This window comes from Nannobrachium achirus (assembly GCF_963921795.1).
Source record: "Nannobrachium achirus genome assembly, chromosome: 24".
In the NCBI taxonomy this organism is placed as follows: domain Eukaryota; kingdom Metazoa; phylum Chordata; class Actinopteri; order Myctophiformes; family Myctophidae; genus Nannobrachium; species Nannobrachium achirus.
The window spans coordinates 10,259,844-10,331,932 of record NC_137831.1 but is presented as its reverse complement, the minus strand read 5'-3'; the positions used below and the strand labels follow the sequence as shown (position 1 = coordinate 10,331,932).

At 44.3% G+C, this 72,089-nt stretch overlaps 2 protein-coding genes across 2 annotated transcripts in view; one reads left to right on the top strand and one right to left on the bottom strand.

The window, feature by feature from the left end:
- The window catches only part of LOC308280516 (L-threonine 3-dehydrogenase, mitochondrial-like), a gene marked incomplete at its 3' end in the record, with an annotated part of 20,535 nt that extends 1,460 nt beyond the window's left edge, over positions 1-19,075 (bottom strand). Inside the window, exons 1-9 of the mRNA XM_080720821.1 lie at positions 18,976-19,075; positions 15,879-16,077; positions 12,127-12,169; positions 11,846-11,916; positions 9,558-9,707; positions 8,730-8,902; positions 3,098-3,188; positions 2,163-2,255; positions 836-1,012 (exon numbers count right to left, since the gene is read on the bottom strand). Of these exons, the coding sequence (XP_080576947.1) occupies positions 836-1,012; positions 2,163-2,255; positions 3,098-3,188; positions 8,730-8,902; positions 9,558-9,707; positions 11,846-11,916; positions 12,127-12,169; positions 15,879-16,065 (985 nt within the window). The 5' untranslated portion in view covers positions 16,066-16,077; positions 18,976-19,075. The remainder of the gene's footprint in view (positions 1-835; positions 1,013-2,162; positions 2,256-3,097; positions 3,189-8,729; positions 8,903-9,557; positions 9,708-11,845; positions 11,917-12,126; positions 12,170-15,878; positions 16,078-18,975) is intronic.
- Positions 19,076-35,337: 16,262 nt separating this feature from the next.
- On the top strand, positions 35,338-58,377 carry LOC308280512 (XK-related protein 6-like; the record flags this gene model as incomplete). Its single annotated transcript, XM_080720810.1, has 6 exons — positions 35,338-35,551; positions 37,023-37,419; positions 51,793-51,989; positions 54,697-55,114; positions 57,355-57,655; positions 58,159-58,377. 6 exons carry the CDS (start codon positions 35,338-35,340, stop codon positions 58,375-58,377), a joined length of 1,746 nt encoding a protein of 581 aa, XP_080576936.1.
- Positions 58,378-72,089: the final 13,712 nt, after the last annotated feature.

Below are 72,089 nucleotides of genomic sequence, written 5' to 3'. Positions count from 1 at the left end.
CCAATCAATCCATCCATCCATCCAACATACATCCTTATCCATCCACCCTCCTATCCATCCAACATTCACCTTCCTATGTAGCCTCTAATATCCATTCTCTCAGTGGCGTCAGTTCAGCAAAAGCTAGGGTATGGCAAAGATGGGAGTACTCATGCGCACGCCCCAAATCGGGTTTTGTCCATTTTTCCCACGCGTTTCTATGGTTTCTTGGGCGGGATATGGCAGCCTGGAAAGGTTGTTGAAGTGCAGCTAAACTTGGCATGTTAGTAAACGCGCCACAATTAACAATAATGCATTGCATCTGTGCAGCTGACCTGCGGAACCTGGGAATATACCATTTTGTCAAGATGGGGAGAATACAAGTGTGGAGAATATTATATTACCTTGTTAAAGTGACAACTTTGTTAAATTTTGCATTTGTAGTTATTTTACTGTAATTTAACAACATAATAACCAGCTCAAATAGACAAAGAGACATTCATGGATTTATATTTAAAAGTAACTTTTATTTTTCCCCCCTGGACCCAGGGTATGGCAGCTGCATACCCCTGCGTTATCTAAGTGACGCCCCTGCATTCTCTCTTCCATTTCTCCAACATACACATACATCCATGCGGGAGGCTCTCTCCATTCCGACATGTCGCCACTCCGAAATTGACTTCTTATTGTCGGAGTGGCGACACTCCCATGGGCCTAAGGTTTAGGGTTAGGGTTAGAGATCGGGTTAGTGTCGGAATGGAGACATGTCGGAAAGGAGACATGTCGGAGTGGAGAGATGCACTCCATCCATGCAACCAATATCCACAACACATCCATCCATCCATAATGCACCCACCTATGGCCTGTCGCATGGGATCAATGTTGTAGGTGACCCTGAAGTCAGGCAGCACTTTCTGCATCTCCTGGGTGAGCTGGTGTGGCGTGAAGCTCATGGCGTGGATGTTGTAGGTGCGGCTTCTCAGCGTGTCTGCCGGAGCCTCCAGCACCTCCAGGGTGGCTCTCAGACAGTCATCTGGAGGGGGACGAGGGAGAAGGGATTATTGTGACAAAAAAATCGAAATCACGATAATCAAAAGATTATCCTGGGTGGAACATTTGCCAAAAAAATAGCCGAACGCGATGCATTGTGAGCTTGTAGATCGTACATTTTTTGGCAAAGACATTTGATAGAGTGTTAAAAAAAGACTATCAAGTACGTATATTATTATTAAGTACCTTTTACCAATTGGAGGGTTTAAGTGGTAATGGATAAGCAGCTCGGCAAATAAAAGGTGAATTGATCCTAGTGCATGACGGAGGATGATATCACAATAAATAAAATCTCCACGATATGATTATCTTGAGTGTTTTTTATCACGATAAACGATAATATCGCTTATCGTCCCATCCCTAAGGGGGATGAGGGAGAGGGCAGGAGGTGCAGAGAGGAAGGGGACGAGAGGAGCAAAAAGGACAAAAGAGGAACGGAAAGGAGAGAAGTTGTACAAGGTTGGTGGCGAGGATGAAGAAAAGTGGAGACATCATGGGGACATTATATTTAATTTAAGGGACAAAGCGAACTTGTGAAATCGGGCCGAGTGCCAAGAATGCAGTTTGGGACAAAGCAAAGGTGTGAATTCGGCCGAGTGCTAAGAATGTTGAGAATGTTGAGAATGTTGAGAAATCAGTGGTTTCATAGCTGGGTGCTTTAGCTCCCAGGCACCCCCTATGTTTACGCCCATGTTTAATTTTATTTAAAAAGAAATATATATACTGTATATATATTCTTTCTTTTGCTCTCCCTACTCTCCTTACTTCCTACTTACGGTTTCGGCATGATCGCGATCGCAAAATGCATGTTTGACTCCCAGAACAGCTTTGTCTATACATTTGAAGAAAACACTATAGCCTATATCTTTTGAATGCCTGAACGGATTTCCAAGTGGTGTTTTTTGTTTGAAATGAATGGCGTGCACACGTGTGGTGCATCATCCGTGCATTATCCGTGCACATTAAAAGGTAAGATTCTAAAGATTCTGGCAATGGAAGACATTGAAGATTTTAATGCTTGGCAACAAAAAGATTAACAGAGCTTACAGAGAGGAAAGGACAACCATATTGGGGAGCGTGTGTGTGTGTGTGTGTGTGTGTGTGTGTGTGTGTGTGTGCGCGCGCGTGTTTACCTATGTACATCATTGGGAGGCGCGTGTCACTGCGCAGGTTACATTCAAACTGACCCGTCTTCACGGCTGCATGGAAGATCTGGACTGCATAGTCTGGCAATGAGGCAAAGCAAGAGGTGAATCAAGCAAATCTAAGGCAAAACACTAAAACTAGAGAAAGAAAATTGAGTACAGATGAAAATTGAGTACAGATGACAAATTAAAAGCAAACAGCCAAAATAAAACAGAGCTGAAATAAAATACTACTGGGCACATTGAAAACAACTGAAAGAAATCTACAAGCTCATAAGGTATCAAGAGTTTGCAGATTTTCAGTAGTTCAAACTCACCCTAACCTCGCCTACCAGTCTTTCTCGGGAGAGAGCCTGGTGTTCGTTCACAACAGACCGTTTGGTTTCCGCCTAAAGCGCGGAAACCACTAGAAGAAGCGGCGTCGCTTTGATTTAGTTCCCCTCGTTTGTTTCCCCAATCACTATTAAAATGCTCGAGAAGCCTAGTGTAGTCTTGCCAGTCGCTATGAGTTGGACTAAAAGATCACATACCAAACGAATTTTTCGAAAGCAAAACTACGCAGCATCAAGGTGTTTATTAGGTAGGCCCTAAACTATGTCCTTGGGTGCAGGGGAATATTTTGGGTTAAAACTGAATCCGGTTGATAGTTCCGGCCAAAGTGTAGTCCGTCTAGGACTACCGCTCCCGACCGGATCAAACCTTGTAAAGTGAAGTGATCCCAGACTACCCTAACCCTAAACCAAAAAATTTGGGAAACAGTGAAATAGGTAAACCCGGAGGTGCCGCTCCAGGATATTTGTGAGCCAAGCAAGCAGACATATTTTCATCTCTCCTGAAGAGTTTCTGAAACACAGCACACAGCGACTGCGTACACTGCCACCACAAGCGGTCAGGAAAGGAAAGGAACCGTGGTAAGTGCTTACCAGTGGTGCCTCCACCAGGCTGGGAGTCTGCGGAGATGATGCCTGGGTACCTGAGACAGCGGAAGTCCAGCCCATACCTGTGGTGGTAGTACTGGGAGAGAGAAACAGGACTTAAACACACAAGAGCTGGGAAGACTTAGAACATGATTTAGTAGGGAAAAGCCAACAGTTAAAAAGCGTTTAAGCCAGGGGTCTTCCAACGTTTTCTGGCCAAGGACCCATTAGTTGAGAGAGAGATGAACCATATCATAGATTCCATATAGTTTCATTGTTTGACAGCACAATCATCAGTGTATTTTGGATTCATGTCAATTTGTGTTTTCAGATATTTAACCAACTGAACCGTCAATACTTAATACGTTTGACCTTTCACTCTCTACTTAGTCTGCTCTTTTCCCCCGAATACACCAGACCTCTTTGCCGAAAATAGCCGATCTACAGTACAAGCTCACAACGCTGTGAGCTTGTAGATCTGCTATTTTTGGCTAAAGTTCTCAGAATATGGACGCTAGGGTTCAAGTGGTTAATATAAAAAGGGAGAAAAAAGGTTTCTATCACAAAAAGATTTGGAGGACCCCCTGTAGTAACTCTGAGGACGCCCTAGGGGTCCTGGACCCACTGTTGAAGACCCCTGACTTAGAACATGATGTAGTAGGGAAAAGCAAACAGTTAAACAACATTTAAGTATTAACAGCACAATAAATGTAGGGCCAGTGTGTGTTACGTGAGAATAATGAAAACACCCTCCTTGAATCTCATGTTTATTTTTTAGGAACATACCATTTGAAACCATGAATAGTGAAACAATATCTAGGTTTTTGGGTTATTCTACTGTAGACTGATGATGATAGGTTCTTGGATTACAGACTTTACATCACACTACAGAAACAGTAGAAACTCCTACCCTATGGTCCGCATGGCTCGGCATGGCTTACTTACTACTTACTTTTAGTGGTGCTTTTTTAGCCACAGCACCACTAAATAGTGAGGGTAGAACCACCCTAGTTGGTCCAGAGCTGCAGGATGATATTAAAATGAACTTTAACCTGTCGGATGCATCCAATGTATTGTATCAAGTACAATGTTTCTGGCCAAATTATTATTAGCAAATTAACATATTTTATTATTATACATTATAAAAATCATCACTGCTCATCACTAAGGGACCGTACCTGAACAGAATGCCCACATGTTCTTAGTGCCCAGATGTCCCACCATTTCCTGCATTTCAGTTGGGAACAACCTTTTTTGGGGTGGGGAACATAGATTCGTTTTTGGTTGAGCGGGGAACATAGAACCTTTTTTGGTGGAGCGTGGGTGGGGATTCTGGGGAACATAGAACCTGGGGAACATAGAACCTTTTTTGGGGGGAAGTATGGAACATAGAACCTGGGGAACATAGAACCTTTTTTGGGGGGGGAAGTGGGGAACATAGAACCTGGGGAACATAGAACCTTTTTTGGGGGGAAGTGGGGAACATAGAACCTGGGGAACATAGAACCTTTTTGGGGGGGGGGAAGTGGGGAACATAGAACCTGGGGAACATAGAACCTTTTTGGGGGGGGAAGTGGGGAACATAGAACCTGGGGAACATAGAACCTTTTTGGGGGGGGGGAAGTGGAGAACATAGAACCTGGGGAACATAGAACCTTTTTGGGGGGGGAAGTGGGGAACATAGAACCTTTTTTGGTGGAGCGTGGGTGGGGATTCTGGGGAACATAGAACCTTTTTTGGGGGGAAGTGGGGAACATAGAACCTGGGGAACATAGAACCTTTTTGGGGGGGGGAAGTGGGGAACATAGAACCTGGGGAACATAGAACCTTTTTGGGGGGGGAAGTGGGGAACATAGAACCTGGGGAACATAGAACCTTTTTGGGGGGGGAAGTGGGGAACATAGAACCTGGGGAACATAGAACCTTTTTTGGGGGGGGGGAGTGGGGAACATAGAACCTTTTTTGGTGGAGCGTGGGTGGGGATTCTGGGGAACATAGAACCTTTTTTGGGGGGAAGTGGGGAACATAGAACCTGGGGAACATAGAACCTTTTTGGGGGGGGAAGTGGGGAACATAGAACCTGGGGAACATAGAACCTTTTTTGGGGGGAAGTGGAGAACATAGAACCTGGGGAACATAGAACCTTTTTGGGGGGGGGAAGTGGGGAACATAGAACCTGGGGAACATAGAACCTTTTTGGGGGGGAAGTGGGGAACATAGAACCTGGAGAACATAGGGAGGACCCCATCACTAATATGAGTGAGCAGCCCGTTGTTTATTTTTTTGCATCCCACGGAAAATGCTACCCATTAGTAGAAGGATACATGTTGGCATTACACTAATGCCAATAAGCATCTCTGTGTTTTTGTGTCTAAGGAGTTTTCTTCCTAATTGCACCAATACCATATTCTGCCCATTACAGACCTAGAGTGTGTCTCTTGTGTGTCATAAATAATCATGGCATCTCTATGGGCGGCTTTTGGAAAATGTCCAGCATTCAATATGCTTCGGATCGGAGCAAGCTTTACAGTTCAATGGCACCCGCACAAACTGTGCTCATTTTGGGATGGAAAAAAAAAACACACCATGCAAAGATATGGTACGATGCACGCTAGCTTTGCAATATGCATGATTGTTCAGTCGTTATATTGGCATTCAGATCTCAATTCCAAGGTTCATACATTCGTATTTGGTTTGTTTCTTGTTTTTTACTGTTATTGCGAAATAGGTAATATGGTCAGAATATCACAGTAGCCTACTTAGGGCTGTCACAATTATTACATAATCGTCTAATCGCCATTATTTGACATAATCGCAATTATTTGACATAATCGCAAAATTATTTTGTCATAATCGTCAAAATCTTTTACATAATCTTGTTAAAAAATGTTCATATTTTCAAAAATAGTGGAAATAGCCGATCTACAAGCTCACAACGTGTCGCATCGCCTATTAGATCGACTATTTCCACTATCGAGGTTCTTTTTCAAGTATAAAGTTGTCAAATGTCAGTAATTTCTTTGTATATTTAGGTTATGTGTCATATCTGCCATGTGCAACTTCAAAGCCTACACGCCAAGCAGAAATGTAATTGTCAATGACAGAAACGCAATGAAATCGTTAAATCGCAATTATTTGAGTGATAATTAATCATCATGTACAATGTCATAATCGTGTGACAGCCCTAAGCATACTATAAATATATATCATGTTTGTTTGTGATTTATAACAAACTAAAGCAAGAGACAGACTACTACTAGCCACTGCTCTTCGCTAGATAGGGAAACGGCAGACAGACTACTATAGCCACTGCTCTTCGCTAGATAGGGAAACGGCAGACAGACTACTACTAGCCACTGCTCTTCGCTAGATAGGGAAACGGCAGACAGACTACTACTAGCCACTGCTCTTCGCTAGATAGGGAAACGGCAGACAGACTACTACTAGCCACTGCTCTTCGCTAGATAGGGAAACGGCCTCAGTGCCTGCATGATCTGATCCCTGAGCAGTAAATAGAAACGTGAGGTTAAGTGTAATGTTCAGGATATACGAGTGGTTGGCAGATTCTGGCAAAGGAGTTCAGAGGTGGAATAACACACTATCGGTGGGGATTTAAAGGGATATTTCACTTTTAAACATGTATGGAGTCATTTTATGGTCTACTCAGGCTTTAATGAGCACCAGAGGCCCAGACAGTTTTCAAGTTGCTTGCTTCAGTGTATAGACATTTGATATTCATTTTATCACCCATCGTTAACCTCAAACTCCATTTTAACCATGATGATTTATCGAAAAACACCCGTCCTTGATTCTGGTGACTCACACATAATTTATTTCACCAGTAAGACTCCCTAATCTGGAGAGAAGCGACCGTCAGGTCGCAGCGTGATTTTAGGGCAAAATCTGTAGGAGCAGTGTCCAAAAATGTGTTTTAAAAAATCGGCCTAAAGGTGGCGTTAAATGGGACAGATCCATGTTGATGAGATGAGTGTAGACATACTGTGTGCCGATTTGCGTGATTTTAGGGCAAAATCTGTAGGAGCAGTGTCCAAAAATGTGTTTGAAAAAATCGGCCTGATGGTGGCGCTATATGAGACAGATCCATGTTGATGACATGAGTGTAGACATACTGTGTTCATTAATACCAACAAATGTTTCAAGTAAACAAAATGCCTTTCAGGCCAGCATTAGTATCAACGTGATTCATCTTCTTGTTCGTATACAATAGGGTTGCCAACTCCCAGAGACTCAAATAAGGGACACCTTCTGGCCGCCCGCCGAAGGTGGGTGGCCGAAAAAATATATATATTTTGAGGGGGGTCAACAGACTCAACACGCCTGAAATGCATAGAAAACTGCATTTTGGCACAGTCACAGACACTCAGAGAGTTATACCTACGGTACAGTCACAGACACTCAGACAGTTATACCTACAGTATAACACACAATACATTACAAACACAACAGGTCTTACATCTGCATCAGGCTACATCTGCATCAGGTTACACTTACTGTAACATTGCATACATATCATAATCATAAGGAAATTAAATGCTTCAACCATACACCAGATATAGCCTATAATAAACCCATGGCTTGCCATGTAGACCTACATTTTACTAAGATACACTTCAACTGAGGCATATGGCCTACTGTACATAGTCTAACACTGGTCCCCAAACACTGGGTCCCATTTGTGAGTCACAGAATTATTTTTATGGGTCCTTTAATTTTTTGTTTCCTACATTTTGTTTTCATGATTTAGTAATTTTATGAATAACTCAAATGAAAATCTAAGACATTCCATAAATTGGAAAACACATATATAAGAAGTAGTGAAAATAGCCGATCTACAAGCTCACAACAGCTGTGCATAGTGATGTGTTGTGAGCTTGTAGATCTGCTATTTTCACTAGTTTGGGTAAATGTTTCATTTCTCTTTTGGTCTTGGGCTAAAATCATTTTATGTTTTGGAACCACTGGTCAACAATATACTGCTACAGAGAAAGGGGGAACAAGTAATCTGCTTGGAGCTCTTCAACATCCAGATTCTCAAGAACCCATAGTATTATAGCATTTTGCCACATACAGAGTACAGAGTACAGAGTATGGTACAGACACACAGACACACACAGCTCACCTGCTGCAGATGAGACTCATTCTTCTCAGTCCCACAGTTTTGGGGCAAAACGAGCTTTGTCTAACAAACCTCATCTCACATGCAGGTACTAATTTTCGGTAGAGAAATGTTAGTTGCAACTTTAGTTTTGTGTCGCCCGCGCTGGCTCGCATTCAACAACGCACAGCAGCAGAGTTCATGTTACACAAGGACTGGCGCAGCACGCACGTACGTGACGAGGCACCCCCAGGGTCCTAGAGCCCTTCACATACAGCACACACATACAAAGGCAGGCAGACGATGCCTGGCGCACGCACAGAAAAATATATATTTTATGTGCATAGTCCCTTTACCGGGACAAGCGACGTCCCTTACGGGACGCGCCTCTTTCAGTCAGAATACGGGGCGTCCCGGCCAATACGGGACGGTTGGCAACCCTAGTATACAAACATATATACAGTATATATCTATAGTGTGTGTGTGACACCGTGTGTGCGTGTGTGCATGCGTGCATCTCACCTCACCCATCAGCTCGGCGTGGACTTTGGAGACGCCGTAGATGGTGCGAGGCCTCTGCACGCACAGCTCTGGAGCGGGGTCCTTGGGCGACGAGGGCCCGAAGGCACCGATGGTGCTGGGCACAAACACGCGCAGACCATGCTCCGTGGATATGTCCAATATGTTATGGAGGCCTGCAGAGAGAAGGAGGTCATAACTGAGGGAATCTATGTGTGTGTGTGTGTGTGTGTGTGTGTGTGTGTGTGTGTGTGTGTGTGTGTGTGTGTGTGTGTGTGTGTGTGTGTGTGAAATAAGAACATTCTTGTAGGCTATGTCCTAGAGAGGCTGAACTAGTGACTTTTAAATACAAATCAAAACATTACAGTAGAGCATTGTGGGGTAGACAAAGACAGTGAGAGAGAGAGTCCATTCAAATTATGGGTGGAGATATTTGTATGAACGTGTGTGTGCAGTAGTGCTTTCGAGGCCGGACGTGACAGGCCAATATATTTCCCACATGCACGCACAGGAACGGCACAGAATCTAATCAAATGGCTATTTGCATAACACGTTTACCAGGTTTACCCCCTGATTCACCCCCCAGATTCACAAGCCCAAGTAGGCTACCCTCCCTATTCATATGGATAGGCTACTTTAAACACCTACTGTAGGTTTCCAGCGGTGACTGTATGTGCATTGTGCGTGTGGCGTGTCCTCATAGACTACAGTACATGGCTCCATTACTGTGGTAGGTTCCATAGGCTCCATGCGCACATGTAGGCGCACGCACACATCTAAAGGCGCGCGTGCCTGAAAAGAAAACACCAAAGCACCACTGCATGCGTGTACCTGTGATGTTGACCTCTTTGGCCAGTGAGACGTTGCTCTCTCCCACAGCAGACAGGATGGCCGAGTAGTGGACCAGCCAGCTGATGTTGTTGTTCACCACAATCTCCCTCAGGTTCTTATAGTCCAGGATGTCAGAGTAGATGAATGGACCTGCAGGGGAGACACATGTGCAAACATACATTTGCATAGAGAAGTAAAAAATAACACAATACCTACGCAGAGATGCCAAAGCAAACATACATCCGCCGATCCCCAACCCCCGGGTGCCTAACATGCAGACAAGTAAACGCACGCTAATGCACTTGAAGTGTAAGAATAAACACCCCGACCCTGCCAACCCACAGACGTACAGACGTGCACGCACACGCGCGCACACACACACACACACACACACACACACACACACACACACACACACACACACACACACACACACACACACACACACACACACACACACACACACACACACACACACACACACACACACACACACACACACACAAAATGTGAATATTGTGTTAAAGTCCATTTTCTTCTGTAATATAATTATTGTTTTTAAACTTTCATATATTTTAGGTTCATTGTGCATGCATGCAGTGACATATTCAAAAGCCTTTTTTGTTAAAATTTTGATTTTTAGGACATACGGCTCATGAAAATCAAAAATCCTAATATAAATCAAAATATTAGAATATTCCACACAAACACTCAAAAGAAGGATTTATAATACAGAAATGTCAAACTCCTGAAATGTTATGTTAATGTATATGCACTCAGTACTTTTAGACAAATGTCTTCATTGATGGGGTGTGGCATGAAGGTGATCAGCCTGTGGTATTGCTGAGGTGTTATGAACCCCAGGTTTGCTTTGATCGAGGCCCTAAGCTCATCTGTGTGGTCGAGTCTGGTTGTCTCTCATCTTCCGCTTAACAACACAACACAGATTCTCTGTGGGGTTCAGGTCAGGCCAGTTTGCTGGTCAGTTAAGCCTAGTAATACCATGGCCAGTACAGCAGTTACTAATAGTTTTGGCTCTGTGGGCAGGTGCCAAGTGCATCTGGCTAAGGGAAATCATCATCTCCACAAAGCATGTCAACCAACCTATGGAAGCACAAAGTGCTCCAAAACTTTCAGATAGATGGCTATGTTGACTCTGAACTTGATAAAACACAGTGTGGGCAAAACCAGCATTGCATTGTATTGGCTGAATGAACCACACTCACCAAGCCCCCCCATCTCTCGAATCTAGTGATTAATCAATAACCAACAGGATTTAATATTTTCCGTCTCATTTTAAAAGGACAATGTCTACATAAAAACTATGTATGCTGGGGTCTTTTTCAACATATTAGGCTAGACTCCATCGAGGCTCACTGCCGTTTCTCTTTACCATGGGCTCTTGAGCTCTTGACCCTCTAAAGGGTGTCGCTCAGGAAATCGGTCTATATAGTAAAATACCCAAAGCCGATGCTCATTGACGATAATAATATTACATAGCAGGCAATAGCGTATATCTAATCTAAGATAGCATCAATACCAAGGATTTTTGCAGTGTTGGAAATAACAATGCTATACTTTGGTAGAATGATCAGATGATAGTGGGATTTAGATTATTTTTGTGAGGTAACTTCAAAAGTGCTTGATGAAGTTTATTAAATGTATAACTGAAGATTCCAAAGTGAAGTTGATGTGCAATGCTGATAATTGGAAAAACAAACATATATATTTTTTAAATAACATTTTAGATAACCTAGTATCATAAAGTTATTGACTTGTTGTGAGCCCATTAACACATTGACCGCCATTTTAACATACCTCCGTACTCCCACCTGCCATTCGTCTCCATAGACTTCCATGTAATTGGGTGTGCACGGATCATGCACACCCATGCCTAGATAATGCACCACGTGTGTCCACATTGCTCACAGCTTTCAAACAAAAAAATCCGAATGGAAATCCGTTCAGGCATTCATGAGATAACAGCCACTATGTTTAACAAAGATGGCTGCCAAAATGGCTGCCATGCTTGAAAGATGGGGTTGCTATGGGGGTTAAACATGCAATTTCGCGATTGCTATCATGCCTACTCCATTTTTGGGGGTCAAAATTTTTTTTTGAAAAAAAAATGTTTTGAAATTTTTTTTTTTTTTTTTTTAATTCTCGGGACTATCGGGCCTGGCGGGGAAAGACATTGGAATAATCTCGGGACTATCGGGCCTGGCAGGGAATGAGTTAATGTGTATCATATTGTGAAATTTGTGTAATCGTGACACCCTTACACTTACCACTGTGAAACACATCATTCGAGGGCTTCCTGATGTCAGACAGAATCACATTATTTTTTCCAAACCGTCTCCTGGGGACAAAACATCAACACAACACTTTATGACAATGGACCCCACTCCGAAGTTTAGTATTGTGACTTCAAATCCTGATAGCACACACATAATCAATAAGCATTAAGCACACTCAAACACATAATGAGAAGGTCATATGGTGATGTTTTGTACATGAGGGAAATACTCTTGAAAAGAAGTTTGGTGAAGAAGGTTACGAGGCTGCTTACCTCAGCAACTTTGCAAGCCCCACGCCCAGCTGACCGAGTCCCCCTGGGATGGAGAAATACAAAAAGCCATCATGGAAAACACTATGAAGGGGGGAGCACTTGGAATTATTAGTGTAGGCTTCCATGCTGAAGTTATAACATACAGTATCAATGCTGGCAATGCTCAATGTATATCCACATTTTCATTACAGTGCCGGAATTCTTCCTGCTAAGTAATTAGCATAACTAGCTGGAAGTTTGTTTTTTGGGTTGTTTTCAAATGCCATGATGTCAAAAGTTCTGCTATAGCCTGATAAGCCACCGTTTTCATTAGACCATTGTCATATACTAGCGCAAGATGTGACTTTAACCACGGAAGTCTTTAATCGATAACGTGGAGTTGGCAGTTAGTTCTGTTTATAGCCTAAAATATCATGTCCATGAAGGCAACTCGTTGTTGTTGTTTTTCACGGCCACATTACAAGACAGCAGCATCAAGACCAGTGTTGCCAGATTTTGCAAGAGAAATAAGCAGCCAGGTCTACAAAAATAAGCCCCAAAAATGGACTATTATAGGCCACATGAGCACTTAAAAACTATATGAATCCGCTCATCGGCTATTTGAAAATAGCCGATCTACAAGCTCATAAAAGCAACCCGCAACAATCAATATTTACAAGCAACTTTATGGAAAACAAGCCCAGAGTTGCTTATAATAAGCAGACATAATGCAGTCACTTTGGTTCGGTGTGTGTCTGTCTCTCTCGCTGCTTGGTAAAACACTTTTACATTTTAACCCTTTGGCCTAACAAAAAAAAACATTGGCTTCCGGTTGGCTGTCATTTTAGGTCTGAGTAGGTAGGGAATTTATTTTATTTTATTTTTTATTTTTATTTTTTTGTGGGCATGATGGGTAGCAAGGAATTTTATTTTATTTCCTCATGGGAAGGATGGGTAGGTATTTTTTTTTCTTTTTTTAATGTTTAATTTACAGTTTTAATGAATCATTTAAAACATATTTTTTAAATTTAATTTTAATGTTTAATTTACAGTTTTAATGAATCATGCAAATGAAATCATATTTCAATTTCTTTTAGGATACTCTTATTCTGAAGAGATTAAGAAGTCGACCACCGTCTGGAAGTCTTATTGCTGCTATAGCGCAACATATCTTATTCTGAAGAGATCGGCTACAGGAAGTGTTAGATTTTCCAGCTTAGATTTGACAAAAGAACACAACTCGACGAGCGAGCGAGAGAGAGAGACGCAGTCGTACTTGCAGACATGCAGTGTCGCAAGGGAGTCCGCATTCACTCAAGCGCTGTTGCCGTACAGTCTTTCAGATGAATCGATGAATCCCACACTGTCATAAATGTTTCGTCTCCAACTCACGTCTCTCTGTGGTGGCTATACAGTTCTCAGCTGTACTGGTGGCTGGGCTGCTAACGTTGCTAGCGTGGCTACCGCTGCCAGTCAGTGACTGAGTGGCCACGCAATTTGTCCCCCGATTGTGTGTGTGCTTGTGTGTCTGTGTGTGTTTGGAGGAATACAAGTTGTAACGTAACTCACATTAGTTTAGCCTCGGGAACCGGGGACAGTTCCTGACTTCGCGAATGTGGTCGCACCAAATATATTTTTTGTAAGACGTTTTTGATCGACTCGGTCGGATTTTGACTTTATTTATTTATTTATTTTTTTTTCACTCCAAATGCCAATAAAATCATCTGGGTCGCACGTATTTAATAGGGTCGGTCGCCAACCGGAAACTAATGTTTTTTTTTGTTAGGCCTTTCCAAGCCACGGGGAGCCCCTTAATGTTAAAACCGTACTATATCGAACTTCCTAGGGGGGAGGGGCAGCCAATCGTCTTTTCCCGTACTTTCCCGTATTTACCGAAATAAATGATTTTCATCCGAAAATCGGCGATCGTCTAACCTTCCCTAGTCACCACTCGTGCATCGATAGCTCATGGCTGGGCTGAGATGAAGCAGAAGTGATGTCATTGGCCTTTCCTTTTCCAAGGCACATTATCCCATTCAGTTACTGTCTGTACCCTGGTGCTTCTACAGCAGCCATGTTAGGGGCTATGCTAGCGACACTTTTCAGTTCTGCTCTTGAGTCTTATTTGCGGGGACATTTACGTGAACGGATCGCGCACGCGAAACGCACGGGGAGACCGATGATCGGCCAAAACACCCATTCTATCCCAACGGAGATCGAGAAAATCACGGTGAGTTACTGACCTGGGGGAAAAAAAGAAAGAAAAAACAACGGCGCTGTTCAAGATGGAGGGGCTGCGGGCTCATGTTTATAAACATAATATTATGTCTCGATCACAATACAATAATAGAAATTTCACGGCTAATCTACCAACCCCCATTCTATTTCGGCTTAGAAAGTGTTAATCATCACACAACCTCACTTTAAAAAATGATAACAGGTCAAGCTGAAACGGGGGATTAATTTTGTAGTGATGGCAGACTATGTATACAACTTGACTCAGCCGAAAAGGTTACCGGTATGTTTGAATCCATACATTGTCCCTCACGGTAAAACTCTGTCACTTGTCGCATTTCTTCTGTTGTAGCCTGCCTTAATTTGATTTAAACAAACAACAAATAGCTCGCTCAGCTCGACCATGATGACAGTTAGAACACTGTCTAAAACCCGACATATAAGTATAATAATGATTCAGTACCTCTGAGGCTGAAATTGCGTAAATGTGATACTAAATTGTATTTTGAGGAAGATTCTCATCATAGTAACTTACATTTATGTATATATATATTTATATATTATTCGTTCACTCTCTTGATGTACCTTGCTCTTTACTGTACTCTGTTCCAGTTTCTTTTATTATTATTTTTTTCTTCTTACTCCTCTGTAAACTTTGTAAATAACCTTATACTGCTGTGCTGCCTCTGGGAAACTGATTTTCCCCCTTGGGAATGAATGAATGAATGAATCGTTTATTTCGATGAACAGTTAGACATTACAAATCAAATTTCTTTTCGTTTCTTTTAACCTGTATCGAAAAGGTATAGGCAGAAGCTTAATGCTTATTGATGCCTATCCTTGACAAACAAACAAAAAGACAAACACAAACATAAGAACAAACAACCGACGACAAAACAATATAAAACATAAAAGACAATACCAAGACCAAAAGAACAACAATAACAAACAACAGACTAAATCAAAAACTAGACAGTACCAACACCAAAAGAACAAACAATAACAAACAACAGACTAAATAAAAAAACTAGACAGTACCAAAACCAAAAGAACAAACAATAACAAACAACAGACTAAATAAAAAAACTAGACAGTACCAAAACCAAAAGAACAAACAATAACAAACAACAGACTAAGTAACAAACAACAGACTAAATCAAAAACAAGACAATACCAAAACCAAAAGAACAACAATAACAGCCATAACAATAACAGCCAACAGACTAAATCCAAAGCGAAGGAAACAAAGGGTCACATTAACAGGTTAATGTATCCAAATTCATTCTATTTGATATTTCTCCAATGGGATAATAAAGGTATCTATCTATCTATCTTACATGAACTTTTTCCCCCCCAACATAAGGTGCAATAGAGCTTTCATAATAGACAGAGACACAGACACACCTCGGATTCCAGGGAAAATGGAATGTAGCAGATCCGGGTGGATTAATTATAATTATATAGGCAGAGCCGAGAGCGACGCACACAGCCTAAAGTATTGTTGACACAGCAAACAGAACGCTCTGAAATGTACGTACCAGTGATGAGGACTTTGGGGGGCTCCGTCTCTGTGCATGTCGAGGAGTAACTCCTCTCGTCAGCGGAAGCGCGATGCCTGGAGAGGCCGACGCTGGACCTCAGGGTGCCCAGGCCTTCGGCGCCGTACAGGGGCCTGCTCCCAACATGTCTGACTGCACCCCTGAGTAACGCCGCCACCACCGTCATCCTGAACACTCTCTATTCAAAAGATACGTAAAATAAACATGACAACGCACTTGAAGAGCAACTTTCATGCAAAACGTCTCATAGCAAAATAAGCCAACAGACAACTAACTACAGGATGTACACTGTACAGGGTTCTAAGCAAGGATGAAACATATATTACAATTGGATGCCTGTCTGCAGCCCTAAACAACTGCTGCAACAACTGAACATTTTGTTCAAAGATAGTTGGACAACCACTTCAGAGGCAGCATTCTAAGGTTGGCAAGAAACATCACCTCTAACAGTAGACGTGTGTTGCATAGCCATAGAGAATATAGGTTGCTGCCTTCAGGAAGGAGACTAAAAAGTCCCTTTGTCCATCAGTCGACTTTAAGGCTTAATCAGGAGTTTGGCCTGAGCGGGAGTCGCTCTCCATTCCGACATGTCGCCACTCCGAAATGTACTTCTTATTGTCGGAGTGGCGACACTCCCATAGGGGTTAAGTTTAGGGTTAGGGTTAGAGATAGGGTTAGTGTCGGAATGGAGACATGTCGGAGTGGCGGGGTGTAACCGGCCTGAGCTAGGCTAGGCGGTGGACATTGCTCTTGTCTGCATTATCCTTAAGTTATGTACGTAATCCTGTTTTTTTCCCTTTGTTTAAAATGGTTGTACATATGTTTCGCATACATGGCGGCTGTGTCGCAAGACATATTTCAGTGTGAACTGACAATAAAGTACTATATCATATCATATCATATCATATATATCAATTAGAATTCACATATTCATTTTGCTCAGCAAAAATACAACTATGTAGTTTAATTTTTGAGACATCTGTGTGACATTCAACATCATTGTGCATACAATGAGAAATGCTAATCAACAGAGCTGAGCCTGTAAGAAGGTGCTGTTGATCTAGCCAGCGTTTCTCCTGTGTGAAATGTTTATTGCTGATTATGTGTTGAGAACTTGAGCACTCAGCAGTACTCTGCCAATAACACCATTATCCACCTCGAGTGGGTGATAACGTTATGTTCCAAACTCACATCACTTTGTGTACCTCTGAAAGTCACTTTGACCAAGTAGGTTATGATATTTGGCAGCTTGTAAGAGCCTAGATGTCTCCACTGGGCCTGACTATTGTTTTGGTTACAGCCTGTCTGTCTCGTTATGGTTCAGCTTGTCCTTGAAGCAGCTAGTATTGTCTGATCCCTGTGCTCATGTTACTGTAGGACCTCCCCATGATATCATGTACATCAGCGGTCTTCAACCTTTTCAGGCCAAGGACCCCTTAGTTAACCTTTTCAAAGATTCCATAACATTTCATCTTTTGACAGCACAATCATCAGTGTATTTTGGATTCTTGAACCGTCAATACTTAACAAACTTGACCTTTCACTCTGTACTTATGTAACGGAGGTGATCCGAACCTCCCCACTTGGCTTCGAACCCAGGTCTCCCGCGTTAAAGTCCAATATCTTCTTAACCATTACTTCAAAGGGATATCCCATTCCCTATGGAACGATGGCAGATACTAGACTTTTGACTAGTCTGCTCTTTTTCGCCTCTAGACCAAAGCTCTTTGCCGAAAATAGTAGATCTACAAGCTGAGGCATTGTGAGCTTGTAGATCTGCTATTTTTGGCTAAAGTTCTCAGAATATGGACGCTATAGGGTTCAAGTGGTTAATATAACAAAAGGAGAAAAGAAAAGTTTCTATCAATCAAAGATTTGGAGGACCCCCTGTAGTAACTCTGAGGACCCCCTAGGGGTCCCGGACCCCCTGTTGAAGACCCCTGATGTACATGAAAGCATAACCATCACCACCTAGAATATTGTCTTGAATCCTATTGCCTCATCATCAGTTACTGATAGATCCAGAATTCCAGGACAGAACCCATTCAGGTTTAGCTGAATCAGTTCTGAGAGATTAGGTTACAACCCTAACAATGATATAATAATGTAATATGACACATTACTGTGGCACACTCTGTGCTGTACTGGGCAGCAAAACACTGCGTGTAGGCTGTAGTCAATGATCCCAATTCCCTAACGTCACCATGACCACCTGATCTTAATTACTTTGAACAAGCCCTCTGCTGACTCTAAATATAGAAGGGGTTTATTGCTCAGACCACCTTGGCAATGCATTATGATCAGTGGCTGGGAAAAGTACTCAAGTGTTTTTTTTACTTCAGTAAAAGTATCAATACTGCAATGTAGAAATACTCAGTCACAAATCTAGATGTCTGGAATTCAAAATGTACTTGAGTAAAAGTACAAATGTATTGGCAACAAAATGTCATCATGCAACTCATTGTGAGCTTGTACACATGCTATGCAAAGAAGTGGTTAATGAATGTTTTGTAATGATAATCAAAATCTACAAAGTAACTAGTAACTATAGTTGTCTAATAATTGTAGACCTGTTAGTGGAGTAAAAGTACAATATTTGCCTCTGAGATGTATTAGTGGTGTAGGAGTAAAAGTAAATATTACTCAAGTAAAGTACAAATACCTCAAAATTTTACAGACTTAAGTACTTAAGTAAATGTACTTAGTTACTCTACACCACCACTGACTGTGACTGCATAATGATGTGCGATTAACGTGGCTAGCGTTAGCTAACATACTTGGCTGTACTTCAGCGTTAGCTAACTAAACCAACGTGTAAGCACTCCACACGCAGTGTTGATCAATAGGCTGACACGTGTGATAAGGACAGAAAGCTGCTAATCAGATGCTCAGGGTAATAACATGCTAGACATGCTAGACAAGACAAGTGACTGACTGCGGCTAGCTGGCTAACATCACTGGAACTGGCTTAGAGCCAGTTGTCATGGAGCTATAGGTTTAAATTCAGCTAGGCTGGCTTTTCTGTTTTAGAAATAATGAAATAAACTGACACGCCGGCCGTTCACTTACTGTTTACCTTTATTAGTGGACAGCAAATGCAGACTTTTATTCTTCCTCCCTCTTCTTTATTGGAAGACAAGTCTCATCCAAAGCAGTGCCCAGCTCAGTGTTTGAACACAGCAGTACAAACGTGTCCTGTGCGTACACACACCATGGTACACACACAGCTCTATCCCGGCTGGGATTATCATTGGCTGACGGCCCAGAGGCTCGGTGGCCTGGCCACGCCCACAGACGCAGAAACACTCCTTGTTTGTAGCCCTGGATACATGACAACAGTCATACATGTGTAAATGACCGTCATGTTTCCACCTCAGCTTGGCTTCTAGCGAGGTGGACAAAAAAACAACGGTTTGAGCTACAAACGTCAGATTTCGAAAATAAAGTGCTTGCCTTGGAGATGATGGAGATGACGCGACTCTCCGCTGGAGGTGGAAAACCTGAAAACCAGGAAATACCAGGGAAAACAGATATCTGTTGGATATAAATGCCTTTTATTAAACAATACGGGAGGGGCATGTAATTCTGCTTGAACAGCGTCATTTATGACCGAAATGAGACTTGGGCAAGCATTTTTAAATCTGACGTTTGTAGCTCAAACCGCTTTGATTGATTGATTGAAGGCTTTATTAGAAGTTTGCATAGGAAAATGTACAGATTCATGACGGTACAGTTCACTGGTACAAGGTCTACTAAAAGGAGATCCATGAAAAGACTAAGCTTATTTCAACAGGAAACCATTAAAGTATCTCATATAACATTGAATGACAGACAAATAGAACACAGTACTATGCAGTAGATATGTAAAGAAAAAAAGAAAACAGTAGGTCTATACAATCAGTAAGTACAGTATATACAATATAAACAAGGAAGGGGCAGGTAACAGTAAGTCTAAACAATCAGTATACAGTATATACAAGGAAGGGGCAGGGAGGGTAGGGTTGGGCTAGGTTTTTACCAGTTGTGAACGGCTGCTGCCTGTAAGTGGTTTTTTAGGGCAATTTTAAAGGATGCTAGTGATCCACACTCCTTTATGGCCTTCGGTAAGGCATTCCACATTTTTGTGGTGTAGCAGAAGAACGAGTTCGACCCTTTCTTTGAGTTGACTCTGGGTTGAACGTGATCTGTGGCACTGCCTCTGGTGTTGTAATTATGGACATCCTTAACGTTTATAAAGTATTTTGACAGGTACTTGGGTATCATAGTGGTGTAGTGTATCTTGTACACCAGGCCCATTGCAAGTTGCTGTACTCTGTCATCTACTCTGAGCCACCCCACTCTTAACTGGTGAGTAGCGGTGAGGTGAGTCTGATTGGGAAGGTTAAGCAGGACCCTAATTAGTTTATTTTGGGCTGTTTGGAGTTTAGTTTTTAGGGCTTGTGGGGCGTCACGATACCATACGTGGACTCCATAGTCAAAGAGGGGCTGGATTATTGCACCAGCTATGGTCTTCAGTGTGTTGAAGTTGACCATTGGGGCGATCCTCTGTAGGAAACGAGTTCGTTGGTTGATTTTTTGTATTACTTTTGAAGTCATCTTTTCGCTGGAAAGATTAGCTTCAAGGATACATCCTAAGTAGGAGATTTCGTTTTTTCGTGTTATGACCTTGTCACCCACTTTGATTGTGAAGTTCTCTACCTTTTTGAGGTTATGATTTGATCCAAAGAGGATGGACTCGGTTTTGCCCAGGTGAATTGATAATTTGTTGTCGTTAAGCCATGTGCAGATCTTACTCAGTTCAGAGTTAAGTGTCTTTTCAACCTGCAAGTGGTCCTTGCCCGAGACTAGGAGAGCCGAGTCATCCGCGAACAGGAACAGGTTGCAGTCGCAAGCAGATGCCATGTCGTTCACGTATATTAGGAACAACAGAGGTCCCAGTATGCTACCTTGGGGAACTCCACAGCTTACTGGGAGGGGGGGGGACAGGGTACCGTTAATCTCCACCACCTGTTCCCTCCCCACCAGGTAAGATTGCATCCAGCTCACTGCTGCGCTGTCAAGACCGATGGCTTTTAGTTTCTCAATCAGAATAGCATGATCCACGGTGTCAAATGCCTTCTGGAGGTCCATCATGACCATGCCACTATACTTGCCCTGATCCGCTTCGCGTTTGATTTGGTCAGTCAAATAGAGAAGGCATGTGTCAGTGGAATGGGATTTTCTGAATCCAGATTGGAACTCGTAAATCAGATTATTCTCATCGAGATATCTTGCAATCTGTTCGTAGACTATTTTCTCCATGACTTTGGATATGGAGCTAAGAATGGAAACGGGGCGGTAGTTTCCAGGGTCTAGTTTGCTACCTTTTTTATGCAGGGGGGTTACTTTTGCTAGTTTGAAGTCCTGGGGGACATGACCCTGTTCGATGGAAAGGTTAATTATGTGGGTAATGATTGGAGCAATGGTGGCGGCTGAATCTCTGAGAAATCTAGCTGGGATTTTATCAAGGCCAGTGGCCTTGTGTTGAGGTAGGGCGCTCAATTTTTTAAACACTTCATCAGTTGTCACTGTGGAAAGTTTAAAGCTGTCTTTACTGACGCCCAGTTTTTTGTAGAATGTATTAACAAATTCTTCACCATACCGCCCAGATGGGGCGACCAGTCTTTTGACCAGTGAACGGGCTGTGGTGGTAAAGGTTTTGTTAAAATGGGTAGCCACTTCACCTTTGTCAGAAATGAGAGCGGCGTCCGTTTTGATGTTTATGTTGTGGCATATGGTTTTTGATTTTAAGCCTAATTGGTTGTTAAGCAACTTCCATAGGTCTCGTGGGTTGTTTTTGTATTCATCGATTTTGTCGTCGATGTAGTTTTTTTTGGCGGATCTAACTAGGGCGGTTGTTTGGTTTCTAAGTCTCTTGCATTGAGCAGTAAGATGCTCAATTTGTTTTTTGAGGTCATGGTTGAATTTTTTCTTGAGCTTTTTGCAGCACTTTCGTTTTTCATCGTATTTTTTGTCTCTGAGTTTAGCTGATTCTGCAATATCTGAGTTATACCATGGCTCTTGGCGGGCTTTAACCCTGGTGGTATTCAAGGGGGCCACGTCGTCTAGAGCATCGGTCAATTTGGTTTTAAAACCGCACCATGCTTCCTCGACATCTGTACACTGCAGCTCTGGGGAAAAGTCTACACCCGCTAGTTTGAGATTAAAAGCCTCACTGGAGTAGTTCTTCAGGCTTCTAGCAACGACAGTTCTGTGGCCACTAGCTTTGGGTTTGTGTATTTTTCGGGTAGAGTAGATCATATAATGATCACTAAGACCGCATACAATAGCCCCGCTAGCGGTGACTTTGGACTTGTCAGTGGTTACGACGAGATCTATGAGGGTTTGAGAGTGCTCTGTCACCCTGGTGGGTACTGTGACAAGCTGAGTGAGGCTGTATTGATTGCATAACCCATCAAAGGACTTGAACATGGGTGCGTCTTTACGCAAAATGTCCACATTCCAGTCGCCCAAAATGTGACACTCAGTACCGTCCACCTTTGCTAAGCTCTCATCAAACAGCTCAAAGAAGTCATTCTGATCAGGTGGTCTATAGACAGCGCATACTAGTATGTTTTTTGCATGTTCAAAGATTACCTCAATCCATACAGTTTCAAGAGAACTGTGGTGTAAGTCTGGACGGGGCATAAAATTGACATCATTATGTACATACATGCAAACTCCGCCTCCATACCTGTTTCTATCATTTCTGATTACAGTATAGTTGGCAATTTCAATGCTAGCATCCGTAAACGAGTCATCAAGTTTAGTTTCAGAGAAGGATAAAATCTTTACCTTACCGTCATGAAACATTCCCTTAATTAACTCCAGCTTTTTGGGATTCAAGCTATTGATGTTTAAATGGACATGATGAAGACCTGGTCTTCATCATGTCCATTTAATGGCCAAACCAGCAGGCTCAGAAGGCTGAAGAACGGTGTCCCGCAAGGCTCCGTCCTTTCACCTATGTTGTTTAACATATACATTCATGACCTGCCAGATACAACATCCACCAAGTACGGCTATGCGGACGACCTGGCCATCATGCTTCGACGACCAACATGGAAGGCGATGGAAGATGGCCTCAACCGAGACATGGGCATCCTGGCAAACTACCTCCAGAAGTGGCATCTTCAGCTCAGCATGGGCAAAACAGTGTCTGCAGCTTACCACCTCTACAACCGGGAAGCAAGAAGGGAACTGGATGTGCATGTCGGCAACCACCGCCTGGAGTTCCAGCAAGCCCCCAAGTACCTCGGCGTATGCTTGGACCGAACACTCTCCTACAAGCAACATCTGGATGAAGTGAAGGCCAAAACAACAGCAAGGGTCTCGCTCATCCGACGCCTAGCAGGTTCAACTTGGGGAGCTTCCCCCCAGACCCTACGCATATCCACGCAAGCCCTGGTCCTGCCCGTAGCAGAATACTGCGCCCCTGTCTGGAGCAGAAGTCCCCATGTCAACAAGGTCGACACTGTCATCAACAGCGCCCTCCGGACAGTAACTGGTTGTCTGAAACCCACCCCTGTGTCCTACCTGCCAGTCCTGGCTGGAATCGCCCCAGCCAGTCTCCGACGGGATGCGGCTACCCTCGCCCTGGCAAGAAAAGCCCAGAAGTATGACTGGCACATCCTGCACAAAGCCACAACAACACCGGCCCCACCAGGCAGGCTCAAGTCTCGCCATCCCTACAACAAGGCAGCACAAGATATGCTACAGTCTATCCCTGAGGACTTGTCCAGAGACGCCTGGCTGGCAGCATCCTGGAAACGTTCATGGGAGACAACTGGGCCCTCCCGTATGCAGCGATACATCCAGGACCCAGGAGGTGGTGTAAAAGGAGAAGATATGCCACGACACCTATGGACCTCGCTGAACCGTCTGCGCACTGGAGTCGGGCGCTTCAAGTCTTCTATGAAGAAGTGGGGCCTAACGGACAGTGCGGCATGCGAGTGTGGCGAGCCTGAACAGACTGCCGAGCACATAATCACCGGCTGCCCCCTATACAGCCCACCCTCAGAAGCTGGTCTTTTCGATTTAGGACCAGAGACGAGGGCGTGGCTGCAGGACACTGAGTTGGCCATCTGATGATACACGAAAGAAGAAGAAGACCTGGTTTAGCAAAAACAACAGAGTGCATGTTCTCTGTAGTGATCGAACCAACGTCGGAGCAGGGGGGCTCTTTGTCTTCGACCGAGACAGGAAAGTTTGTCGTGGGGGGGAGGTGGTCATCATAGTCCGGTTGTAGTTGAGACTGAAGTGTGGGAGCGGTGGGGGTGGGGGTGGGGGTGGGGGTGAGCTCAGGTTCCTGTGTTGACTGTGAGCTCAAACAGGAGGAGATCCATGCCTTTTCGACCGCACGGGGTGTCGGTGTGGCGGCGCCGACAGCTTCAAAGCCAAGATATTGCGCCAGCCACGACTGATCACGATCCCTGGGGGGTGGCGGGACCAGCGGGGGGGCATCCGGCTCGACGGACATCTCCGGCGATCCAGCGGCTGCGAGCTGATCACGATCCCTGGGGGGTGGCGGGACCAGCGGGGGGGCATCCGGCTCGACGGACATCTCCGGCGATCCAGCGGCTGCGAGCTGGGCACCAGCATCCTCGGTGACGAGGGGGGGCGGCAGGGGGACATCCAGGTCCACGTCGGCGCTGTTGTTATCGGGCGGCGGCTCGAAAACCACGGCCGCGAGCTGGTCACGAGTAGCCTCAATGTTGGAGCTTTGCTGTAGAGAGCCGCGTGGGCAGCCATAGCACTCGTCACCAGTAGAACCCGTGTCGATGTTTCCTCCGCTGGGGTTCTTTGTCTCGGAAAGCAGCTGTAATTCCCTCGTGAGACGGGCGGCTTGCCGAGTGACTACGGGACCTGGATGAACCTCAATATCACCAGAAAGAAGCAGAATAAAGTAAATGATGGACCGTCTGTCCATTCTGCCTATCTGGGGTTTGTTCTTAGTCAGCAGCAGCGTCCCAAGGACCGTCAGTTTACCGAAGCCGAGATGTTTTGGCTCCGATCCAACGTGAAGGAAAAAAAACACTGCGTGATTCCTCTCCATTCCGCACATAATTCTCCGTATATACAATTATGAGCGTTCCACGAGTCGGTAAACCATAAAAGAAACAATAGGAAAAAAATAAGAAAAAGTATCCTTCCTTTCCATTGTCCCTGGACGGAGCGAAAATGCGACTGCTCAGGTCGACTGCTGCTCTTTGTCTATCTCGCGAGAAGCCAGGTTGAGGTGGAAACATGACCGTCATGTATATGGCCGTCATGTATTCAGGGCCATCCTTGTTTGTAGACTGGCAAGCCTGCTGCTATTCTTTTTAAGTCAGTTGTTTTCAAACTTTTTAATTTCAAGGAACCCCTCAACCCGGCCTTGACTCAGTCTATTTACAGAGCCATAGTAGGGGTCCATTTGGAGGGAACCCCCTCCTCAAGGAACCATTGAACAATGTTTAGAACCACAGTGAATTAAGTGAAGGGCATCATAAATTAACAACTATAACTGCAGCATCACTCACCTTTCCTCTCACCCAGTGACGGTGAGAATTCCACCACACTCTTATAGTGGTTTTCTTTGGTTAAGTAAATAGCTCGAGCTATACTATGCTATACCAGTAAGACTCCCTAATCGGGAGATAAGCGACCGTCAGGCAGCGTGATTTTAGGGCAAAATGTGTATGAGCAGTGTCCAAAAATGTGGTTAAAAAAATCGGCCTGATGGTGGCGCTATATGGGAAATCAATATTGATGAGATGAGTGTAGACATACTGTGTACCGATTTGCGTGATTTTAGGGCAAAATCTGTAGGAGCAGTGTCCAAAAATGTGTTTGGCAAGAATCGGCCTCATGGTGGCGCTAGAAGAGGGCCATGTGAGAAATGAGGGGTGGGGTCTCCGCGTTGCCTTGGCGGACGAATAGGTACCGGCCCCGGCTCTCCCGGACGCTCCTAGCCCGAGTTACGGCATTTTATGTGAGCTGTAGTGGAGGGGGTCCTCCACTGGGGGCGCCACCACTTTTGCATCCATTCTGGAGCACCAGGAATCGGTGGTCCCCGGGAATTCCCCGTGAGCAGCCCCGTTGGGGTGGTCATTTGGTCATTTTTGCACATTTGGTTATTATTTACATCTGGGGGTCCCCCAGGGAGCTGGTCCCTGGAGCTCCGGGGGTCCTTGGAGGTTGTAGTTTGGCAGGCAAGGAGCGTGTGTGCAAAATTTGGCATGGATCGGGGCAACGGTTGCGGAGATATGAGCAGGGCAAGAGTGTGACGTGTGAGGTGTGACAGACAGACGGACAGACTGACGGACTGACGGACTGACACTTTGTGCAGGGTTTGATAGTAAATGCGACCTACGGTCGCAACAATCATATGAACTCAGTCAGGATAGAGATTAAACAAGTTAAAGTGGAAGTGATGACACAAATGAACAAATCTGGAACAGATCATATAAAAAATGAAGCTGAAAAATTGGTATTCTCTCCTGATTGATTTTTAAAGAGCTGGAGAGACAGGGAGACTCATATTACTGAACAAACACTCGATCCTACCATCAGAATATAGTGCTTTAACCGTTTAACAAAAAACTTAACAAAGATATCTTTTCACCAAAAAATATCTCTTGCACTAGCTTAAAGGGATAGTTCACCCCCAAAATTACTTTTTTTTCTCACCCCATGGAGACTTGAATTCATTAATTCTTTATTTTTTGTCATATAATAATTTGAAGAGACTCTTTGTGTCTGAATAGGGAACCACTGCTGGTGCTGGTCATCAAATGATTGGCTTAGGAACGCGACAAAAACAAAAACATTGATAGATCAATAGAAATTGATGGGAAAATAAGTGTCCTTTTGGGGGTGATCTATCCCTTTAAGTATATACAGTGGTGATGCAGGACAAGGACACAGGATGAAGTTTTTTTTTCTTTTTTTTTTCAAGAGCAGGCACCAAAAAAAGGACAAGCTGACAGTCACACACAAAAATGAAAGCCAACGAGTTTCACATACTTTGTAGTGATTATTTAAAAACTGTCAGGAACTCGTCATTACGATGATTATTTATAATCCTGTTATGAGTGTCATAATCCTATAATCCCATCACCTGGCTAACACCCACAAAAAAATGCTTTCAAAACTTTGTTTGTTTTTTTACCTTGTAGATTGTCTTTTTTCTCTGGAACCCCCTTAAGGGCCCCTAGGTAGGAGTCCCCGGAACCCAAATTGAGAACTACTGGTCTAACTAGTCCCTGACTGAAATATCCAAGTTGAAAGCATTCCTGGTACAGGGGTTTTCAATCCTTTTCATTTATAAGAGAACCCCAAACAAAATGAAAAGATGAAAAAGATGTTTATGTAATGAAATTGTACACGTAATTAGTGCACATTGAGGAATAGATTCATAGTGGTGATAATAAAACATATATCAGAATGATTGGTCACTATTAACTTTGTTTTGTATTGTGTCGTGGAATTCTGGATCATCAATCAGTAATTGATGAGGCTATAGGAGTTGAGACAATTTTCTAGGCGGTACGTGATGGTTATGCTTTAATGCAAATGAAATATCTTTGGGAGAAGTACAATAACACTCAGTTTGATGGTACGGTACAGGTCTGCCAACCAGCACAGGGATCAAACAATAGGTGTACTAGCTGCTTCACGGACAAGCTGAACCATATTAGCAATGCTACCAGGCTGTAACCTAAACAATGGTCTAGCAGAGACCTTCTTGGTTCCTACAAGCGACCAAATATCATAATGTTTTACTATAAGTGATGGTAAACTATAAAGGTTAGATATGAACAACCATAATAATGTATAATTCCTCTGCAGTATTATAGTGAAATTAAACAAACCCTCATTTGGCTGCAGGGAGCCCTGCGAGACACACTCAAGGACACCCTTTTGAAAACTAACTCCCGAGACCTGTGGATATAGGCTACTACCATATAGAAGTGTTTTAGGAGTCATATGATGTGAGCAGGCATGGAATGTCGTCATTTTAGGGGCAAGGCCACTTGGCCTTTGGTGTTGTCCATTGTTTGAGGGCACAAAGGTCAAATGCCAGGGCAGGAAGGCCGTCAAATAAAAAGGAGGAACTTAAGGGTGATTTTAGATGTAATACCGGTATGTAGACTATCTGCTGTGAAATAAATACATTGGTATTTACAATCTGATCCATGCTCAGCACAAATCAAAGATACTGGATTGGTTTAACCTTTTTAGGCCTAACCTATAGTTAGGCCCAAATCAGAAATTAGCCTACAAAAACAAATATGTTGATACATACTGTACATGTACTGTAAGCCCCTCCCATACACTAAAATGTGTACCCGGCCTGAATGGGTTAAAAATGGGGACTCAACAAAAGACACTGACTGGTGTCTACATGACAAGAAAGAGACACTGGTGTTTACATACTGACTGACAAGTGGTACAGTCGGCTGGGGCATTAAAGCCACTGTGGCCTCAGGGCATGCCATTCTTTGGAGGCACATGGCCAAACTGAGGGGCAACGACGGCCATGGCCTTCATGGCCACCATGAAATTCCTGCCCTGGATCAGGGACGTTCTGGCCATTGGGAAAAGCGGGACAACTCCCGAACTGCAGGTTCATTCCCGGCCGGTCCAGGCCGGCCATTCCATTAGGGAAAAAATAAAAATAAAATGTCGGCCTTTGTTCCATTTTGGGGACTGGACGGCTAACAAAGTAAATCGTCACTGTCGGGCAGAAACCTCGTATCTCCAAGTTTCAAATTTGTAGATATTTTTTCGCAAAGCAAAGCCCTGCTTCATCATACAAGGCCGTCGCACAAAAGTAGTGAAAACAGCAGATCTACAAGCACACAACGCCTTGCGGTGCGTAGTTTAAATCAATTTTAAAATGATAAACACAAAACAAACGGTTTTGGACATACAAGGTTTCCACCCAACAACAAAAAAATATAACTCATGTAATTGGCCCACTGGCTTGTCACTTTGTCACAAATCTTTGTGTAGCAGCAGCGCTATAGAGAGAGATCTCGCTCTATAGCGCGCAATGAGGGCATCTCCAACTCTTTCTCCCGGGCTGAATCAGGGACCCAGCACGTCCCTGCCCTGGATGTGAGGCATAGAAATGTTTTGGGTGCATAGACGGGTGATTAAATTAACACCAGGACTTTGCAGTGTAGGACAGTGTATACAGTGAACTAATTGGCTTACCAACTGGACGTCCCATTTAAACTACTCTTATCTCTCACTCTGACTCTGAACACTCCCAGCTCTGAGGTAAGCAGAACCTGGTGACCCCAGACCCCCCCCCCCCCTCCATTATGTGTGTGTGTGACACACACACACACACACACACACACACACACACACACACACACACACACACACACACACACACACACACACACACACACACACACACACACACACACACACACACACACACCATGCACAGGACACACAATATTTCTCTGTTCTCTGATATCCAGAAACTGCTCACACTCAACAGTCCTTCATCCACACACAGCCAAGGTTGTCATGACAACAGAGAGGGTAATCTCCAGTGGACAGAGAGAGAGAGAGAGAGAGAGAGAGAGAGAGAGAGAGAGAGAGAGAGAGAGACAGAGAGAGAGACAGAGAAGGAGAGAGAGGAGAGAGAGAAGGAGATACAGTAGAGTGCAAGGAGAAAGTACATGTGCCAGGAAACACGTGCTTGTTTAACGTGTTTCTGAGATTGAAAGACAGATAGAGTACAGAATGTACAGTGCATGATGCATGCATACATGCATGTATGTACATGACATGTATGTACAGTATGTATGTATGTATGTATGTATGTATGTATGTATGTATGTACCGGTATGTATGTATGTATGTATGTATGTATGTATGTATGTATGTATGTATGTATGTACAGTATATATGTATGTATGTATGTGCAGTATGTATGTATGTATGTATGTATGTATGTATGTATGTATGTATGTACAGTATATATGTATGTATGTATGCTGACCTCACTCAGCAACAAAATAAAAATCACACCCGTGTGAACTGAGCGGTGGTTCCCCCCCCCCCCCCCTTCCCCCCTGTGTGTGTGTGTGTGTGTGTGTGTGTGTGTGTGTGTGTGTGTGTGTGTGTGTGTGTGCGTGCGTGTGTGTGTGTGCCTGGTCTGGCCTGGCCTGAACAACAGCGCCCCTCCCTTAACATGTGTGGTCAGAAAAGGTTACTGCAGGCTACAGACAGACAGACAGACAGACACGCACGCAGACAGACAGACAGACAGACAGACCCACACACACGGCCACGTATAGGAGCGTTGTGACCACCGCTCAAAAATAAAATAAACAAAAATTAGAATAAAACAATTCACAGGAGGCAAGCAGTGATCACCCCATGATGTGCACTGCAATGTAGTTTCAAATGCATTACATTGCAGGTGCTTTTTTGAGAGTAAACACAAAAAAAGAAGAAGAAGACATGCATGACATGCATGATCTGGGAAGATTGCCCCAGGAAATGTGCCAACGTGATCCAGAGACATCGGTATGTATGTATATGCATGGGAAACATTCGACAGCATGTAAGGATAAAACCCCATAATCATGTTTCCTTCACTCCCTTTCTTTCTCTCATCTTTTCTTCCTTCCAATGTGTAACCAATCCCTTCTCTCTCTCTCTCTCTCTCTCTCTCTCTCTCTCTCTCTCTCTCTCTCTCTCCTCTCTATCATGCCCTCCACTCTTTTCTGGGTGGAGGACACCCCCCCCCCCCGCGCGCGCCTTCGCCCATCTCCCAAATCCATAATCCATGGGCTCTCCTCCTCCTCTCTCTCTCTCTCTCTCTCTCTCTCTCTTGCGTCACGTCCTCTCTCTCACATCTTGTGTTTCCTATAGCCTCGCCACATCAATCCTTCCAAACCAAACCTTACTCCTGAATGCAGCGTTCTCTTCCTCTCTTCCTCTCTCTCCCAATGTCTAAACCAGGGGTTTTCAAAGTGGGTGACGGGGTACCCTGGGGTGCCGTGACGGCAGTCTAGGGGTGCCGCGAGATAATTTGATAATATTTGGAATTTATTTGGACACTTGAAAAAATATTTAGTGTCATTTTAAAATTGAAGTACAAAGCTATTTTCAGTCAGTTCTAACCAAAATGGCTATTATCTCAAGGTTTTCCTCACAACATAATCACTAAAATATCGTCAATGTCGGGCAGAAACCTCATATCTCCAAGTTACAAATGTGTAGTCTTTTGGTAAAGCTTCATCATACAAGACTGTCGCACAAAACTAGTGAAAACAGCCGATCTACTGTGCTTGTAGATCTGTGTTTTCACTAGTTTAGTACATTTTATAGATGATAAATACAAAACGAACGGTTTTGGACATGCAAGGTTTCCACCCGACAACGACGATTATGCTATAAATATAAGGTGCTGGGAGTGAAAATTATAATGTAGGGGTGCCTCGGATTAAAACAATATTGATGGGGTGCCCTGACTGAGACAAAAAAGTTTGGGAACCCCTGGTCTAAACCCTTCTCTCTCTCCTCCTCTTCTTCTTTCCTGCCTCCTTCTCCTGAGTCCTCCACATTCCTCTTCTGATTCTTTGATGCTTAACTAGCCCATTTTAGGACTCTTCCCTGCACACATTTCTCCCTCTCCCTCTCTGCCCCTATCCCATTCTGGGACCCCAGAAACCAGCGTGCTCTCTCTCCCCTCTCTCTGTATGTCCTGCAGGGATGTCTTTAGACACACATGCTGCGGGTGATTAGGCTGGCAGAGCCACAGGGCAGGCTGCCCGCTTCATGGAGGGCATGATGGGGGGATGGGAGGGAGATGAAGGGATAGATGACAGAGAACTAAGAGGGGTTGGATGGATGGATGGATGGATGGATGGATGGATTGATGGATGGATGGATGGATGCATTGATCCGGAATCAATTGGGGTACATTTACTAAAATAAATGTTTTGTCTTAGGAATGCGACAAAAAACTAAAAATATCATTGAACTCGAGTCGCCATGGCATGAGTAATCAATAGAAAAAAAAAGTCATTTGGGGGGTGAACTACTCCTTTAAGTACAGTTTTGAGGTATGTTTACTTTACTTGAGTATTTCCAGTTTTCAGTCATTTTACTTCAACTCCACTAAATCTCGGATCCAAATATTGTACTTTTAATCCACTACAATTATTTGAAAACTATAATTACCAGTTACTTACTGCAGATATAAATGATCATATTATAAAATGCACTTTAGCCCTATTCTATATTGTGGCTATAACTTTTTGTACTTTTGGTACTTTAAGTACATTTTGATGGGAATACTTTCATACTTTTACATCAAATACATTTTGAATTCCGGACTTTTACTTGTAACGGAGTATTTCTTCATTGCAGTATTTATACTTTTACTCAAGTAAAACAATGTGAGTACTTTTTCCACCTCTGATGGACGAATGAATGGATGGATGGATGGATGGATGGATTGATGAGAGAGAGAGGGATGGAGGAGGTCTGAGCGGTTGAAAGGTAGGTATTGGGGAAGGACTCGGAGCAAGGAGTAGTGACAGTGACACAGGCGAGGGGAGAAGTCCTCCATAAGAATGTGGAAGTGGAACTCCCATTTTCCATTCCCTTAATTCCAGCCAGGCCCCAGCGCACAGCGCACTTCTTTCCCCTTGACTTTCAAACAGCACATCTGCAGACAATGTCCCTGATCATGATGGGGGGGGGGGGGGGGGTGACAGAGAGAACGAGAGAGAGAGAGAGAGAGAGAGAGAGAGAGAGAGAGGGGTGTGCAAACTGCAAAAGGAAAAAGGGAGAGCTGCAGCAAGAATATTACCTACCGACAGTAGGCTAGGCTACTACATGCATGCTCTATGCGTGTGTGTGCGCGTGTGCGTACGTGTGCAGATGTGCAAAAATGAGGCCGTTCTACCGGCAGAGGGCGTTAAGTGAGTCACGGTGTGTGTGTGTGTGTGTGTGTGTGTGTGTGTGTGTGTGTGTGTGGTGGTTCAGAGGCGTCAATTGGGTATGGCAAGGTATGGCAGCTGCATGCCATATTTGGCTACAGGGGATTGTGGGGAAAACAATAAAATGTACTTCTTAAAATAAATTCATCGTGCCTGTTGCTAAGGTATGGCAACATGACTGGTGTCTTGAAGGCGTCACATGCGTGCGTGCAAGACACCAGTCATGGTGCCATACCTTAGCTTTTGCTGAACTGACGCTACTGGCGTGGTTGGTGTGTGTGAGTGTGTGTGGCGCAGAGAGAGAGAGAGAGAGGGGCTGCGAGCTGCGGAGAGGAGCGGACAGGAGGGGCTGCAGTGACCGGGGAACAGGGCAGTCTGCGACGGGGGGGCGGCATGAGGCGGGAGCCGGGGTCTGGCCGCTTCTTCGCGAAACGGGAAGGTTGATTTTAGCTTTGACAAAGACATAGCTCTAGTGTCCATCGATCGATCCATCCATCCATCCATCTCCAACCGCTTATCCGGAATCGGGTCGCGGGGGTAACACCAGTTCCTCCAACAGCAGGGATTTCCAGCGTTCCCTCCCCTGAGCAACAAGCCTTGTTATATCCACTTCTTTTACGTCCTAAAGAAGAAGAAGAAAGAAAGGAAGAACCGCGGGGGATGCATTACGTCATGGTAGATGCCCGTCGCCCTAGATGACCGTGCACGCAGGACGGGCTGATGATGATGCGGGGCTGCAGGAGTAGAAGCTTGGGAACGGATTCAGCCGCCGCCGCCGCCGCCGCCGCCGGCCGCCAGCGCCCGCCGGTGGCCGCCGCGGAGGAGGAGGAAGGAGAGCCGCCGTCGCGCAGCGGTCGTCGGCTCTGATGGCTCCTCTCGCCCCGGGCGGGAAAGAAGAGACACAGCCGAGGAGGAGGTGCGAGGAGGAGCAGGAGAAGGAGGCAGGAGGGGGAGGTCGAGGAGGAGGAGAGAGAGAGGACAGGTAGGCCTGATCCAGTGGTGTAAAAGCAAGGGTCTTCAACAGGGGGTCCTCAGAGTTACTACCCTCCAAATCTTTGTGTGATAGAAAGAAAAATCTCGTTTTTAGCCAGATTCTTTACCAGATTCTGAGAATTTTAGCCAAAAATAGCAGATCTACAAGCTCACAATGCCTTGTGAGCTTGTTGATCGGCTATTTTTGGCAAAGAGGTTTGTTGTAGAGGGGAGAAGTATTGACAGTTCAAGTGGTTAAATCTGAAAACACAAATTGACATGAATCCAACACTACTGATAATTGTTTGTGCTGTCAAAAAATGAAACTATATGGAATCTATGAAAAGGTTGTGGGGGTCCCTGGCTGCAGTGCTTCATCTATTTCTCAACTAAGGGGTCCTTGGCCTGAAAACGTTGAAGACCGGACCCCTGGTGTAAAGTAACTAAGTAGGCCCACATTTGCTTGCTTAAGTACTGTACTTGTCTTGAGTACAATTGTGTGGTAGGCCTATTTGTAGGACTACTTTACTTGACTACTTATTTTCCCAATACCTTTACTTCTACTCCAGTAGGCCTACATCTTGGATCCACACATTGTAGGCTACTTTTATTCCACTAAATTTATTTGAAAACTTTAGTTACTATAGTTGTAGATTTTTATTTGCTACCCTTTTGAAAATAGCAGATATACAAGCTCACAATGCATTGCATCAAGACGCATTGTGAGCTTGTAGATCTGCTATTTTCAAAAGATTTTGATTATTGGCTAAATTTTAAAACTTGAAATGGGACATTCTGCACAATGAGTATTTACTTTTGGTACTTTAAAGGTATATTCAGTGATTGTATTACATTTTAATACAAATATAATTGGTACATTTTCCAATCATTCTCCTCACTAGAATGTGTGCTGACCATATAAGGACTTCCACCATGGCCCGTGCTGCGAGCATAGCTAGATTCGGTTTTCAGAGGTGGCCAGCCTGTCCTCGACCAATCAGGGTAGAGTTATGTTATGATGTTTAGTTATGATGGTCAAAATACGAGTTCTGAGAACCACAGTCGCTCTGAATTAAGAACGTCTGCTAAATGCCTAGATTGTAAACTGCTGAACTCATAAAATGCCACGGTCTCGTAGTAAATCAGTATCATACATATCCTGAAGCTGGAGACGTAGGCCTACCGATATTCAGTGATTGGGTCTAATAATCAAAACGAGAACATTATAATGGTGTAAAAAATCTATAAAAAACTAAACATTTCCACGCTGTAAGGCCAGTAAGGGACCACTTTCATTATCACTGAATACACCTTTGAGTGATTGATGCCAATACCTTTGTACTTTTTCCTTCCACCCACTGCAGGTATCTGTTGGGATTAAGTGACGTGGTAATATCCGCGCCCTGCGAGACGTCACCACGGTGTGCGTGTCGTGCTTTTCGGACGGAGGAGGGAAGGGCGACATGGCCGCGCAGTCGGACGGCTGCGGGGGGAAGGCGGGGAGCGGCGGCCCGTGCGGCGGCTTCGCCCACCTGTACGAGGCGGGCGACGGCGACGAGCCGATGGACTCGGCGGCCATCCACATCTGCCAGTGCTGCCGCACCTCCGCCTGCTACTGGGGCTGCCGCTCCGCCTGCCTCGGCTCGCTGCTCGGCGGCGGCAAGCAGTCCGTTGCGGGTAGGCACCGCCACGATTATTACATGATCGTCTAATCCAGTGTTTCTCAATCTATTTTGGCTTGAGTACCCCCTTTCCCTGATTTTTGAATCCAAGTACCCCCTTTACCCGACAACAACATTTTGCCCATGAAACTGCAATTAAAATATTAAATAGTGGTAGGCCTATATGATGCTATAAATCCCCCATTTCAAGAATATAAAATCACAAATAAGAAATGGAGTGAAAGAGTTTCAAACGGTACCTCCTGAGCACTGAGCAGATTTATTTTCAGCACTGTTGACAAAACATTTCAATCAAGTTTTCATGTCAATAACTTTATAACTTTCAAGCACATCCCAGGTGCCTGGTACTATGTAATTTGGGGTAGCAACTATAAGGCTCACATCAATTTCTCCATGTGTCATCATTAAACATAGCAGTAAATGTTTTTTTTCCCATCATAATTCAATGTTTTTAAATTCTTTAACTATGAATAATATCATGTCTTTTTGGGGGCATTTTCTTGAGTACCCCCTGCAGTACCTCCGCGTACCCCTAGGGGTACACGTACTCCCATTTGAGAAACACTGGTCTAATGATGGAGGGGAAAGGGACTGGTTGGAATAACGTGTTCCTTCCACGCGCTACGTCCCAACCGGGGAAATCCCCACTGTCAGGTGAAAAGAAGCAACTTGGACTCCTCGTGCATAGAAGGAAGCATGAGGTCAGTCCGTTGTCTCCCCAAGCGCGGCAGAGGGAGAGCAGAGCCCAGGATTACATAGGCAATTGGCACTGGGTGAAAATGGGTTACAAAATCGTGGGATAAAAATTATAAAGAAGAAAAATATCTGCCATGTGCAACTTCAAAGCCTACATAAGCCAGACAGAAATGCAATCGTCAACAACAAAAACACAATTAATTCGTTAATCGCAATTATTTGAGTAACACTCATGTAAAATGTCATATGGCAGGGTTCCCACGGTCATGAAATTCCTGGAATTATTTTGAAATTAGAAAAATATTTTTCCAGTACTGGAAATGTTTTGGAATTGATCAAGGGTCCTGGAAGGTCCTGGAAGAAATAGCTATGGATTGTCTTTGGTTATTGATTTTGTTAATACCTCTGAAATGACAAATTAAACATTGGCCAAACTGTCAAATATTAGAGGCAGAAATTGTGAGAATAGCCGATCTACATGCTCACATGTGAGCATGTAGATCTGCTATTTTCACAATAGAAACGTGTTATACAAAATTCCTCAACTCTTCGTGCTCGTCAGGGTGCCGGGTCCCCAGTTAAAACATGATTATTTCGGGGGTCACGGCCTGAAAAAGTTGAGAACCACTGGCATATACACTACCTGTCTTTGGGCATTGCGCATAGGAGTAAGCGACTTGTTATTGAGTTTAAATATTCTGGAAAAGTTTTGGAAAAGTTTTGGAAATTAATTGGTAAAAAATGTGTTGGGAACCCTAATATGGTGACAGGAGGAGGGGTGGGGGTCCGGGAGACCCACTGCCCGCCCAGGGAGCAGCTGTGGCTGGACTGCCTCTGGATCATCCTGGCGCTGCTTGTCTTCTTCTGGGATGTGGGCACGGACCTGTGCCTGGCCGCGGACTACTATGCCCGCCGGGACTACCTCTGGTTCGGCCTCACGCTCTTCTTTGTGCTGGTGCCGTCGGTGCTGGTGCAGATCCTGAGCTTCCGCTGGTTCGTCCAGGACTACACCGGGGGAGGCCTGGGGGTGGTGGAGGGGCTCACCAGGCGGGGCACGACGGGGGTCCCCGGGACCGTCTACCCCGCGTCAAGGGACCGCATCAAGCTGGCCTCCATTTGGCTGTGGCAAGCGGCCATTCACATCCTGCAGCTGGGACAGGTGTGGAGGTAGGGACCCAGACACACACGCGCACACACACACACACACACACACACACACACACACACACACACACACACACACACACACACACACACACACACACACACACACATTGGGTCTAGTTATTATTTTTTTGGGGGGGGGGTCCCCAGATGATTAACTTAATGTGAAACATTGTTTTCTCACTCAACTGTAAACAAACCAGCTTAAAGTGTATAGAGGGTATCTTCACATTTCTAAAGTGCCAATTTAAGGACTTTTTACAGTAATCTATTTATAAATGCGACAAATCTCTGTCTGCGTGTCTGTCTGTCTGTCTGTCTGTCTGTCTGTAATCCGCATATCTCGAGAACCGTTCGTCCCACCGGCTTCATATTCGGCACGCGCGTTCCCCGCCGCGGAGTGCAGTGCCGGGCCTCGACCCGACCCGACGCGTGGTTTTCCCGAACCGGCGCGAAACTTTCGGAATCTCCTTATGCAGGGCTGATTGTTGACATCAGGCTGTTCCGGAGGAAATCGGCGCAAGCGCTGACTCATTGTGACATCACATCATAAAAGGCTCTGAGATCACGTACGCCACATGAGTCAACAAAAAATGCCATGGTTACGTATTCTGATGTTCCTATATGGGCATAAATGGACACAGGCAAACAGATGGTCAAAACGGGTCCTATGACAACAGGTATAATGGGCTTTGCATTAAAGGGGGAACCAGCACTGTCTGCAACACAGTCGGAGGCACAGACAGATACAGAGATCTCCATAATGGGCATAAAGGGACACAGACAAACAGATACAGAGATCTCCATATATGGGCATGAAATGGATGCAGACAGACAGACAGACATACAGATATCTCCATATATGAGCATAAATGGACACAGGCAAACAGATGGTCAATACAGGTCCTACAGAGATCCCCATAGGGCATAAAATGGACGCAGACAGACAGATAACTCCATATATGGGCATAAATGGACACAGGCAAACAGATGGTCAAAACGGGTCCTACAGAGATCTCCATATATGGACATAAAATGGACGTAGACAGACAGATATCCCCATATATGTGCATAAATGGACACACACGCAAACAGATGGTCAAAACAGATCCTATGACAATAATGGGGTTTGCATTAAAGGGCGGGGCATTCATCCCCTATTTACATTGTTCCCGAGTTGGCCAGGGCGCCGACTAGACGCTCGGCCGCCCAAAGGGGGGCCGAGCTTCTAGTACCTCTAAAATGACAAATTAAACATTGTCCAAATTTGTTAAATATATAGAGGCAGAAATTGTGAAAATAGCCGATCTTGCGAGGGGTTGTGAGCATGTAGATCTGCTATTTTCATGTAGATCTATTTAGCATGTAGATCTGCTATTTTCACATTTTCACAATAGAACGTTTTTTTCTTTTTCTCTTTTTCTTTCCAACTTCGACTTTCGACTTTCTCTGGTGGGAGTCGACTTGTGTAATGAAGTCGACTTGTCTACTTTTTCGTTAATGCCCTAACACACACACACACACACGCACACACACACACACACACACACACACACACACACACACACACACACACACACACACACACGCACACACACACACAGGCACACACACAGGCACGCAGGTAGGCCTACTATCAAAGTCACAGACACTCTCCATCTCTGCTTCTCCCTCATAAACCAGTGCTCATCTGGATTGTTTTGTTCTTCTTCCAACATCACAGTTTTCCATCAGTGAGACAGGGGGAACACAGCAATTCTCTCTCTCTCTCTCTCTCTCTCTCTCTCTCTCTCTCTCTCTCTCTCTCTCTCGCTTTCCCTGTCTCTGTCTGTCCCCCTCTCACGCATACACACAGCTGACTTTATCGTTGCTAATGGGTACATTGGGTGTCTAGTCGATGTTGCCGGCCGAGAGGAAGACTTATCTCACTCTGACAGGCAGGCTAAGAAGATGATAAGACAGGATGGGAGAGGAAGGAGAGGGGAGGGGAGGAGGTGGAGAAGAAGAGAGGAGGAGTGAAAACAAGAGGGCAGAGGTAGAAATGCCCCCTTTGAGCAAACAGCTGAGGCTGTTTGTCAACTATACCTGGGAGTGGGCTTGTGTGTGTGTGTGTGTGTGTGTGTGTGTGTGTGTGTGTGTGTGTGTGTGTGTGTGTGTGTGTGTGTGTGTGTGTGATAAAGAGAGAGAGAGAGAGAGAGACAGTGAGAGAGAGGCAGAGGGAGTGACAGAAAGACAGAAATACATACAGATACGGTAGCTCATGGGTCTTCAACAGGGGGTCCGGGACCCCTAGGGTGTCCTCAGAGGTACTACAGGGGGGCCTTCAAAAGTTTATTTTTTTCTGATTTTTTTTTTATTGACCACTTGAACCCTAGTGTCCATTTTCTGAGAACTTTAGCCAAAAATAGCAGATCTACAAGCTCACAACGCCTCGCGCTGCGAGGCGTTGTGAGCTTGTAGATCGGCTATTTTCGGCAAAGAGGTTTGGTGTAGAGGGGAAAAAAGAACAGAAAAAGTACAGAGTGAAAGGTCAAGTATTGACGGTTCAAATGGTTAAATATCAGAAAACACAAATCGACATGAAACCAAAATACACTGATGATTGCGCTGTCAAACAGTGAAACTATATGGATTCTATGTACAGGTTGTGGTGGGTCCCTGCTTCATCTCTCTCTCAACTAAGGGGTCCTTGGCCTGAAAACGTTGAAGACCCCTGCGGTAGATAGAGACAGAGAAGGAGAGAGAGAGGGACACAGAAAGTGAAAGAGCTGTCCGTGGTGCTGAAGTATCCCTCTGGCTCAAGCCTTGGATGGGAGTGAGTGAGTGTGTGTTCATGCATATGCGTGCACGTGTGTGTGCGCATGTGTGTGCGTGTTTGCACATGTGTGTGCGTGCTGTGTGTGTGTGTGTGTGTGTGTGTGTGTGTGTGTGTGCGTGTGTGCGTGCGTGCGTGCGTGCGTGCGTGCGTGCGTGCGTGCGTGCGTGCGTGCGTGCGTGCGTGCGTGCGTGCGTGCGTGCGTGCGTGCGTGTGTGCGTGTTTGGTGGAAAAACGATGTCACGGCTCATCCCATGAGTGTCAGCGTGCATGGAGAGTACAAAGACAGAAAGCATCTGTGCTCCTGGCAACACTGGACACACACACACACACACACACACACACACACACACACACACACACACACACACACACACACACACACACACACACACACACACACACCCACCATCTCACACAATCTGACATGCTCTCACATCATGACAAGTGTTAATTGTGGTGCTAAAAGCATTGGCTGTGAAAAGGAAACATTGGCTGAGAAAAAGAAACACATTTCTTGTCACAATTTTCATTTTGTACATACAGTACACACACACACACACACACACACACACACACACACACACACACACACACACACACACACACACACACACACACACACACACACACACACACACACACACACACACACACACACACACACACACACGCGCGCGCGCGCGCACACATGTGGACCTTCTTAGCCTCCCCTCTCCTTTCATCTCTCTCTTCTCTCCTCTTCCTCCCCCTCCTCTCCTCTCGGAGAAGCTTCTTTAATGGTGTCCGCTTGCCCCTGGGGAGACAGGGTGGAGAGCAGAGAGAGTGTGTGTGTGTGTGTGTGTGTGTGTGTGTGTGTGTGTGTGTGTGTGTGTGCGTGCGTGTGTGTACGTGTGTACGCTCTCCCCCCCCCCCCCCCTACTGTGCTCTGTATGTGTTGTGCGGTGTGCCATGTGCTTTGGCCCTTCTGCGGTCGGTTGTAGGGTCAACTCTCCAAACCCTCAACTCCCCCTATCCTCGTCCCAGTCAGATGTGTGGACTACTGTGTGTATGTGTGCAGGGCCGTGCTGAGCCCCTGATTCAGCCCGGGAAAAAGAGTTGGAGAGGCCCTCATTGCGCGCTATAGAGAGAGATCTCACTCTCTATAGCGCTGCTGCTACTCAAAGATTTGTGACAAAGTGACAAGCCAGTGGGCCAATTACATGAGTTATATATCGTCGTTGTCGGGTGGAAACCTTGTACGTCCAAAACCGTTTGTTTTGTATTTATCATTTTAAAAATGATTGAAACTATAGTGAAAACAGCCGATCTACAATTGTTGTAGATCGTCTGTTTTCACAACTTTTGTGCGACGGCCTTGTATGGTGAAGCAGGGCCTTGCTTTGCGAAAAAATGTACAAATTTGAAACTTCGAGATAAGGTTTCTGCCCGACATTTTTTCCTAATGGCAGGCCTGGACCGGCCGGGAATGAACCGGCCGTTCGGGAGTTGTCCCGCTTTTCCCAATGGCCAGCACGTCCCTGTATGTGTGTGTGTGTGTGCGTGCGCGTGTGCGCGTGTGCGTGTGCGTGTGTGTGTGTGTGTGTGTGTGTGTGTGTGTGTGTGTGTGTGTGTGTGTGTGTGTGCGTGCGTGTGTGTGCGTATGCGCATGCGAGTGCACACATGTGCGAGTGGTCTGTTGAGGAGGGGTGACAAATGGCATGGCCTGATTGAGACAGATCGCTATGAGATGGAGCAAGGGAGAGAGTGAACGAACGTGTGTGTGTGTGTGTGTGTGTGTGTGTGTGTGTGTGTGTGTGTGTGTGTGTGTGTGTGTGGGGGGCGGGGTGGAGAACAGGAGAGGGAAGGAAGGGAAAAAAAAGCTTGCACATGCACAACGTGAGTAAAAGGGGGAAGGGAGGCAGAGAGAGAGAGAGAGAGAGAGGAGAAGCGAGTGAGAAAGAAAAGAGGTTCCGCAAGAGAGGGATAGGGCGGAACCAGGGGTGTGAGTGTGAGTGTGTGTGTGTGTGTGTGTGTGTGTGTGTGTGTGTGTGTGTGTGTGTGTGTGTGTGTGTGTGTGTGTGTGTTATTGTGTGTGTGAGTGTGTGTGTGTGTGTGTGTGTGTGTGTGTGTGTGTGTGTTTGTTATTGTGTGTGTGTGTGTGTGTGTGTGTGTGTGTGTGTGTGTGTGTGTGTGTGTGTGTGTGTGTATGTGTGTGTGTGTGTGTGTGTGTGTGTGTGTGTGAGGCTGTGAGCGTGGTTAAGAGTCATTACGTGCATATGGTTCATGTATATGACATCATACTAGGGATGGGACGATATGAAAATTTCATATCACGATTATTGTGACCAAAGAAATCGCGATTTACGATATTATCGCGATAATCAAAATCCATTATCTTGGGGCGGAACATTTTCCAAAAAATAGCCGATCTACAAGCTCACAACGCGTCGCAACGCGACACGTTGTGAGCTTGTAGCTTGTAGCTTGTAGCTTGTAGATGTAGCTTGTAGATGTAGGTCAAAGACATTTGGTAGAGAGTGAAGAAAATATTGTATCAAGTACGTATATTATAAGTACCTTTTACCAATTATAGAGGGTTTAAGTGGTGCAGGATATGCAGCACAGCAAATAGAAGGTGAATTGACCCCAGTGCATGACGGAGGACGATATCACAATCAATGTAATCTCCACGATACGATTATCATGTTTTTTTTTATCACGATAAACGATAATATCGCATATCGTCCCATCCCTACATCATCTGGTGTTTATCAGCGATAGCATAGCAGGCTATAGCAGGTGCTGTGCGACCCAGCGCGCTACATGGAGTGGTAAAACCCCAACCTCCATCCAAACAACAACCCCCCGCACCCCCAATCCCCTTGTACAAACAAAACATGTCGTACGGCAGCTCATCGGTTTCAGTTACTCTTGACTTCAAGGACAGACCGTCGGTGAACAACACGTAAAAAAAACGGATCACACGGCACGCCGGCATCCACATCGCATTCTCCAGAGGGGAATGATTTATGTTTACGAGATATAGCATTAAATTAAACACAGCTGATAAGGCTCCTTGTGCGCGTGTGTGCGTGCGTGCATGTGTGTGTGTGTCATGAATGGGGGTAAAGTGTAAACTGGATTGTTAATCGGTTATGTTATGTGAATCAGCTCATATGTTGCAAGCCAGATGGCTACATGTACCATACATACAGAGCCATGCATAATGCACGCACGCACGCGCGCTCACAAGCGCACGCACACACACACACACACACACACACACACACACACACACACACACACACACACACACACACACACACACACACACACACACACACACACACACACACACACACACACACACACACACACACACAGTGGCGTCAGTTCAGCAAAAGCTAGGGTATGGCAAAGATGGGGGTCCTCATGGAAAAGAGGCATTACATTTTGTACGGTTCTATTGTGAGAATAGCAGATCTACATGCTCACAACGCCTCACACTGCGAGGCTTTGCGAGCATGTAGATCGGCTATTTTCACAATGTCTGAAAAAAACGAGTTTTGTCAGTTTTTTACACAGGTTTATGCGGTTTCTTGGGCTGTATATGGCAGCCCCGAATGGTTGTTCAAGTGCAGCAAAACGTAGCATGTTAGTAAACGTGCCACAATTAACAATAATGACATTGCACCTGTGCAGCTGACCTGCGGAACCTGGGAATATACCATCTTGTCAAGATGGGGAGAATAAAAGTGTGGAGAATATACTTGTTAAAGTGACCACTTTGTTTTTCCCCCTGGACCCAGGGTATGGCAGCTGCATACCCTTGCCATACCCAATTGACGCCCCTGCACACACTCACACAGATCCTCAAGTAGGATGTGTGCATAAATACAAAGCAAGACATAAAGGAAAAACTATCTTTGTTGTGTCACTGCTGTGTACAGCGCGTGCACACACACACACACACTGCTGTGTACAGCGCGTGCACACACAGACATGTTTGCTCGCCGTACAGAATCCATGAGTGCCCCAGGCATGTGTAGCCCAGCCCAGTGACACTGAACGTCACTGTGTGATGCACACCATATGTTCTCACACCACCTGCACCATGACACACAGTGATTCCCCATCTCAGGAAAACCACATTATAACCAGTAAAGCCCCTATCAGAGTCGGTACTGCGGTGAAGAGCTATCCACCGCGGTGTAGTCTTTTTGAGTCATAAAACTACAACGTTACGTCATTCCTCGTGGTGAAGAGCTATCCACCGCGAGTCCCGACACATCTCTCTGTTTTTACTATCAGACAGATAGGCTCTTCACCCCGTTCACTGATTGGTCGATCTAGACCAGTCAGTCACAGTGTTAGGACTTCACCGTGACTGACTATGATGGCCTCCACTTATTTTCTGACTTGAGGTGGAAAGCTTTCCACCTCAAATTTGCGGTGGATAGCTCTTCACCTTGGACTCTGATAGGGGTTTTAAGCGTCGATCAGAGTCGGCTCCGCGGTGTAGTCATTTTGAGTCATGAAACTACAACGTTACGTCATTCCTCGCGGTGAAGAGCTTTCCACCGCGAGTCCCGACACATCTCTCTGTTTTTACTTTCAGACAGATGGCTCTTCACCCGTTCACTGATTGGTCGATCTAGACCAGTCAGTCACGGTGAATAGGACTCCACCGTGACTGACTATGATGGCCTTCACTTATTTTCTGACTTGAGGTGGAAAGCTTTCCACCTAAAATTTGCGGTGGATAGCTCTTCACCGCAGACTCTGATCGAGGCTTAAGACTCCCTAATCGGGAGATAAGCGACCGTCAGGTCGCATACACAAACTTTAGAAGGCAATGGTAGGCAATCAGGAGGGAATATTTGAAATGGGACAGATCCATGTTGATGACATGACTTTAGAGATACTGTGAGAAATCAGGGGACATACTGTGTACCGCTTTGTGTGATTTTAGGGCAAAATGTGTAGGAGCAGTGTCCATAAATGTGTTTTGCAAGAATCGGCCTCATGGTGGCGCTAGAAGAGGGCCATGTGAGAAATGAGGGGTGGATGTTGTGGTTTGGCAGCCAAGGAGTGTGTGTGCAAAGTTTGGCATGTTTGGCAACGGTGGCGGAGTTATGAGTAGTGCAAAAGTGTGACGTGACGTGTGACGGTCAGACTGACTGACGGACTGACGGACACTCAGTCTTAAGACACTTTGTGGTAAAGGTAACCTGTGGTTTTTCCATTGTCACTCGTTATCAGGCATTCAAGATGATAGGGCACACATCAGTCATAAAACCTCATTCTATTGCAGTAAGTTATAGCATAAACGCAATTTCCAAACGTTCCAATTTCTCAATGTCCCTGAGGGGCAATTTGGGTTGCAATGTCATAAAAAATGAGAAAATGTGATAAATTGGACAACATAAACATACAATAATAGACTAGAGACTTATGAGTGCTGGAAGTCCAATAAGATGACCTGAGCTTCCTGTTTGGCACTGAATTGGTAAAGGTGACAACAACTTTAATTTACACCAAACCTTATGGCACTCCTTCACAATTTCCCCCTGCAATTTCTTGTTTTTCATACTGAGATCGCTAAACCAGCCGTCATGTTAAAAGTGACACAATACACATACGTTCATCTGTAGTTTGCCTTTTTACAAATAAAGTCAGCATTGACATGAAAGCATGGTGCTCAAGTATTTCTACTGCTGTGCAACAGTTTCCCCCCTATAATGGTGGCAGTGTGGAAGTGTCCATGAGCAAGACACTGAACCCCCAACTGCTCCAGCCTCCCGGTGAACATGTTGGTGCCATAGAGTATATATACTAGTAAGACACCTGAGGGTGGAATGCGACCTCAGGGTGACATGCGACCTCGCCCTAAAGGGCGAGGTCGCGCCAATTCTTGACTATCTGGCCAACCACAGCGTTTCTCTGACAATTCTAGTTGTTATCATTCTGGGGGGAGTTTGTTCATGTTTTTGTGAGGGTATCAACCCTAGGAGACACGGGGAGAACATGCAAACTCCACACAGAAAGGCCCTATCGCCAACCCCACCTAGGGTGTGAGCGATAGGGCCTAAACATGGAGATGTGGAGAACACTATATATGAAGATAGTCCAGTCCATCATGTCATATGGGACTACCGTCATAGACAGTAGCCATTGTTAGGCCGGAGTCAATGGCTGTCTGTCTGACTGTCTGTACCGGAAGTGATGTCACATGACATACTTTTTATGCCCATATACGAGTCATTCTGTACCACATCTCCATGTTTAGGCCAAACAGGTTTGCTCCATTTCTCCATGTATAGGTCCAAATGACCTCGCCCTAGGTCGCGCCAATTCTTGACCATCTGGCCAACCACAGCGTTTCTCTGACGATTCTAGTTGTTGTCATTCTGGGGGGAGTTTGTTCATGTTTTTGTGAGGGTATCAACCCTAGGAGACACGGGGAGAACATGCAAACTCCACACAGAAAGGCCCTATCGCTCACACCCTAGGTTGGGTTGGCGATAGGGCCTTTCTGTGTGGAGTTTGCCTAAACATGGAGATGTGGTACAGAAGGACTCATATATGGGCATAAAAAGTATGTCATGTGACATCACTTCCTGTACAGACAGTCAGACAGACAGCCATTGACTCCGGATTAACAATGGCTACTGTCTATGACGGTAGTCCCATATGACATATTGGACTAGACTATCTCCATATATAGTGTTATCCACATCTCCATGTTTAGACAGCCAATGACTCCGGCCTAAAGCCCTTTGCACACAGGCGCGTTTAACCGCACGGATAAAACGGACAATATAATTTTTTGAAAAGAAAACAATGATTCTCTATGACCTCATGCACACCGGCTCCGAATTAGCCGTGCGACGAGTGGCTGCCGCCGTGCGTTTTTTTCTCGATCGAAACCAGTTCGATTCGTGCGTCTTGTCGCATGCGGTAAAAAACTCATCAATCCTTTTATGACTCCTTTTTGGATCCGCAGCGCCGATTCCGCACAGCCTTGCACACCAAATCCTATGCGTTTTATTCATGCCGCAAACGCAAAAAACGCAACTGTCCTGTGTGCAAAGGGCTTTACAATGGCTACTTTCTATGACGGTAGTCCCATATGACATGATGGACTGGACTATCTCCATATATAGTGTTATCCACATTTCGTGTAGCCGCCCTGTACAGGAAGTGATGTCACAACTCGCTGACATCACACTGACATCACAGAGGATACGGAAGGACGGTCACGAGGATACGGAAGGAAGGAAGGACACTCAAGTGACACGGTTCTTCAGAGTATATAATATATAATAGAGAGCGGACCAGCCCCGCCCCCAGCTATCATTTCAATGCAAGTGCTCAGTGGCGTTTTGAAGCATGCGGAAGTAGCTGAATTCCAGTGCATTGTGGGTGAATCCAGGTGCATTCTGGGGGAAATTGGAACCAGATTTGGTTCCAAAATGTTTGACGTCGAGACGTAATGACGTCACGAACGACGTCGACGTCCATTGAACCCTATTGTAGACCCCAGCGGCGCGCTCTTATGCTCGTGCATGTACAGGTATGTTTCACCCCGCCTGAAATTCCAGCTTTGGCCAGTAGGGCGGCCGCTTCAATGTTTACTAGCCGTTCTGGGGGCTTGGTTGGTGCCTTGCATGGTTTCTTCCATCGGTGTGTGAATGTGAACATAAAGCGCTGTGATAAGGCACTATATACGTAAATGCACCATTTACAGTTTTAACATGTTTGGTCTTAGAAAGAACCAATTGTAGGAATGACACGGAGATCACACCAGAGGACAAATTCTTCTAGCACTGGTCCATGTCTGCTGATGCGCTGATGCCCTTATCCACAGCGACACGACACAACACATATGAGACAACAACATGAGAGAGCTCAGCTGTCATCGTCAGGGACAGTTTGACAGCACGTTCTGCTGATGATGGACACAAATTGAACCAATGATATTTTTTGTTCTCTGCTCGGAAATAACAGCCTACTGCCACTGTCATCTTTTAACTGCCGTGTGTTGATGACAAGAAGAAGAAGAAGAAGAAGAAGAAGAAGAAGAAGAAGAAGAAAAACATGACAGCATTCTTAGGCCAGCACAATGGAAATTGTGACTCATTTGGGATTTTAACCTATAGGCACAGACTTCATTCAGATGATAGTATAGACTAGAGGGTATGCGCGTGACATCACTGTTGCTGGAAGTTATGTGGGAACAAGCCTACTGAGTGGCAAAAAACGCATTTCTGCCATTGACAACCCATACATCCAAACAGAAAAGTCCTATCTGATTGTATTAAACAAAGTTAACTCACCAACATTGCGGCTGTACTGAAAACTTGAATTATCCTCTTTCTATCTGCAAAGTTTTTGTTTCATAAAAATCCACCATAGGCATGTTACGAGCTACTTTCTGTCAAGACATTCTGTGCAGGTTTTTATTTTTCCAAGTGTCAGAGTTTGGAAGCACTCGTTTTCAACAACACAACATCCTGCTGCCTCCTGCATCATGTGCAAATTAGAAACAGGTGGTATGCAGGACCGTTGAGTGATTTGCAACTAGCACTTCCAAACTGCAATGCTCCATGCTGCTCAATGTTTTGCCACTCAGTCTAGATTAGGGGGGCGGGTCCCAGTGGACGTGCATACCCTCTATTGACATCCACTCAGATCACTCAGTATGTGTCCCATTAAAAATGGTAGCTGTTTTGTAGCCTATTCATTATATTCAGGGGTCATCTCCATGCCAGCTTGTGGTGGATATTTTGTCTAACGTGATTTTTGCCACAGACAAAACGGTCAATAACGTAAAGGGATTTATCTTTGTTTGAGATCTGTGTAATAATGGTAATGTTTTCTGGCATTACCTCACACAGGGGGGAACAGATATTTCGGTCCGGGGATATATATAATATACAGACCTTTGTGGAGGTCACACCAGAACAGCATAGACCGAGGCGTCTTCAACGTTTTCAGGCCAGGGACCCCTTAGTTGAGAGAGAGATGAAGCAGGGACCCCCACAACCTGTTCATAGATTCCATATAGTTTCATTGTTTGACAGCACAATCATCAATGTATTTTGGATTCATGTCAGTTTGTGTTGTCAGATATTTAACCACTTGAACTGTCAATACTTAATAAACTTGACCTTTCACTTTTTTCACTTTCACGTTTTCCCCTCTACACTAAAGCACTTTGCAAAAAATAGCCGATCTACAAGCTCACAAGGCTATTTTTGGCTAAAGTTCTCAGAATATGGACACTAGGGTTCAAGTGGTTAATATACAAAAGGGGAAAATTTGGAGGACCCACTGTAGTAACTATGGGGACCCCCTAGGGGTCCCAGACCCTCTGTTGAAGAGCTGGCATAGACCTAGACCTAAAATATATACTAGTAGACTCCTAATGTGCCATAGTGTCTTTGTCAATGTATTACACATTTTAAATGTATAGTTTCTGAATTAATTAAATCTGTGTCCTACCAATTCTGAGGAAAGTCAGCCACTGTAACTGGCTGTATGAAGGTATCAATTCAGCATTGGTCCAAGTCTATTCCTAGTTTGGATTTCAATAATTGAGTTTTATCAATACAGTCAGTGCTTTCATCGCACATTTCATGAACAAAATAAGAACATTATAATGGAGAAAATAAAATAACTGCATTTTGTCATGATCCTCTTTTATTAAAGATTTGCCACAGACATAGACAACTCGATTTACAGTATCGCCTTACTTTTAAAAATGAAAGAAAATGTCTTAATCTTGTAATGGTTGCTCTTCTGATTTTTTATTTTTTTTAATCTTGACATTTAAGAACTGTAGTATAAACTTTAGTATAAGACTTTAAATTCTTTACTTTCTGTCAATTTCATTAGCTTGTTTGTTTTTAAAGTTTGCACTCTGACTTCGACTAGCATTTGCATGCCATTCAACCCTGTGGTGTCCTTTTAGCGTTTCACTTTAACCTTTTCATCTGAGATTAAGGTATTTATTAGCTGACACAGTCTTCCAGAGTGATTTACGGCAGGGGTCTTCAACAGGGGGTTCCGGGACCTTCAACAGGGGGTTCCGGGACCCCTAGGGGGTCCTCAAAGTTACCACAGGGGGTCCTCCAAATCTTTGATTGATAGAAACTTTTCTTTTCTCCTTTTTTATATTAACCACTTGAACCCTAGCGTCCATATTCGAAGAACTTTAGCCAAAAATAGCAGTTCTACAAGCTCACAACGCCTTGCACTGCGACGCGTTGTGAGCTTGTAGATCGGCTACTTTCGGCAAAGAGCTTTGGTGTAGAGGGGAAAAAGAGCAGACTAAGTACAGAGTGAAATGTCAAGTTTATTAAGTATTGACGGTTCAAGAATCCAAAATACTCTGATAATTGTGCTGTCAAAAGATGCTACAGTATATGGAATATTTGAAAAGGTTGTGGGGCTCCCTGCTTAATCTCTCTCTCAACTAAGGGGTCCTTGGCCTGAAAACGACAATGCAGAACATGCTCCAACTCATCCACATTATGAGGAACAACAAAGTAGCACACGGTCAGATAGGGCTCATTTAAATGTTTAAGCACCAATTTAAGAGAAGGTTTTTCACAAAGGGAGATGCAAGGGTCTTGTGTGTTGCTCAAGCATGTAAACCTTTGCATTTTAGTGGACAGACAGGCTTTTCAATTAACCACTAGTCAAGTGCATTCCATCTTTGACCTTCCTGTTCAATGGCAGAGACGCATAAAGACAATTAAAAAAAATAAAAAATAAAATCTGGTTCGCTGATTACAGTATCTTCCAAGCCCACAGCCGAGCGCCCACATCAGTAACTAATGGAAGCTAACATTAACTTGCACTTGTATCTTGCATATACATTACCTACAGGTGAACAGGTTCTGGTTTAGTACCAGTGTTCTTGGCCTTTCGACAACCATAGACTGTAAAAAATATGGACGGTGGAAAGCCATTGGTTTCTATGCTGCGAAAATTTTGCTTTTTTTGGCCCTTGTACGGGTGCCACCATCATTGTAAAAATCAACGTTCATTGGTAGAAATGGTACATTCTTTTAGCTATTGGCTGCCAACGGTCACGTGCAACCGCAGGGATACTAGAGAGAATGGGGTGTAACTTGAGCTTGCCGAAAATAAAGCACACGAAGAAGAATCATCACAAGCCTATAATCACAAGCCCCTTCTACTGCATACCCTGCTTTAACATCAATTATAACATAAATTGGATCATATTTTCACAAAATTCATATCATGGTGATTGAAACAAGGCTACTAGCGACAGGAACCATAAAGTATTTATGACAATGTTTATTAAGGTAAGAAAATCAAATGTAAAAGTTCGGGGGAAATGAATGGAATCCTATGGAGAACATGTTGCTTCTGGTACCAGAACAGCGCAACTAGGGGCCAATCATAGGAACTTTTAGTTTTGTGTTTGGTCTGGGATTGCAACCAGTGCATTATCAGCCCAGCGAATCAGCTGGGTTGGGCTGAAAATACTTCATTTCCCCTCAGGAGAAAGTAGGTAACTATGTATTCACCCCTGTCCCCTCCAGGTACATCAGGACGCTGTACCTGGGCATCCAGTCGCGGCGGCAGAAGGAGCACCAGCGGCGCTGGTACTGGGCCATGATGTTCGAGTACGCCGACGTCAACATGCTGCGGCTGCTGGAGACCTTCCTGGAGTCGGCGCCGCAGCTGGTGCTGCAGCTCTGCATCATGATCCAGGAGAACCGCGCCGAGACCCTGCAGTGTAGGTGGAGCTATAGGCAGGGTTCCCACGGTCATGAAATAACTGGAAATATTTTGAAATTAGAAAAATATTCTATTTTGGAATTTATCAAGGGTCCTGGAAGGTCCTGGAAAAAATAACTATACAATGTCTTTCGTTATTGATTTTGTTTTACCTCTGAAATGACAAATTAAACTTTGGCCAAATTGTCAAATATTAGAGGCAGAAATTGTGAAAATAGCAGATCTACATGCTCACAACGCCTCGCAACGCAAGGCGTTGTGAGCATGTAAAACCGTGTTTTACAAAATTCCTCAACTCTCTTCAAATATGATTATTTCGGGGGTCACAGCCTGAAAAGGTTGAGAGCCACTGGCATACACTACCTGTCTTTGGGCATTGCGCATAGGAGTAAGCGACTCGTTATTGAGCTGAATTATTGTTATATAGTCCTGGAAATCAGGTTAAATATTCTGGAAAGGTTTTGGAAATTAATTTGTAAAGATGTGTGGGAACCCTTTATAGGCCTGTCGCAGTTATTACAGAATAATCGCTTAATAGTCCACTTGCCAGAATCTGAACCCTGGCATATTGAGTACTATAAGGTTTTATGTTAGAAATGTTGAGTATGGGTTCCCAGCATTTAGAAACTGCCGGATGCTAACTTGCATATGTTGAGCAATTTTCATAATTTGCATAATTCGATTTATTTAGTATAATCCCCCATAATAATGGATAATATGTCAAAAACTGATTGGCTGATTTGAACAATATTGGAATGGTTTTGGGGGTTATTGAGGATGCTGAATCCATTTCTGACATTTTCTAAATTCAAAATGGCCGTTTAAACCGGCCATATACAACATAAACAAGTATCAAAATCACCCCACTTTAAGTTGGTATAAGGCCATTTCCGGTTTAAAACGGCCATTTTGAATTTAGAAAATGGATTCAGCATCCTCAATAACCCCCAAAACCATTCCAATATTGTTCAAATCGGCCAATCAGTTTTTGACATATTATCCATTATTATGGGGGATTATGCTAAATAAATCGAATTATGCAAATTATGAAAATTGCTCAACATATGCAAGTTAGCATCCGGCAGTTTCTACATGCTGGGGACCCTTACTCAACATTTATAACATAAAACCTTATTGTACTCAATATGTCCGGGTTCACAATGGGGCTCTATGGGCTGGCAAGTAGACTATAATCCAAGGGTCTTCAACGTTTTCAGGCCAAGGACCCCTTAGTTGAGAGAGAGAGAGAGAGAGAGAGAGACGAAGACTCACCTCTTCACACTCCACCGAAACTCATAGCACTACTGTAACACTCCCCCTTCCCTCAATGTCCATACATGAAGCTAGATAGCTTTTTTAGGTTTTAGACGTTTTTTTTTACTGATTAGGTGCGTGGTCTACCTATGTTATTGTTTTTCTAGAATGATATTCCCATGCATTTGTTATATTGTTGTTAATGTACCGAAATATTATCTTGCTTATTATAGTGATGTGTATTACCTGCTTATTGTAAGTCGCTTTGGATTAAAAGGGTCTGCTAAATGCCTAAACTGTAAACTGTAAGCATGAACCCTGAGCTTGTGAGCTTGTAGATCGGCTATTTCCGGCAAAGACCTTTGGTGTAGAGGTGTAAAAGAGCAGACTAAAGGTCTTTGCACACTGCTGCGTTTTTCGGGCCGATTATCGGAGTGAATTTCGGAGTGCGTGAATAAAAAAATCAACCTCACGTTATGTCAATCCCGTTTGCAGACTGCCACCCGTTTCGTATTTATTTTCGGACCAGGGTTGATTTTTCCCGATTTTCGCAGCTGTTGCACTGAGTCCCTTGCTCTCTCTCTCTCTTTCCTCTCTCTCTCCCTGGCCTACGGCTTTCGGATTTCCAAAACGCAACGAAAACACGCAGTGCAGTGTGCAACCGTCAGTACAGAAGTACTGACGGTTCAAGTGGGTAAATATCTGAAATTGACATGAATCCAAAATATACTGATATGAGGATAGTGCTGTCAAACGATTAAACTATATGGAATCTATGAAAAGGTTGTGGGGGTCCCTGCTTCGAATCATCTCTCTCTCAACCAAGGGGTCCTTGGCCTGAAAACGTTGAAGACCCCTGCTCTAACACCCATCCAGTGTTGATTTAGTCGACTAAAACTATGACGAAAAATGTTTGTCGACTAAATGAAAACGAACTAAAAACTAAGCTGTGATGACTAAAACTGAGACTAAATATATTGACAATTTCGTCAACAAAATAAAAACTAGACTAAAACGTCCGGGAGGGACTAGTGGAGAAGAGAGTCATTTTATGTTTGGTTGCTCTCAGGTGTTTGCATGCTGAAAATAGCAGATCTACAAGCTCACCGTTGTGAGCTTGTAGATCGGCTATTTTCAGCACGCAATCAAGTGTAAAATGTGTCAAGTGTAAAATGTGTCAATACGATGCCATCAAGGCCTGCCAAAATATATTTTAGTCGACTAAATCAACTGTAGATTTAGTCGCCTAAAATCTTATAATATTTAGTCGACTAAAATTAGACTAAAACTAAAACTTTTCAGGTTACTAAATTATGACATTTTATTCAAAAGACTATGACTAAAACTAAATCAAAATTTGCTGTCAAAAACAACACTGCACCCATCCCACCTCATTCTCTCTCTCTCTCTCTCTCTCTCTCCTTCATGTTCCCATACCTTCTCGACGGTAGGCGTGTCCTCCCTGGCGTCGCTCCTCTCCCTGGCGTGGGTGCTGGCGTCGTACCACAAGCTGCTGCGCGACTCCCGCGACGACCAGCGCAGCATGAGCTACCGCGGCGCGCTGCTGCACCTCCTCTGGCGCCTGTTCACCATCTCCTCGCGCGTGCTGTCGCTGGCGCTGTTCGCCTCGCTCTTCCACCTGTACTTCGGCATCTTCGTGGTGATCCACTGGTGCGCCATGGCCTTCTGGGTGGTGCACGGCGGCACCGACTTCTGCATGTCCAAGTGGGAGGAGGTGCTGTTCAACATGGTGGTGGGCATCGTCTACATCTTCTGCTGGTTCAACGTCAAGGAGGGCACCACGCGCTACCGCATGGTGGCCTACTACTCCGTGGTGCTGGCCGAGAACACCGTGCTCACTGGCCTCTGGTGAGCATCCACGGGAGGGGAGGGTGGATGGGTGGGTAGGGGTGGGCGATGTGGTGATAATTATCGTTGAGACGATACAATGTCTCCACGATATGCCTTTTCAGAGGTATCGTATATATCGTGATACAATTGAGGGAGCTTTGTAAAAGATCCTGTTTAATCGTTAATACAGAGATTCATTGCAGAATTCAATTTAAACCTGCATTTTGGTCTAAATCAGTAGTTCTCAAAATGTAAAATGTCAAGGTCTCCACATAACTCTGACAGTATACAAATGAAACCAAATGGACCCGTAAGGGTCCATTTGGTTTCATTTGTATACTGTCAGAGTTACATACTTGTAAAGTTCAATTTAGACCTCCCAAAAGGAACCCAGAGAGTCTAGTTTTTGTCAAGTAACTTGAAAAATATCCATAAAAACCAACTTGAAAAAATAATTGTGATAAAATCATGTATCGTGATACAGCTTGGAAAAATATTGTGATATTGTATTTGTCCATATCGCCCACCCCTATGGGAGGGTGTGGTGGAGTTCATGTGTCACTCTGTATCCACAACTTTCCAACATCCCATCGTGCATTGCGCAGAAGTTGCACGGAGCTTCCGGCGCCGCAGCCGAGTGTGATCTACAAGCTCACAACGGTTGCATCTGTGACGTGACGTGAGCTTGTACGGTATGTCTGCTGTTAACCGGAAGTGTGGTGGGAAAAGATTCTCCAGTAACTTCCCGCGGAAAGAGGTGGATATGTCTCTGAAAATGTTCATTTGAGTCATGTACAACACCGGTGGTAAAAACCACCGGTGTTGTACCCACGGGTAAAAAAATATTTTGAGCGGTTCCCAGATGATTTTTTTCTTTTCTTTTTTTTTTGTCAAATAAATTCTGTTGCCAACAGATTATCAACAACAGAATGGACATGTTATCAGATTAACAATTTTCTGTTTCAGCATAATTAAAGGAAGAAAAAAGAAAAGAGAGAGAAAAATAGAAGAAAACAAACAAGAAATAAAATACAAAACCAAATCGCGTTGCGAGGCGTTGTGAGCATGAAGATCTGCTATTTTCACAATAGAACCAACCGCGTTATACAAAATGTAATGCCTCAACTCTTATTGCTCATCAGGGTGGGGGGGGGGGGGTCCCCAGTTAAAATATGATTATTTTGGGGGTCGCGGCCGGAAATGTCCTGTAGTGATGTACACTACAGGAAATAATTTGTAGTGATACAGTATGTAATGAATATGATCCATACATGCTTTAATGGCATCTTAATTTTTGTTTCCTTCTAAAATGATATCATGTGCAGCAAGTGAAAGTGTAACATATCAGAGGTCTGAGTATGAGGCTATGGAATCAGGAGGATCGAAGGAAGTGGGATGAATTAGAGGTTACTGGATGAGTAGTCTCGCGTGGCCAGACTGTTGCCTCTGCGATTTGCAAATTCTCCCGGCATACAGTCTGGGAGACGGAAGTTCTAACGATGAGTGCGAGATAAAGCGGATGTGACGCATTTCCGATTTCCAATACTTTTATTTCTACTCCACTACATCTCGGATCCAAATATTTTACTTTTACTCCACTACATTTATGACGCGACGCGTTGTGAGCTTGTAGATCGGCTATTTTCAAACAATTTGTACTTTTACTCAGGTACATTTTGAATTCCGGACTTTCACTTGTAACAGAGTATTGCTATAGGCCTATTGCAGTAATGATACTTTTACTTAAGTAAGACATGTTAGTACTATGGATGGGTATTGTTCACCTTTGAATCGATACGATACCTTTTTCGATACCATTTTCGATACTTTTTATTGAAGTTTAACTTCAACACGGAAAGAGTGGTGACTCGCTGCTGGGGTAGAGCAGAGGTGATGATGATGATCACACAGTGTGGCGGAGCGGAGAGTATAGACGTTGGATAATCATCATAATAATAAATATTATGGGCTATTGTCGGCTATTTTCCACAGTAACAAGTGTAGCCTACTAAAGCATCATTAAACTCTCAGTAGCCCAACTGTTACAGATGCGACCGGCCCGGGGTGCGTTCCAGAGTATCGAAACGAGGTATCGTTCGTTTTTACGTGAATCGATACCCGATAGTATCGACGTCATGCAATCGATACCATTAAAAGTATCGCAGACGATACCCATTTTTCCACCTCTGCCCCCACCCACACCCCTAACCACCCTTCCTCTGCCGTCTGTCTGTCCGTCCGTCCGTCCGTCCGTCCAGGTACGCGTACAGAGACCCGGCGCTGACCGACTCCTACGCGGGCCTGGCGCTGTGCGGCGTCTACCTGTCCTTCGCCGGCGGCGTGCTCATCATGCTGCTGTACTACGGCTTCCTGCACCCGGCCAGCGCCCACCTGCACCCCAGCCCCGCCTCCTCCTGCTGCGCGCAGCTCCTGTGGGGGCTCCCGCTGCCCCCCTCGGCGCCGCCCACCGCCCCGCCCACGCCCGCCCGCCACGCCAAGGCCATGGCGGCGGACTCGTCGGACGAGGACGTGGCCGAGAGCTGCCTGCCCGTCTTCCAGGTCAGTGTTCCCACGGTCATGAAATTCCTGGAAATATTTTGAAATTAGACAAATATTTTTCCAGTACTGGAAAAGTTTGGGAATTTATCAAGGGTCCTGGAAGGTCCTGGAAAAAATGCTATGCATTGTCTTTGGTTATTGATTTTGTTAATACCTCTGAAATGACAAATTAAACATTGGCCAAATTGTCAAATATTAGAGGCAGAAATTGTGAAAATAGCAGATCTACATGAGCATGTAGATTTTCCCAATAAAATTCTTAGTGCTCGTCATGGTGCCCGGGGTCCCCAGTTCAAATGTGATTATTTCGGGGGTCACGGCCTGAAAAGGTTGAGAACCACTGGCATACACTACCTGTCTTTGGGCATTGCGCATAGGAGTAATCGACTCGTTATTGAGCTGAATTATCGTTATATAGTCCTGGAAATCGGGTTAAATATTCTGGAAACGTTTTGGAAAAGTTTGGGAAATTAATTGGTAAAAATGTGTGGTAACCCTGCCAGGTGCGGTCGGTGCCGGCCTCGTCCAAGGTGGCGGAGGGGCCGCTCATCAAGATCGACATGCCGCGCAAGCGCTACCCGGCGTGGGACGCGCACTACGTGGACCGCCGCCTGCGGAGGACCATCAACATCCTGCAGTACATCACGCCGGCCGCCGTCGGCATCCGCTACCGCGACGGACCCCTGCTCTATGAACTGCTGCAGTATGAGTCCTCGCTCTGACACAGACACACACACGCACGTGCGCACGCACGCACGGAAGCACACACCCACATATACCCACACACACACTCTTGTACTGCCATGCTTATGGTGATTTTAAACTTCACACTGAATCCGATCTCGCACTTCTAAATGCCTGAACCGTGATCATTAATTGATCGTAACGGAAACCCAGTTCCAACCCCAATAACCCTGAAAACTACCGTTGTAGTTAAACCTTAAAACGGCATCCCTGTACGGTGGGGACGAGCAAGATGTCCTCTCACTTTCCATATTTTTCTATCCTCGTGAGGACATTCGTCTCTCTCACGAAGTTAGCAGTACAGCACACTCTGAATCCCCCTCACACACACACACACACACACACACACACACACACACACACACACACACACACACACACACACACACACACACACACACACACACACACACACACACACACACACACACACACACACACACACACACACACAAACGATATATAAGGTATATACGCGTGTATCTGTGACTCACACACTGAAACACACAGATATGCGTGACGTGCGCAGACGGCGCACAGAGTTACAGGCACATGTACACCTGAGCAAACATGCGTACGTACCGTATGTACTTGCGCACCGTCGACGGAGGTATAACTTAAAGGAGCACGCACTCACACAACAAGCACAAATGGACACGCAGTGTTTAGCTGAAAAGGCACAAAAGTGGTCTCTAACACACACACACACACATGCACAATGCCACCAACACACACACACACACACGCACACAGTGCGCACACACACACACACATATATTACTCGCGATAATTCCGACTTGCGAGAACCATGGCCATGACTCGACAGCTGCTTCAGCACGAGTCCCCCCCCCCCCCCCCCCTCTCTCTCTCTCTCTCTCTCTCTCTGTCCACCTCCCTCTTATCTCCCTCTATATCCCTGCCTCTTCTCCAACTGTTGCTATCTCTCTGTCCGTTGTCGTTTATGCATTTTTCAGACCCGCCGCGCACTGCTGTGGAAGAGCAAAAAAAAAAGAAAAATACAGTGGGTCAAAGACGAAAAAAACAAAACTAAAAAAGAATAAACAGCGCGCACATTCACGACCTGCGCCCTCTCTCTTCAACTGCATGCTGTTTTCTGTTGCGCTGCGCTTGCACTCACAGCCAGGTTTAGTGGGACAACGTGAAAGAGGTGATAACATGGAGAAAAAAAATATATATACAGTATAAAACCAACACCTCACTTTTAATACAGAGCGTTTGTGGAACGTTGTTGTTAGTCTAGCCCAGGGTTCCCCAATATAGGCGGCCCGGGGTCATTTGCGGCCCGCGGGGGGGCTACTGTCTGGCCCCCACCAACCCCAGTAATAATGGTGGTATAAGAGCAGCAACAACACTAGTATATCGTCGTTGTCGGGTGGAAATATCGTATCTCCAAATGTGTACGCTCTTTCGCAAATCATACAAGGCCGTCGCCCGTCGCACAAAAGTAGTTGTGCTTGTAGATCGGCTGTTTTCACTAGTTCAAATATTTTTTTTAAATGATAAATGCAAAACGATACAACATTTTCACCCGACAACGACGATATCTGAACTGTCGCAGTCGCTGGAGTCGCTGGAGTCGCTGGAGTCGCTGGAGTAGCGGGAACGCCGCCGTCACCCCCTGCAATGTCGTGACCCTCGGCTTGGTACCCTAGACATAATTTGGGGAAAACTAATTGGGGAACCCTGGTCTAGCCCAAAAGGTTGTATGTATATATTTTCCAACGCGCAGTTGTGAGTTTGTTTTTATTGTAGGCTAGCTGTCGGGCTATGTGCCGTTGAACCGTCCGGGGGCCATGAGGGCATCTCCTGTTTCCTTTCTGATCAGGGTTGAGGGCAGAGGGGATTTGTCAGGGTTATTACTGGGGAAAAGGTCAAAAGGTATGCTTGGAAGGACTTAGACAGAAGATCAGCATCTTGTACCGTACTGTACTGTATGTGTGTATGTGTGAATGTTTGTGTGCGCGCGGGCGTGTTCGTGTGTCATGTGTGACTTATAGGCACTTCCCTGCCTCTGCAGATTGTCCGCATTGATCTACCTACCAAAAGTTCCCCTTAAAGGAGTAGTTCACCCCCAAAATGACTTTTTTTCTATTGATTAGTCATGCCATGGAGAGTAGAGTTCAATAATATTTTTTTGGTTTTTGTCACATTCCTAAGACAAAAAATTGATTCGAGTAAATTTACCCCCATTGATTCCGGATGGGGACCCGTTTCGAAACAGATGCCCATCCGGAACGAATGGGGGTAAATTTACTGTTATCACATTTTTGTCTTAGGAATGTGACAAAAACCAAAAAATATTATTGAACTCTACTCTCCATGGCATGAGTAATCAATAGAAAAAAAGTCATTTTGGGGTCTCCTTCCTTCTCTGTTGTAAACAAACTGGGAGATCATTGAAGGAACCTTGACGCTCTTACTCAGATCAGAACCTACAACTGGAAGAAGGTACAAACCAGTAGGAAGATTAAATAGACCTTAAGCTTCATTCCCACCGAACGCGATAACGATATGTCGGCGTTCATTTCAATTATGACGGCTTTATCGCTGTGGTGTGGACGCTGCCATCCACTTCAATTGAAAACAGTATGTTTTTATCGTTATCGCTCCCAGTGGGAAAGGGCCTTTCTTTAGACTTACCCTCGCTATAACAACCACTTGTAACAGCACATAAGGAGTACGTCTACGCACTGCGTATTCTAAATCAAGCGTCCATTCATTTGGGATATAGCGTGAATACGGGGATATTGCTAATGGGGTTGATTTTGCGATCTTAATTCGCCTGCATGTCATTATGGAAGTGTCAGAGTGGAAATCCAGGGACGGATCTGTTAATAAGAGACCTCGTTGACCATATTGTTCGTGGTCCATGTTTTGCCACCCTACCCTTTCCTGCCACGCTCAGATAGGATTCTGGGAGAGGGAGGTTTTAACTCATATTTCCCCAAAAATGCTATCTTTAAAGGAGTAGTTCACCCCCAAAATGACTTTTTTCTATTGATTAGTCACGCCACAGAGACTTGAGTTCAATCATATTTTTGTGTTTTTGTCGCATTCCTAAGACAAAAAAATTGATTATGGTAAATTTACCCCATTGATTCCGGATGGGGACCCAAATGCATTTGGGTCCCCATCCGGAATCAATGGGGGAACATTTATTGTAATACATTTTTTGTCTTAGGAATGCAACAAAAAATATTATTGAACTCAGCTGTGGTGACGTCGGTCTCTGTGTACTTTCTATGACGTTAGTCTCGTGTGACCAGATGGGATGGGATCTAGCTGTTGGTGCTGCACACATAGGGACATGTTGGTACTGCATACAGTACATAGGGACATGGAGTGGGACAGTGGTGCGGCTAGTACCGTCCAAAACGGTTTACCTCACCAGATCACAAATAAAAAAGAAAAGAAACAGTAAACGACTAGAGAAAAATCAAATCATTTAGTATTCCTATTTCACACAATACAGAGAGTTAACCAATATCAAGTATTTTTATATGTTTTATGTGAATCTTCTAGGGGTGGATATTGGCAAGAATCCCGCGATGCAATACGTATCACGATACTTGGGTCACGATGCAATAGTATCACAATATATTGCAAATCTTTGCGATACGATAATATTGCGATACTATTGCAGTATATCAGCTTTAAAATCTGAAGGCGCTGCTCTAATGTTGTTGTTTTCTTCTTTTCTTGAGAGACCTCACTCACTGAACCGTGGGAAGGGGAAGTAGCTACTAGTACAGCAACATCTCTAGAGGCTGCAGAGTGTCAGGACCAGACTTCTACCATTGGTTCTTATGCATGGGAACATATTTTATTTTCCTCAAAGTATCGCGATACTACGGCCTGAAGTATCGATACAGTATTGGCAAATAAACTATTGCGATGTATTGCCATATCGATTATATTGCCCACCCCTAGAATCTTCGCCACCTCTGTGTGTATCGCGGCCTCATCACTTAATTGCCACTCTCAACCTGGTGGTGGTGGGCAGTTGCCACTGAGATTTAAATCAAAAATCATTTTCATCGTCTCTAGCCTCTCACAATGACTTGGCATGGCCTGTAATGCATTCATGCCTATATCCACTGTTCCAAAAAGCCACCCACAAGTGAGCTGTGTTGTGTGGCTAATTATCTTTGCGCAGGATGTGATTTTCCTTTCTTTTTTCTTTTTTCGTGCTTTCTCACACCCCAAGCTGTCAAACTGGCAGGCAGCATAAATAATAAACGGCATAATAATTCCTCCGGTATAGCAAGGACCGACGTGCTATTATTGGAATGAGAAAGACAATTAGAAAAACGTTGCAGCTGCTTCAACACCATGTGGCAGCGAGAGAAAGGATCCATCTGGTAAGGGGGGGTAAATTCTGATCACAGCTTCAGATTTGCCTTCACGCCTATCCCCAAATACCTCTCATCTGTAGGCCAGGAAAATAAAAGAGATAAGAGACATTTGTGCGTGTTAAGTCAGAAAGAATATCAATCCCTACGCATACGTCCCTGAGTTAACCCCTGAATCGATGGAAGGAAGCATAGTGAGTTAAAGGGAAAAACCACCCAATTTTCAACATTGAACCATGTCACAATATATCTTAGAGCAGTGGTTTTCAGGCTGCGACCCCCAAAATAATCATATTTCAACTGCTAGGAGTTGGCATTACATTTAGTTTGACTCAATCTATTCCATTGTGAAAATAGTTGATCCACGAGGCATTGTGAGCCTGTAGATCTGCTATTTTCACAATTTATGGCTCTAATATTTGACAATTTTACAAGGGTACTGAAAAGGTATTTAAAGTCACTTGTGCAGATCCCCGGTATACACTTATACTGTATGTTGGTCTGTTTACTGTACCAACTGTATGTCACTGATCACATGACCCCAACAATCAATTCCAGTTCTAGGCAACACAGACTCAACCCAAGGTTATATTATGACATGGTTCAATATTGAAAATGGACGGTTTTCCCCTTTAACAGCTAGGAAAGCGAAACATTTTTGATCTTTCAATGTTCTATAGTTTTGCATAATATACAACAGGATGAGACAACTAATGAGACAGACTATTAAGTCATCTTAGAGGCAATTGTGGGCAACTGATTTTCCCCCTTGGGATAATAAAGGTATCTATCTACTATTTCCCCTCAACGTGAACAGCAAAGTGCACTGCGAAGCAAGCAAGTGCAACGCAACTCGTTAAGGCGTCCCGCTAAGTTGAAATGCACAGGCGCGGTGGTCTACAAGCGAGGGCCGAGCATTACTTTACATTACATTACTTTTCCGTGGTGCTAGTGTCACATGTTCACACAACAGACAGTTTTCTATTATTTAATAAGTAGAAGTAAAATGGCTGCAGTGTGAATAATAGTCTTACAATCCAACGCAGGTACGCAACAACACAGCAGCGTTGAAATACATACTGGTGCAAAACACTCAAGCTACTAAACCCACTTCATTATGGTGCAAACATGAAACACATACATGTACTGTTATGGTGCAACAAGGGCAGATTTCATCCCTTTGACAACAACCACGGTGCATTTGGAGTACTGCCCTCAGTCATCGGTTAAGGCTGTGCCAAAGGCTCTCGTTTTTGCAAACGGACAACTGCTCTTTCGTATCCGGCAGAAGCTATGCAAGTCTCAGGGAGATATGCTTAGCGTACACGTGCACGCACACACACATACATACATACTGCACACACACAACACACAAAAACATAGGGTTAGTCCCTGGAACAGGGTGATAAGCGTAACGAACAGGCCTACACATTGATAATAGCCACAGGTCAGTCACACGCACGAACGCACGCACACACGCACGCACGCACACACACACACACACACACACACACACACACACACACACACACACTATGCATTAGGTCAGGGAAGCCTGTAGGCCCGCGACCATAACTGACGATAAACCCCACTTTGAGTGAAGATCTGAGCTATAGACCATATTCACACAGCGGCCATCTTGCCATTAAGTCAATGAAATGCCTATGTAGGTGCAAATTTCAAACATGGGCGCCAGGTGAATATGGTCTATGGCTGGCTTCTCCTGCAGACTCCTGCACTCAGCAAACAACACAACATGTGACCATACCTCACCCTCTGAACACACACACACATGCACACGCACACGCACACACACACACACACACACACACACACACACACACACACACACACACACACACACACACACACTCACTCACAAAACCCAACATTTCCTCCTCACCCCTTTGTGATTCGGGAACAAATCTTCATTATGGTGCTACTGAGTAAAGCTGTGTACAGGATGGTTTTGTATAAATGACCCTGTGCATGCATGACAGTGCACAGCCACACAAGCAGGTTAGCTTGAAAAGTTAGCTTTAATTCAGCAAGGACTTGTTAGTTTACACTGACTGCACCAAATTGTACCGCTGCTCTTCACGTGAAATACACTTACACACTAGGGATGGGACGATAATCATCTCATGGAGATTTAAATGTTTCGTGAAATTGTCCTCCGTCACGCACTGAGATCAATTCACCTTTAATTTGCCAAGCTGCATTTCCGGTACCATTTAAATCCTCCATAATTGGTCAAGCGGACCTGAAAATAACTTGATACAGTCTTTTTTTTCACCCTCTACCAAATCTCTTTGCCAAAAAAATTGCCGATCTACAAGCTCGTATGACATTTTCACATTGTCCCATCCAGAGTAGGAATTTCATGGAGGCCATGAAGGCCATGGCTGTTGTTGCCCCTCAGTTTGGCCTTGTGCCCCTCAAACCAATGGCATGACCTGAGGCCACAGTGGCCTTAATGCCCCAGAGGTTTCTCCTCTGTCTCTTTCTTGACATGTAGACACCAGTGTCTTTTATCTTTAAACCAATCCAGTGACTTTGATTGGTGCAGTAAATACCATCATTTATCTATTTCACTGTAGATTAGGTTATCATCCCTAACCCTTAAATTCAACAAATTCTTTCAATGGACTAAAATCTTGTTTTATTTGATGCCCTTCTTGCCTTCATGACATTTGGCCTTTGTGCCCTCAAAAAATTGACAACACCAAAGGCCAAGTAGACTTGCCCCTAAAATGACGAAATCCCAGGCCTGGTCCCATCCCTATTACACACAACATTGGAGAGGTTAATTTAACTGGGGTAAGTTCTGTACCACCACCACCAGGTGAAATGTATAGCTTTTTGAGGACATCTCAGGTGGATGGTACGGTGCCAGCCTCAGAGATGCAGGTCAGCCGTCAGGTTGGAGGGCAGCAGGGATATGTTTGTACACTCAGTGTAAGCTGTGAAGTGAATGTCTGAGGTTGAGTCTGCATACTCAGCTCTCTCTGTGTTATTGTGTATCAGATGGGATGTGGCTTTGCATTGTATTGTACACTGAGCATGATGTCACCATGTTGTAGTGTAGAGCAGGGGTCTTCAACAGGGGGTCCGGGACCCCTAGGGGGTCCTCAGAGTGACTACAGGGGGTCCTCCAAATCTTTGAGTGATAGCAAGGTTTTTTTATATTAACCACTTGAACTCTAGCGTCCATATTCGGAGAACTTTAGACAAAAATAGCAGATCTACAAGCTCACAACGCCTCGCGCTGCGAGGCGTTGTGAGCTTGTAGATCTGCTATTTTCGGCAAAGAGGTTTGGTGTAGAGGGGAAAAAGAGCAGACTAAGTACAGAGTGAAAGGTCAAGTTTATTAGGTAATGACGGTTCAAGTGGTTACATATCTGGAAACACAAATTGACATGAATCCAAAATAAACTGATGATTGTGCTGTCAAACGATGAAACTATATGGAATCTATGATATGGTTGTGGGGGGTCCCCGCTTCATCTCTCTCTCAACTAAGAGGTCCTTGCCCTGAAAACGTTGAAGACCCCTGGTGTAGAGACCAGAAGAAAAAGAAAACCCTGTTCACCACCATTTATTATTATGCTTTCTTTTATTTGTTTGTTTATTTATATTCGTATTTATTCTTTTTCTTTTTCTAAATGAATATACGTTCAAAAGCACATGTGGATCAACAAAATGCTACCATGGAGTTTTTCCAAATATGCTGTTAATTGCAGATCAGACAAGACAAAAGAATAATATGTCCTTAAAAATGATGTAAAACAGTGAAGTCAGGGGTTTTGAAGAGTCACAGTTCCATTCGTTCCTCCGATTTTGAGAAATGTCGTGGAAAGAAAAAACTAAAAGCTAAACCAAAACACCTCAATAACCTCTTATATCCCTGACCTCCTCCTTTATGCTTTGACCCCTCCCACTCAGAGCTACACCAGCTAGTTTGACAGACAAACGGAAACAAATTCTAATTCATTGCGATTGACAAATTAAAATCCAACTTATAATCAATATCATTCGTCAATTCAATAACACGTGGGTTACCGACAACCATTCTCTGGTTTGCTGTGAATAGGAGAGGTCAGAGTGGAGCATGCAGGCATATATACACAATAAATGAATTGCACACAAACACAAACTCACGCTTAATCACATGAACCCTAGCATTCCTATTCTGGGCATGAAATAACAGGTTTACATCCGGTGAAAATAGGCAATCATTTGCCTTAAATAGCAGACCTGCAAGCTCGAAGCTCATTGCAAGCTTGTGGATCTGCTTATTTCAGCAAAGAGATTTGGTGTGTAGACAGAAGAGGAAGAAAAGAAAAGGCCCTAGGGTTTATGTGGTTGCAAAAGTAAAGAATGCAAGGATGTACATACATCTACTTACCTGGTCCTTTCTCATTAGTTATATTCTGGCATCTTTTGGACTTGTAAACGGTTTTCTGTGTGTTTTATTGTTTGTAAATGCTAACAGGCCCATTGTTTTTTTTTTTTTTGTCTCCTCTTAGCATGACACGGTCCGTCCACAGTGGGTGGACTTTGACCTCTGTGCTGTGTCCAAGGGTTTGGGGACAGTGGGGGGTTAAACACTGTAATGTGAACCTGGAAGTTAACTGGGTTCTATAGGAGGAATGTGGATCTGACATTTATACATGTATCAGCAGCAGGGGATTAGATTTTTTATTTGTATTTATTTTTTTCTTCGCACCTTTGGATAACGTGCCACGGTCAGGGTCCACAAAATATATGGGGCCTGAGGTTTTGTCGTCGTGTGTGCATGTGTGTGTGTGTGTGCACATGAGTACAGTATTCAGCTTCATATGGACCTCATTTCTATATTAGCCAAAGTCTCAAAGAGCCGTGGCACTAACTAGTGTGTCTCATCACTAATTATGACAAAATAAATCTCATAGAACTGAAGACCAGACACCATAGTCCGTCTCTGGTCTCTCTCTGACCAGAGTCCAGTTACAAAGTGAAATCCTTGAACTGAATTCCCTGACGTTCTGGGATTGGTGTTCTTCTGGGACAATCCCATTTTGCTTGAATCTGCGTGGCAAGTTCAATCAATCACTAGAAAAGTATTTCTAAGTGTAATTTCATGACAATTTGATCCAGGTCTGGATACTATAAGCATGGGGCAGGGTCGCAGCAGGTGGATGTATCTAAACTGAATGGAAAAAGAGAAGCTAGTTTTAATTTTTGTAGCGGTCCTGCGTTTTAAATCTGTGTTTGCTGTCCCATGTTCTTCGGCTTGAGAAAAGTAGCTTTAGAGATTTTGATGTGCAAAAAAAACAAATGACTTTCTTTTTCTTCTCGTGGTTGGCATTTTGATTGTAAATACCTTTTAACTGGTAACCTTCCTCTGTTGGGTCTGTTTGGTGGCTTCGCTTTAGACAGCTCTTTTTAATGTACCAATTAGTCGATGTTCTTTATTAATATCAGGAATGTAAAACGGGAGAAGAAAAAACCCAAGCTTGACTGGAGACTACTGTGTTTTCGTAGGAGTCTGTGCCATTGTGTCGTTCTGATTATAAGCACACTGATATTAGGTTTTTTGGGTGGGGCGGGTTAAGTCATTGTTTTTGGGATGAGGTTGCCAGAACAGCCGAGGATAAGCTAGAATCTTGGTGTCTTTTTATTTCTGGGAGTGTGGGCCGGGGTGGGGGTGGGTGGGGGGGGGGGGGTTAGAACAAGGTCAAATGGAAATGGGTGGTTACGGACAAATACTGGCTCCAGTGGACCAGACCCACGTTACAGTTTTCTCTGACATTCCCACGGAGGACAAGAGATTGTTCTTTGTCACACTGCAAAAACACACCCATCTCAAGAAGTATTCCAAAGCTCATGCAGCATCTTATGTTCGTGAATGTATCCAAGATTATTTTTTACTTTTCACAATCAAGTGGAATTGGGGGATTTGTTTGTTTGCATGTTTTATTTTTTATGAAGCCATTTACAAAAAAAAAAACAAAAAAACGGTTCTCTGATGTTTCGTTTAAAATGTAAGAACTTGAAGATGGTCGGTTTTTGCAGTGTGCAGCTACAGAACAGGGCAGAGACGGTGCAACACAACCACATATCTCAAAGGTAGGGACAGTGAATATTCCAAAGCAACCATTATCTGAGGCCAGTCGGACATTTCTTTTCTATTTTTCAGAAGTTCTCACTTGGTAACGTCAAATCAGAAAGGAAACTGTCTGGCTAACTTCTGATAATTCTTACACCATTTTTTGTGTCCGGCCCACTCAAAGCCTCTTTACTCTACTTTCAATCATAATACAGCAGGTCATAATAGTATAAATACGATTCTCAAAAACCAGAAGTCTTTGGAGACTTTTAGCGGTTTGGATCGGATCACGGTCCTCAACGACAAAAGTAAAGGTTCCCGACCAATCTCAACCTTGGGAAATTAGGAGGGGCCCGGGTGGGGTTTGACACACACAATGTATCTGGAGTTTGTTTGTGTATTCCGTGTCTAATAGTTCTTGGCATCCTGGGAGCAGGGAAAGAAGAAGTCAAATCATATTTTCAAATGGCTCTAGACGGCCAAACGTTAGAAAATGTGTTATTTTTGTTACAATACCTCCTGAAGATGAAATAAATCTATTTATCTGTAAAGAGACAGAGATTTACAGTAACACAGATACTACATGAGAAATGACAGATTTTAAACAGGTAAAAAAAGAAAAGAAAAGATATAAATGAATACATGTACAGCTCAATGGGTTTCAAACACTGCAGAAATGTATGAGTCAGTATTGAGTTAAATTTTATATCTTTGCCATTTTATTACATTGTACTGTTGTGACTGCAAAGACGAAAAAAATATATATAAAGGAATATAAATTAAATTAATTTTTCAAACGTGTGTTGCTCTGTCGTTTCCATTCTGTCACTTTCTCTCTCTCTCCCCCACACCCCACACACACACACACACACACACACACAAATCAACAACCATTGTCATTTTGTTTATAACTTTAATCATTAAGAAGAAGAAAAAAACAGAAGACTTGCAAATCAAGCCGATCAGATTCACAGTCACAGTAGAAACTCCTCCTTCAGTAACTCAGTAGATTTGCATAGTAGGTAAGGTTGGCGCTGTGGTTACTAGCAGCAGCCACACAGCAGCTAGATAGTCCATGTGCCATACGAGATGTCGGTATCGGAAAGGTGGCAAAGGTTACCATGCATTTTTGGCCCCCACAAAAGTGTGAAAAGTGATGACTCATCACTTTTCATCACTAAACCATAGTCTTGTGGGGCCGTTTTTTAACCCAAGGAATGTTTTTTATGCAAAACAGATGTTTGCAATGGATTTAGAATCATGAAAAACCCCTAGTTTGACCCCTCATATGTTACTTAAAGCAGATACATTTTTTGCTTTTTTTCTGTAATGTAAAGTTAATGGGACACCAACTCTAGGGCTGATAACACCAATTTAGCTGTGTCTCAGAAAGGGTCATCATGCCAAAATATAATCTACAGAAATAGAGCTTTTCAAAAATGCATGATAACCTTTGCCACCTTTCCGATACCGACATCTCATATGGCCCATGGACTTGGAAGAGAGGCAGAGAGCATATTGATGTGAGGCCACACACAGACCACCACATGCACACACAATGTAATATACATCAGCTTCACTTCAAAGCTTTGATGGCCCTTAAAGTGCTGAGCGCCAGTTTTAGAGAGGTTCAGGACCCCTGAACCTCAGCATAAAACCCCATCGGACCACCTGACACACTGCAGGATTGAAAGTCTAAAAATCAGGGACATGCTGGGCCCGATTCAGCCCAGGAAAAAGAGTTGTAGAGGCCCTCATTGCGCGCTATAGAGAGAGATCTCTCTCTATAGCGCTGCTGCTACTCAAAGATTTGCCATTTCAGATCATGACAAGTGACAAGCCAGTGGGCCAATTACATGAGTTAAATTTCATCGTTGTCGGGTGGAAACCGACATTTTAAAAATGATTTAAACTAGTGAAAACAGCCGCACACAACGGCGTTGTGTGCTTGTAGATCTGCTGTTTTCACTACTTTTGTGCGACGGCCTTGTATGATGAAGCAGGGCTTTGCTTTGCGAAAAAAATTACAAATTTGAAACTTGAAGATACAAGGTTTCTGCCCGACAGTGACGATTTACTTTGTTGGCCGCCCAGCCCCCAAAATGGAACGAAGGCCGACATTTTTTTTTTTTTTCTCTAGACCGGCCGGGAATGAACCGGCCGTTCGGGAGTTGTCCCGCTTTTCCCAAAGGCCAGCACGTCCCTGCTAAAAATACAAGCAGACTGGTTTTCCCTCTCTGTAAAACTGAACTTTTAGGAGGTGGTTTCAAAAGGTGCCAACATGAGGGGTGAAACATCTTACAAGTATTACAAAGAGATGTGCTTTTTTACCCTCTCTGTAAAATTGAACTTTCAAAAGGTGCCTCAAACATCTTACAAGTATTACAAAGAGATGTGCTTTAACCACTTAAACCCTACTTCATTGACCGGAGTCCCCCAGGGTTCTATACTAAGTCCACTCCTTTTTACACTCTAGGCCTACTCCAAATCTCTTCTCTGAAAATAGCCGGTCTACAAGCACACAATGCGTGACAACATGGCTTCTTGTGAGGTGCAGATCTGATATTTTTGGCAAATGGCATAGGGACACTAGGATTCAAGTGGTTAACATGGAGTGCATTGAGTGTACATACTGTACCAAAACAATCATCTTTATTTTTATAGAGTGCTCCAAGTGTGACAGTTCTCCTAAATCAAAGCATAAACAAGCGGTTCACTGATCTTTGATGCAAGCTATAGAGACATAGAGGCTGAGCTGGGAACATCTAAGTGCATTTTAGCAACAATACAAGAGGGACAGGACAACGGTAGTTTAAGAGTGAATACGCAGGTCCTGTAACAGAAAGATCAAAAGGTTCAATGCCCACAGCCAACAGTGTGCCTGTCAACAGTCTGAATCCTTTAGTAAGACCTTAAACATGGAACCTGCGCACTCACTAGAAGCTGCTCTGAGAAGGCCAGGGAACAAACTGGCCAAATATAAATGCAAGTCATATCTTTGGCAGAAATAAATGGAAATACATCGTCCAGATTTAATGAAAGACCAGGTTCACTCTTGCAGAGCAACTTGGAATATAAATTTGAGGGGATATTTTACTTTGAGAAACGTTTTCAGTACAGATCAATTAATCGCTAACATCCGATGTCCCTGTAATTTCAGGTCAATTAATCTGAAGACGCACGAGAATAGTTTTCCAGAACCTCCCAGGCCACTGAAGAGGCCAGT